This window comes from Acomys russatus, chromosome 5 (assembly GCF_903995435.1).
Source record: "Acomys russatus chromosome 5, mAcoRus1.1, whole genome shotgun sequence".
Taxonomy (NCBI): Eukaryota; Metazoa; Chordata; class Mammalia; order Rodentia; family Muridae; genus Acomys; species Acomys russatus.
The window spans coordinates 17,971,470-18,034,418 of NC_067141.1; the positions used below are offsets into that span (position 1 = coordinate 17,971,470).

The 62,949-nt window shown below is 45.8% G+C and overlaps 1 protein-coding gene and 1 pseudogene across 4 annotated transcripts; one reads left to right on the top strand and one right to left on the bottom strand.

The window, feature by feature from the left end:
- The first annotated feature begins 6,030 nt into the window (after positions 1-6,030).
- LOC127188796 (nucleolin-like) lies at positions 6,031-8,683 on the top strand (annotated as a pseudogene).
- Positions 8,684-11,929: 3,246 nt separating this feature from the next.
- Positions 11,930-46,510, bottom strand: C5H10orf143 (chromosome 5 C10orf143 homolog). 4 transcript variants are annotated; one of them, XM_051145512.1, is made up of 5 exons: positions 46,132-46,510; positions 20,835-21,024; positions 20,690-20,752; positions 13,579-13,652; positions 11,930-12,498 (listed from the first exon to the last, which is right to left on the bottom strand). In XM_051145512.1, exons 1-4 carry the CDS (start codon positions 46,198-46,200, stop codon positions 13,579-13,581), a joined length of 396 nt encoding a protein of 131 aa, XP_051001469.1. In that variant the 5' UTR covers positions 46,201-46,510; the 3' UTR covers positions 11,930-12,498. The 4 variants fall into 4 exon arrangements, with proteins under 4 accessions (XP_051001469.1, XP_051001472.1, XP_051001468.1 ...); XM_051145515.1 differs by having other exon boundaries at positions 20,863-21,024; positions 46,132-46,508; XM_051145511.1 differs by lacking the exon at positions 13,579-13,652 and having other exon boundaries at positions 46,132-46,508.
- Between the last annotated feature and the right edge of the window lie 16,439 nt (positions 46,511-62,949).

The following is a 62,949-nucleotide window of genomic DNA, read 5'->3' on the forward strand; positions in this document are numbered from 1 at the left end:
ATCAAAATACATCAGATTCTCCCAACAATGTGTCCATCATTCTGAGATCCATAGCTGTAATAAGATTTTTGGTTTCTTTTTAAGATTTTTGTTTTGTTTTGTTTTGTTTTGTTTTGTTTGAGACAGGGTTTCTCTGTGTAGCCTTGGCTGTCCTGGATTCGCTTTGTAGAACAGGCTGGCCTCGAACTCACAGCAATCCACCTGTCTCTGCCTTCCACTACCTGGCAAATTTTGGTTTCTTAAAAAAAAAAAACAGTTATGCTATGTGAATATGTTTTTGTTTTCATCCCAGATATGGGACATGGGGCTGCTTCAGTTAGTCCACAGACATTAACTATGATTGTCTCATGTCTAGGAGAGGTGTATTAATGGGAGATCCCTGAAAGGGCCTGTGGCAGCTGCTGCTCCCCCTGCTGCTGCAGCAACTGCTGGTAGTCTCTGCTGCTGGGTTGCTATTGCTGGTTTGCTGGTTTGCTGGGTTGCTGGGTTGCTGGGTTGCTGGGTTGCTGGGTTGCTGGGTTGCTGGGTTGCTGGATATTCTGACATCAAAGTTTGCATTTGTCCCTGGTAACCAGATGCCCTTCATCAGCAGAAAGTAGTCTAAAGAGGTCTATGCCCCACCCCCATTTCCCTCTAATTTTTCTTTCTCTCCTACCTAGTGTTGGGGGGTTGGAAGAGATTAGGATGGAATAAAGGTTCAAAGGGTGGTATATGTAAGAACCCTTTTGGTATAAAATAGACCAAAAAAGTATGTCTACACATCGATGCTCCTCAAAGCCACCTGCTATTTCAGCATGCTCTCAACATTTCTCAAAGTCCACCAGCGGTCAACAGGAGCGGAGAGAAACTCGTGGAGGGGTTGAGTGGCACAGCTTGAGAATGGAAATGAACTGGGGATGGGGTTATGCTAAGGGGCCATGGATTTTGTTGTTGTTGTTGTTGCTGCTGTTGCATGTGATAATGAGCAAGTTATGTCAAATATCTTTGTCTGTTGGAGCCACATACTTAAGTCTTTAAAAATGGATCAAAACAATATTGCCTTTACACAGTCCAGGAGGAAATTAGGAATGAGAAGGAATAAGCAGGAAAAGGATCACATGAGGCTGGGCAAGGTGGCCACAGCTAACTTTCCTGGTTGCTCAACACACACACACACACACACACACACACACACACACACATTTTATTTATTATTTATTTATTTATTTATTTGAAAGGGATGAAGGGTGCTGGGAACAGGCTTGTGCTTGTCACGGTGTGCATATGGAGGTCAAAGGACAGCTTGCAGAAGTTGGTTCTGTCATTCTACCATGTGGGTCCTGAGAATGAAGCTTAGATCCCCAGTCTCGGCTGCAAGAGCCTTTACTTGCTGATCTATCTTACTGGCCCCTGGCTTTCAGTGTGTTTGGACTTTCAAAAACAAAAATCTACTTATTGTGCTTTTTTTTTTTCTTCAAAATAGTGATGTTTAGGAGTTGAGATATTTAAGACAGATTATCAACATTTATAATATATTGATAGCTTCAGACATTCTAAGAAAATTGTTAAGATCTTAAAGCTAATTGGAGGAGTTATCAGATACAAAACGTATCCACCCTAAAACTCCTCCCAAGGCCATCCATAAACCACCAAAAATGGAGAACCTTCTAACACCCCTGTACTAAGACTAGCCTGCCTCCTATGAGGAGGTGACCACCTTACCACCTGTACCACTTAGCTCTGAGGCTACTCAGTGCTACAGTAAGACAAAATCAGTGTTAGCTGGGCACGTGCCTGTAACACCAGCACTCGGGAGGCTGAGGCAGGCTGAGGATCTCTGTGAGTTCAAGGCCAGCCTGATCTACAAAGTGAGGCCAGGACAGCCAAAGCTACACAGAAATACCCTGTCTTGAAAAACTAAAATAATAATAATAATAATAATAATAATAATAATAATAAGAAGAAGAAGAAGAAGAAGAAGAAGAAGAAGAAGAAGAAGAGGAAGAAGAAGAAGAATAACAACAACAACAACAAATAAAAAATAAATAATCAGTCTCTATAAACAGTCCTGTTGACTTAGGGCCCCACTCTTTCACCCCAAACCCAGCACATGCCTAGATCAAGAAAGGATGTGATGTGTCCACAATAGCATGCCTATATACCATGCATGGCCTGAGTTAGGCAGCCCCCTGAAGTCCCAAACCTGAACAAGGCTTGGGATTCTAGAAGTCACTATGTCACTACATGTTATGTCCTTGGAGATGTTTCTAACTCTTTTTACAGAACAAGGGGTCTGACCAACCTGGGGCAAAGCTGGATGATTTTTCTAATTTTTATGTGACCTTGACAGAACCCACAGGTCTTATCAGTCTGTGGCACTGAGAGAGGCAGGCTGAGAGAGGGAAAAGCAGAGAGGAGAAATATGGGGACAGGAAAGATGGGGAAGCTGGGGCCAAGGGGGGGGGGCGAGGGAGTTTAGAATGAGAAACAGAGAGAACTCCAGCTTGAGACAAAGGCCATCTGGCCTGCATGGCACTTTGAAGGAGGACATGACTGACAAGTAGCCATAGGGATTACTGCAGGAGGAGGCTTGGTGGAGAGGAGGGAGGAGGGGGGGAGAGAGAGAGAGAGAGAGAGAGAGAGAGAGAGAGAGAGAGAGAGACAGAGAGAGACAGAGAGACAGAGAGAGAGAGAGAGAGAGAGAACAGGTAGGCTGTCCCAGGTGGAGTGACTGAGCTGTCCTGGGCTCAGAACCAGGCCACCCAGTACAGGAGGGTAACACAATTACCACAGACACTGGAGAAATGGTGCAGGGATTTCTGGGGCTAGAAAGAAGGTTGGAGCCCACAATGACACTCCCTCTGATGTTGAGTGAGCCCTACTCCCCCGCCCCCTCTCCTCTTTCCTCCCTTTAGCTTCTCCCTGCCAGGTATATGGCCTAGGTCCTGAAGATGGCGCTCAGCGTAGGGGTAGGGAGGGGCTTCCCTGAGCTCAGCTGCATCCCTGGCTCCTGCTAAGTCTGGGCAAATACTTACTGAGGGCTTCAAATTGTACCCAGCTGCAGAGTCACAGATGCAGGGAAGTGAATTCTTTGGCACCTAAAAATCCAACTTGGCTGTGTACAGAAGGACGCATCCCTGCTTCCGGATTAACTGCAGGGTCCTAAAGCAGACAACCAGGTCAGATCAAGCCCTTCCACCAACCACTGGCTGCCTCAAAAAAGTCACAGGCGCTTCTGGAGGTGTGTCTTGGCCGGCTCCAAATTTCAGGGAGGGCATCTACATGCAAATGCCGAGACCAGTACTGCCAACAGAAATGCTTTATCGGCCACTAGCAAGAGGGTTCAGTACTCATGACTTGAGTTCAATCCCCAGATATCCACAAAGTTGTCCTCTACCCTCAAGACACTTGCCGTGGCACACGCACATCCGTGCACAGGTATATCACACACATTTTTAAAAGAAATGCCTTAGTGGTATGTACCAGCGCACAGAGGTGGAGTGAGGGTTCTGTGTCTCAGAAGTGTTTGATTCTCTAGCCCCTCATTCAAAGCAGATTTCAAAATGCAAATGCAGCCAAGAAGGTATCAGGCGGCCGCAGCATGACGACCAGCCACACAACCCAACATGTGGCTCAGAAACCACATCTAGACCCAGTCCACTAGGTCTGAAACCAATGCAAAGGCTGCACTGGGGTGGAGCTGGAGCCCCACCCTCAGTCTTGCCACTCCCCTTTCTGTATAATGAGGCAGCCCAGCGCTTAGACATAGAGCAGCTACGGAGTTGATTACAGTAGCACATTTCCTAGATCTGACCACACCATCTCTGGCAGAAGCGGTCACACGTGGAGGTGCTGGGGTGTGCTGAGGGCATCCCATCCTCCCTCAGGCCTGGCACCCTTGGATTCCCTGCCAGTACCACAAAGCTCACCTCTGAGGCTACACCCCACCCCCCACCCCCACCCCGGGGACCCGCTTGGGAAGCACCAGCCGCAGGTCGTCCCTCGGAAGCCAGTCATCGGTGGATCTTATTGCAATTCATTTTAATTACGTGTGGCATAAAAAGACCACCTACAGATGAGACAATGCTGCTGTAAGGAGTCCCAAGGTTGCTGTGGGGAACACTTCATAACTGAAGTGTGTTTTCCCCAAGGAGTTATACCACCATTTGATTTAATTTTTAATTTTTACATTTTAATCAAAAATAGATCAAATGATAGTGGTCTCTCCGGGGAAGCATACTTCAGATAAGAAACCGGCCACGCTCCTCTTAAATATGTAAAGCTGCCATCTCCCTGTGAGTCACGAGGACAATGGTGCCTCTGCCAGCCACCCTGCACTGCAGCTGGGCTCAGAGTCTCTGAGGAGTGACACCCCGACACCGCAGGCTGCACCTGGTGCAGTCCTTCACACCTGTTTCAAGTATTTCCATGCACGTGTACAGAGCAGCCTGCCTGGGAAATACCTGTCACGTGCTCCAGAGAGGGTGCCTTACCCTACTTGGCAGTCCGGGGTGGAGGGGCTCTGAACCCCTCTCAGGTGTGTGTGCACACCTGCAGACAGTCACTTTGAGGTACTTTGTGTTCTGATCATTGCAAGGAAAGGCATGAACATTGTATCCAGATGCCTGCACAGAGCTGCTGTCTTCTATCAACCATGTTGCCTCCTGCGGCTCTGAAGGTCACCTTAGTCGCCTTCTGATGTTCATGTGAATCCTCGGAGCTGCCACCCGTCCTTCATGCATGTGGTCTCAGAGGGCAAGGTGTGCATCCTGCCGCTTCTTGGGGGGCTTCCTGCTGTCATTGTAAAGTAGAGTTGGGACTAGCGAGACTTCCCATGGTACTGTGGTGAGGAGGAAGAAAGTTGGTCCGTGGAGGAAAAGACTGTGGAAGCACTCAGTTTCAGGTGACAAGTGTTAGCATATGCCCTTTAGTGCATGTGGCTGCTAAGAACAAGAAGTGGTCCATACCTTCATCCTCTCATTCTGGCATCCGAAGGTCTACAGGGAGGCCTGAGCTCTTGATGGAAAGGCACTGGATGCTGGCATTGGGGCTGGGAACAGTTCAGCCTAGCCCTGAGACTGCCTTTCACACACTTTTGATTAACATGCTCAAGGCAAGGATGGCATGCTCCTCTCCCCCACCTATGTCATTTATATAAAGATGTGCCGTAAGCATCCCACCCCCAAGTCAGTGCCAGAATTGCATGGTACTTGCCAGAGAACAGGTATGCTTCTTTTCTGCAGGCCAGAGCTAGCAGAGCAGCTTTGTCAAAGCTGCCCAGAGACAAATGGAGTGCTCAGTCTGTCAGCCTGGGTTTTATTCTAATTGTCTCTACCTTCACCTTGGCCTCAGCATCTCCCACCTTCCCCCTATTGGCAGGGTAGGCAAATGGCATGGAAGCAGGTGACCCTTTTTTCAGAATCACACCCTAACCTTCTTGTTATTATCTTGGTCCCTGCATGATATGATTTGTCACTTACAGGCATACTGCTGCACACCATGACGTTAGGATGTACTCCTCTTCCATAACGGAAGCTATACACCGTAGCCCCCGGCCCAGCCCTTGGCAGCCCTCAGTCTACACCCTGCCTCTCCGAACTCAACCTTCTTAGATTCTGTATTTGCCTGAGAACGTGCAGCATTTGCCTCTGGGTGGCTTCCTTCAGTTAGCATAATGTTACCCAGGCTTCGCACATTGTTGAAATGGCAGGATGAAGAAATCAGAAAATGTAGAAGGGCCAGCCTTGTCAACAAGTGAAATCGGGAAAACTGGATGAGCACATAGTAAAAGAAACTCAATCTTTATCACAGGTTTTTTTTTTTTTTTTTTTGAGACAGAGAGGAGAGAGAGGGGGGGGGGAGGGGAGAGGGGGGGAGGGAGGGATGGGAAGGGGAGAGAGAGAGAGAGAGAGAGAGAGAGAGAGAGAGAGAGAGAGAGAGAGAGAGAGAGAGGGAGGGAGGGAGGGAGGGAGGAAGAGAGCGCACCGAGATTGGCTGCAGACTTAAGTGCAGGACCTGAACCTCCCTCTGCACAAGGGGGGCTGAATCAGGATGTTGATCTTGGCAATGAAGCCTCCACCTCCGAGCAACAAGCACCAATCAGAGAAGTGGAAGGCTCCCACCGGGAACGGAAAGAAGGAGTGCAGAGGACACCCAGGTGCAAAGATGATATTGCTACCAGATGTGAGGCAAGGCTTACTGTCCGGAATATGCAAGAAATCCACAGAACTTAATACCAAGGACATAATAGCCTGATTTAAAAATGAGCTCAAAGTTTAAATAGGACCTGCAAGATGGTTCAGAGGGTAAAGGTCTTGCTCAGCAAGCCTAAGAACCTGAGTTTCAGTCTCAGGAGTCTGTGGAAATGTGAAAGGAGAGAAGAGCACCGCCTGACCCCCACCCCATCCTCTGACCTCCACGCCATGCCGTGTAGACACACACACATATACACATACACACAAAGCCTAAAAGGATCAAATAGCTATTTCCTCAGATGTCTTTAAATGCCACCGATCATCAGTGGTCACCATTAACTTGTGGGGATTGGAGAAGATGATCCCACTCTTTGAGTTTAGATTCTTTCTGCCAATTCAAATTAATCATGAAGGAATTTGTCAGGAACATTGGGGGGAATTCCAGAAGTTAACAGCATCATCCCCATGAGTTTTTGAAAGTGATTATGTTAGAAGTGGGGAGATGGCTTAGTGTGCCAAGGGCTTGCTGAGCAAACATGAGGACCCTAGTGTCCATCTCCAGTTTCCATGTAAAAGTTGGATGTGGCAGCACATGTCTGTAACATAAGAGTGTAGGGAGTAAGGACAGGCAGATCTCAGGGCTTTCTGGCAGCCAGTCTAGCTAATACAGCCAGGTCCAGGTTCAGTGGCCTCCCGAGGAATGACACCTGAGCTTGACCTCCAGTCACCACTTGGCAAGCAGGTGCGCATACACACATAAAAGAAGTGGAGACAGTGGTGCTCTAGGAGGTGCTTCGTCCTCAGTGGTGTTGATATGCCCTTCTCCCATGAGGGTTTAACACGCTCAAACTTTCTGGGGTCAATGTTTTTCAAACCGTTGGGTTGGAAATTGCCATCAGTTTACTTTAAGACATGTTTAAAGGCTTGTGTACATTGATGCTTTTACCCTAACGAAACACCCAACAGTGGCAAGTTAAAGGGACAAAGGAGAAACTATCTAATGGCACATAGACACGCCCAGTGTTTCCTTGGATGGAAGGCAATGTCTTTTTCCTCTTCTTGACAGGGAAACAATGAGGAAGCACTGGGAAGGGATAATCGCATTTCATGCTCCTCATGGGGTGCCTGGAAATTCAGTCTAGTGAAATCTGTGCAGGTTCTGCTTACTGGATAATGGGCTGTGCTTAGTAACTGTAGTGTGGACAAGTGTGCTGGCAGGAAGAGCAAGCTCTGTGTGAGGACAGCTGACCTGGCCACCCCCAGCAGGCTGCATGCCCCACCCTCAGGGACTTCCAGAGCTGCAGAGGCATCCACACACCTCTCTGATGGCCACACATATGCCCACAAAGCAGCAGGGCACACCCAGGGCAGCCCAGGATAGGGCTGGCCAAGTGAGGTATATTGAAGACAGAACTTCCTGCTGCCTTTAAAAATGACATTCGCATCTTTTGCCTCAAGTGCTAGCTAGGTCTGGCTTTCAGTTGTATGTGCTCCAATGTTTTCACTGTTCTCAGCCGAGCTTGCCATAGGACTTGCTTGAGCTCCCCTAGGCTCTCCTGCGCTGTTCTCTCACCACACAAGCCATAACCTGCCATCATGGTGAAACTTCAAAGGCTGGTAAAAATCACAGTGATGCCAAGAAAATGGCTCCTCCCCCACAGGAGGTGGATGCTAGTGAAAATGAAGACAGGTCAGAAGAGGAAGATGATAGCAATGGGAAGAGGTAGAGTCATCCCTAAGAAAATTAAAAAAGACAAGAAGGCTACGACAACCCCAGCAAAGAAGGGAATAGTTGCTCAAACAAGGCTAAAGTTGCCACACACTGCAAAGGCACTGGTAGCAACTCCTGTTTAAAAGGGGAAGCTATTGCTCCAGCTAAGAGGGCTAAGGATGCCAAGAAGGAAAACAGTGATGAGGATAAGGGAAAGGATGAAGATGAAGGTGATGAGGATGAGGATGAGGAGGACTCATTTGAGTTGCCCAGTTGTGAAACCAGAGAAAGCAGCAGTTGTTGTTCCTGCCTCAGGGGATGTAGGATGAGGAAGATAAGAGGGGAAAGATAATGATGAAGAAAATGATGACTGAAAAGAAAGAAGACTGTGAAGAAGATACTATGAAGATTACACTGGCTAATGGGAAAAAGCTCCTGTAAAAATTGTTCCTATGAAAGCTGGGAGTGTGACCAAGAGGAGGAGGAAGGAGGAGGAGGAAGATGAGGAAGATGAAGAGGCTGTTAAAGCAGCACCTGGAAAATGAAAGAAAGAAATGACCAAACAGAAAGAAGCCCCAGATGCCAAGAAACAGAAAGTGGAAGGCTCAGAACAACCACGCCTTTCAGCCTGTTCACTGGAAACCTTAATCCCAGCAAATTTGCTGCTGTATTAAAAATTGCCACCAGACATTTTGCTAAAACTGATCTTGCTGTTAGAACTGGTACAAATAGGAAATTTCGTTTCGTGGATTTTAAGTCTGCTAAAGACCTAGAAAAGGGACTCACTGGTTTAAAATAATATTTGGTAATACAAATTAAACTAGTAAAACCGAAAGAAAGAAAGTTGGAGCTGCAAGGACACTTTCAGCCAGAAACCCATCTTTCAACATCACTGAAAGAATGAAGAGTTTGAAGATATGGAGATCAACTGGTTGGCAAGGGCAGGACAGGGAAAGGGCCCGTTCATGAGTGTAAGGCAGAAGGTGACGCAGAGAAACACTCGGAAGAAAAGCAGGGGGCAGAGCTTGGTGGGCAATCTGTCTCCCTCTGCTGCACTGGAGGAAGGACAAAGGAAAGACAGAGCTGGGGAAAAAGGCACTTGGAGTGGCGAAGCAACAACTCTGGTTTTAGAAACTTTCCTACAGTGCAACTGAAGAAACTCTTCGGGAAGTATTTGAGAAAGCAACTTCCATCAAAGTGCCCCAGAATCCAAATGGCAAATCTAAAGGGCATGCATTTATAGAATTTGCTTCATTTGAAGATGCTAAGGCTTGAAACTTCTGAAGAAAATGGAGATTCAGGGGAGAACAATCAGGCTGGAGTTACAAGGACCCAGGGGATGCTTAATATAAGAAGTCAGCCATCCAAAACTCTGTCAAAGGTCTGTTGGAGGAAACCACTGAAGAGACCTTAAAAGAATCATTTGAGGACTCCATTCATGCAAGAATGGTCGCTGATCAGGAGACTGGGTCTTCCTAGTGATGGTGGCTGAGGTGGGGGTAGAAGAGGAAGAGGTGGATTTGGTGGCACAGGTCAGGGAGGCTTTGGGGATGGAAGAGGTTTCCAACATGCCAGAGGAGAACAGAATTCAAGCCACAAGAAAAAAGGACAAAGTTTGAAAACTTTCTTCCATTCCCACCTTTCCTCCTTCATTTGAAAGGATGGACTCTGGGATGTTTACTCTGTTGCCTGTTCAAGGGCAGAACCTTCTGAGGGCATTCTGAGACAGTAAGGACACAGCCATATAGTCTGATTTGGAATCTATATAGATTAACATCTCAAGCAAATACCTGTTGGTTTTTGTTTTTCGGAGACAGGGTTTTCTGTGTAGCCCTTGCTGTCCTGGAACCATCTGTCAATCTGTACACCAGGCTGACCTCAAGTTCAAGAGATCCACCTGCCTCTGCCCCACAAAGGCTGGAATTAAAGGTATGTACCACCACCACCCAGTCATGTAACTTTTAAAAGATGTGCGATAGAGCTAACATTCATCTGTACAAAAAAAAATTCATCTGTACATTTTGAATTTATATTGTTTTATCCCATGTATAAAACCATCTTTTTCCTAAAAAAAAAAAAAAGAAAGAAAGAAAGAAAGAAAGAAAGAAAGAAAGACAATGACTTATGATAATGTCAAGAACACTTACCAGGTAGCATTTTGTTAACCAATTAGTTGCTTCAGGCCACTAACAGTAACACACACACACACCCCACCCCCACCCCACCCCCCACACCCCATGGGTGGACTTGTTATTCCATTCTTCTGCAATGAATGGTTTTGTTTTATAATCAATCATAAAAAAGACCATTAAACATTAGATGTTACCCAAATGCTCCCAGTCCCCACACCCTCAAAGCTGCGTGGTCTACAGTCGTCACAGTCATTAAGAGAGAGAGCTATAGAGCTAGGCAAGTGGGTAAAGGGGAGACCATGTAGAATGTGGCAGGGTTAGCAGGAAGATGCACTGCCAAGCCATACCACTCTCCTGAGGATACCGCAGCCATAGGTGGGTTCCTGCAGGGACAGGAAGCTGTCAGTGGGGAAGGCTCCATGTCTGGGATTTCAGAACCCCATTTGTTTTCTGAAGGGACAATGCCAAGAAATCACATGTGCTGCCCAGTTCCATCTCTTCAATGTTCTTGCTCTGTACAGTCTGAGAATTCCAGGCATCTGAGATGAAACTACTGGTTCCATAAGACGGCTAGCCTTACCTTACCCTCTTAGCCCCTTTCCCTTGGTAATCTTCCCTGACCTTGGCTTCAGAAGAAAAGGGACCTGGAAGGGCTGGGCAGCAGGGGAAAAGGCTATCACAGGAAACTCCCCAGGTCCTCTGAACGCTCTGACTTCAGTGCCGATGGACAGTCCTGTAAGCCACAACCATCCAACACCGATGAGGAGGAAAAGGCTCCAAAAACTTCTTGGACTGGAAAGATGGGTCAGTGGTTAGAAGTGCTTGCTGCCAAGCCTGACACCCAAGTTTCATCTCCAGGTCCCATGTGGTGGAAGGAGAGAACTGGCTCTAGCAAGTTATCCTCTGACTTCCACACAAACTATGGACAGATGGACAGACGGACACACACACACATACACACACACACACAGCACACTGAATGTAATTTTTTTAAGTTTTAAGGTGGTTCTTTGAGGTCACTCATACTTTCAGTAGACAGAAGGCAGAATAAGAGTCTGCTGGGCTCTAACACGGAGCAGGGATGTTTTTCATGGGTGGATGGTCAGAGGGACTGCTACTGGGTTCATAGAAACAGCCTGGAGTGAGCTGTGTGCTTCTACAAGCACCAAAGTGCCTAGCACAAAAACATGGGCATCCCTATCCATGGATCTGGGGGCAGAGTTCACAGATGAAAAGAAATGGGGGCCTAGGAGGTTTGTAATTGTTTATATAATTAACGTTATTTTTAAAAATATTTTATTTAATTTTAATTTTTATGTGCCTTAATATGAGAGTGTCAGATCTTGGAGTTACAGACAGTTGTGAGCTGCCATGTGGGTGCTGGGAATTGAACCCGGGTCCTTTGGAAGAGCAGGCAGTGCTCTTAACCACTGAGCCATCTCTCCAGCCCCAATTAACGTTATTTTTGAGAAAACAAAACTAAAGCTCTTCAAGACCCAAACAACAACAACCCCCCCCCCACCACCACCACCATTTTAAGGCCACAAACCACAAGCTGTCTCTCACAGTCGTGGCTGTTTGGGCATGGCTGTCATCTCTGAGCTTGCAGTGCTGGGTCCTTCCTTGGTTTAGCAACCATGTCCTGTGATGCTGGAGCATCTCCCTCACAGACACAAGCACACTAGCTCTGGCAGCGTGGTTTCCCCTGTCCCAGTTCTGCAGTGTGGGTGGCACCGTGGCCACACATCAGGCTTCCTATGGCCTGAGTGCTACCCTGTGTTCCTGGCAGGGAACGCAGCCCTGTAAGGTTCTCTAATCCAGTTGTTTCTTTAGGACCTCCGCTCAGGAAGCTTCCTGGTACGGTGAAAACAAGGCCAAGTCTCCAGAGTTACACAACACAACGAAGCCCGACCTGTCCACAGTTTCCATTTTAATACAGATGGGGTTCTGTCCCTGATAATTTCAGCTGGAGAATTACATAGCTTGATTGGACAACAGCATTTAGTAAAATTGACTTCAAGATTATACAGCATTTTAAATATAAAAATAAGTCTTTGAATTAAAAAAGAGTATGTGCGCAGCCCTGGTCATGTCCAGAAACAACCCAAAGTCCACGGGCGGGGAGATCTCCAGCTGAGCCTTATGATTACATGAGCTCCGAGGCTCCAGAACCTCTCTAGGCAGTTAGATACAGAATTTGTTGACTTCTACATAATTTCCTGTCTCTAATGTCTCTAGAGGACGTTAGAGAAGAGGCTGTGAGTATCACACTCAGCATGTTCCTGGCCTTCTGCAGAGGACAGAGGGGTTACTTGAGAGGCAAACAACCCCTGCCGAGAGCCCTGACTGACACAGAACAGGTGGGCACCCAGGCCAGCTGTAAGGGTTTGTACTGGCCACCACGCAAGGATCCACACGCAGCTGGAATCTGTCTTCTTCCCATTGGCATCTTCTAATGATTCCCGGTATGGTTGAAATGGCCCTGCGGTGGTGAAAGGACACGTTGTATTAATTTACTCTATGCTCATGAACAGGCTTCAGCTACACATTCACCAATACAGAGAGCACCATTTGTAGTGAGGCTAAGACGGGTGTGAGGGCACATGTCTGTAGTCCCAGCACATGGGAAGCCATGACAGGACCACTGCCTGTCTGTGCTACACAATAAGTTACAGGCCAGCCAGGGCTTCGGAGTGACACCCTGTCTCAAATAAATTAATATATTAATAAGGGAGGGGAGAGGGAGATAGAAACCCACACACTGGGCTAGCTGTTGTGTAGCACCTCACATGTAGCGGGATTACCTGAGTGTGGCACCAGGCCATAACTTACAGATGTATTAACATGAGTTACACCTTAATTGAGGTACTTAGAGTATTCCTAACACCAGACAGTACATAGAATAGTCTAAAGAAGTGTCGCATCCTCTATTACTTGGAGAAAAAGAATGAAAATATCATTCAGCCAGTCATAAAATAAAAATTTTAAATGTGCTGTCAAAATACCAAATCAGGAGTCAAAACAATAGCAGCATGGCTCGACCTCATAGTAGCCCAGGATCATAATGGTCCCCAGCAGAGCACCTTAGCCATGCTCCTGGAGCAGGCCTCTCATGGCAGTATGTCTCATCACAGGGATGGAAATGGACTCATGGCCAGTGGCGTCCAGCTGTGCTCATTGCTAGATACTTTCCTAGTGCTTCCTCAGGGGCAAATCTGTCAATCAAGAATTCTAATCCCAGAAAATTGGGAATGGTGCTATCTCAAGACTTAGCTATACGCCTCCTTGGCATATACCCAAAAGATGTTCCACCACACAATCAGGACATTTACTCAACTATGTTCATAGCAGCCTTATTCGTAATAGCCAGAATCTGGAAACAACCTAGATGTCCCTCAGTCAGAGAATGGACAAAGAAACTGTGGTACATTTACACTATGGAATACTATTCAGCAACTAAAAACAAGGAAATCTTGAAAATTTCAGGCAAATGGATGAAACTAGAAATGATCATCCTGAGTGAGATAACCCAAACCCAGAAAGACATACGTTATATACTCACTTATAAGTGGATATTAGCCCAGCATGATGTCTTCTGAGAGTCTTCACTTAGCAGGGGACAGATGCTGGGACTCGCTATTGGACAGGTAAGAGAGGTATGGAAGAATGGGGAGATAGAAGGACCCAGAGGGTCCAGGAGCCCCACAAAAAGACCATCAAGGTTAGTGGATCTGGACCGAGGGGGCCTGCATAAACTGTTGTACCAACCAAGGGCAATGCACGCAGTAAACCTAGACCCCTCGCCCTGTTCAGATCTAGCCAGCGGACAGCTCATTCTCCATGGTTATGGGGGTGGGGGGGACCTGCCTCTGACATGAACTCTGGTGCCCCCTATTTGACCACTTCCCCTTGGCGGGGAGGCCTGATGGGCACTCAGAGGAAGGGGAAGCAGGCTATCCAGATGAGACCTGATAAGCTGTGATCATATGGTGGGGAGGAGGTCCCCTTCTGTCACAGGCCTAGGGAAGGGGAATAGAGTGAAAGAGGGAGGGAGGGGGAACGGGGAAGATACAAGTGAGGGGATAACAATTGGGATGTAATCTGAATAAATTATTAAAAAAAAACAATTCTAGTCCAACAAAATTATCTTTCAAAACTGCTTTAGAAATTAAGACATTTTTAGACAAACCAACTTAGGAAAGACCTGGCATCGGGCTACTAAAATACTGAAATCCACAAAGAACAGTAGGCAGTAAACATCTATCTGCACATGGGTAGGATTTATTTTTCCAGATTATGACTAGTGAGTAAGATGCTATGGTTTTGCCTATTCATTTACTCAGCCATGTTGCTTAGTAGTTTATGTGCAGGCTTTCCTGGATATTTTATGTAGACAGCTATATAATCTGGAAACAACAATTTAAATGTTTCTGGTTTTCCTTGCCAATTCCTCCACTCATTCTTTGTTTTTGTCTGACTGTGCCAGCTGGAAACTAGAACACAGAGCAGGAACAGCTGCAGCAAGTGTCCTGTCTTCCTCTTCGACAATGCAAACACTTCTATGAGTACCATGCTCAACTCTTAACCGGATAAACTCTGCTCAGGGTTTGCAAAATTAAGCAATCTGTTTGGTTTTGTTTATTTGTTTTGTTTTGAAGCCAGGGTCTTGCTGTAAAGTCCTGACTGGCCTGGAACTCCTATGCAGCCATGGTCTCCAAGTTACCACAATCCCTGGCTCAGCCGTTGAGCACTAAGGGTACAGGAGTAAGGGCATGACGCACCAGACACAGCACTGAATTTATTGTGAGCGGGGCCTGGATTTAACAGTGAGATGCAATGATCGCTTGCTTCCATTTTTCTAATGTTAAACCATCCAAGTGTCCTTTCGTATTAGGTGCTGTAAACCAAAAGCAACAACATCAAAACTCCCGGGAACGGTAGCTTTTGGTAACTCTCTTGGTTTCTGCCATTATTGTTGGCCTGTGTATGTTCCCTTCTAGAATCAGTTTTGGTAACTAAACATGCAGGGGAAAGGATGCTGAGCCCTCCAGCCCAGCTCACAAGCTGCAGATCTCAGAGCATAGCAAAGGTGTCAGGCCAAGGTTGCTAGTGAGAGGTCCTTCAAAGACCTCTCTGTAACAGTTCTTCCTAACAGTCAAGGGACATACCTACACCAGCTCAGTCTAATATGTCTACAGAAAGTCAAAACTGAAGGTTTTTTTTTATTTTTTATTTTAGTTACCCAAAGCCCCTAGCAACCTCAGAAGTTTGAAATGACTAAATAACACAGCTACAATTTTAGTTGTCATCTGGTCACTATATTCCAGCGAAAACATGAGTGGCCAGGTGTTGTCAGAGTGACATTTGAGAACTGCCATTGGTCTACCCCAACTCAGCCTGGTCCAAACTCTTCCCTTGGCCAGTTCATCCTCTCTCAGCATAAATGAACTGGCTGGGATCTTAACCAAGAATCTTCGTGCACTGTGAGTGAAGTCCAGAGGAGCAGGACACCGTTGCCACTCCTCTCAGAGGGAGTGAGGCAGGCCGCAGCACCACCAGTGTGGCTTGTGGTACTGGCATGCTTGCCTGCAGACCACAAGTTAGTCAAATGGAGAGCTTGGTCCCTGCCCTCAGACCAGAGGCATGCTGGCCAATGGCTTAGCTGATCTGTAAAGGTATGAGATGAAACTGATGAACTCTACTGACCCACCTAAGACACTGAATTTGTTCTCAGGACATGAGTACAAGGCCTGACAGAATAATCTGCTTCTGAAACACACAGGGTAGACGGCTGCACCCCAATCTTCCTACTGTCAGAACCAACATCTCGTTTCTGTCCTCTCATGCAGCCTGATATTCAGACTGACACACCATGAAACGGCACAGGAAAAGACAGGGATGGCTGGCGTCTAGCTAGTCCTGCTTCTGCACAGCACTCAGAGATGACACAGAGGTAGGAAACAGCCACCAGCAGCCGGCAGATATATGAGTAAAGTGAACCCAAGTGTTTTAGGGGTCACTCATATGCAGGTAAAAGAAGTGCAGAGGGTGCTGGGGAGATGCCTCAGTGGTTAAAAGCACTAGTAACTCTTCCAGGGGACCCAGGTGCATTCCAAGCACCCGCAAAGTGACTCAAACCATCTGTAACCCCAGTTTCAGGACTCTTTGCCCTATAATGGCCCCTGTAGGCACTACCATGCATGTTAGTGTACACAAACACATGCAGGCAGAACACTCAATACACATAAAATAAATTCTAGACAAGTACAAAAAAGGGCTATATTCCAAACAGAAATGCTAAACATTGGCTCCTGCTGTTTCTTTAGGGGATCCAAGCCAGCCATAGGTCTAATATATGCATATATATAGTGTATTTTGTGTGTATCTATGTGTTTGGGTGTAGCATGCATGTGCATTATATTTATGTATGTGTTTGTGTGTGAGGGTGCTTATGAATGTGTGTTGTGTGTAATGCATGGTGTGGTATATATATATGAATGTGTGTATGTGTGTGTGGTGTGTAATGCATGGGTGTGTGGTATATGTGTCTGTGGATTGTATGGGTGTGATGTATTCATAATACATTGACATATATGTGTGTGTTTAATACACAGGGGTGGTATATGTGTAAGTGCATGTGCATATATGTCAGGCTGTGCATAGCTAGAGTGTAGGGAAAGAGGTGTTTAGTTTAAACCTTCGGCTCTTCACTGCCATTGCTATGTCCAGTCACAGCTCCAAGGAAGAGACAATAGAGAGTGACAAACTGACAAATGGACAGAAAACTGGGGTTGGGTGGTCTGGCCTCTCTGATGGAGAAACTGCAACACCCCTAAAGTACAGCATGTTTATTATATAGTTGAACATGGAGGTGGGGTTATTGCATACAGCTGGATGAAGATGTTTGATTATTATTTATAAAGATAAACAAGGGTTTACAGTATACAGCTGGATCAGAGAGGTAGGTTTAGCTGAACTTAGTAGGAGCAGTCTTTGTAGGGGAGCACTCTTCAGTCCCTAAATATGTGGCAGGGAGAAAGCTAAGGTAGACATTTTCTGCACACACCATCAATATCCACACAGGGACCAGAAGAGAAGGCTTTGCCGTCTTCCATCTGAGCCTCACTCCTAGGGAGAAGACTGCCATTTTCCCATGGGTCTAAGGTTCTAGGATCCTTGCTACTCCTGTGCCATGTCAGTACCACACATTCACTCAGGACTTCACTACAACTCTCTGAGTACAAGTGAGGGCTTCCTCTGCTCCCCATATTTCATGCATCTTGCTTAGGATCCCCCACCCTTCATGGATCTGCCTTATAACCCCCATTCTTCATGATCTACCCCCTCACCGATCCCCTTCTGTTTAATTTGTGGCCCCTGGGAGCATCATTATCCCTAACTTAATTGTCTGAACTGACAGGAAGCATCATTCCTATGGCCAAGCTGACTAGAGAGGAGCTATTCAAGGCGGTCCAGCATCGGGTCATTTGTAGAATGAAAGGGAATCTGCTGGTAACAGTCCTTGCCCATTGTATTGGCATGTGTAAGACAAGATGGAGCAGAGCAGGGAAAGCAGCAGCCTGACAACTGTGGGGACATATTTCTAAGTACCACAGAACCACACTATTCCCACACTCATTCTAATCCTCAGGAGCAGGTGATGTGGGGCTGAGAGGAGATGGTCCGGAGTAATGACACATAATACCAACTGAACTGTGACAATTACAGGGAAGTGTCAGCAACTGCTCATGTCTATAACCTTCATATCAGAGGCTGAGGCAGGAGGATTACAACTAATCTAGGTCAGTGCAGGCTTCACGATAAGGTCAAAGCCAGCCAATGCTATACAGTGAGATGCTGTCAAGCAAGCAAGCAAGCAAAGAAGAAACAACTTATGCCAGCAATTGCTGAAATAGAAACCACTGTAAGAATGAACTAGAACAGATCAGCTAGAAAGGCTGAAGGGCAAAGGCAGAGAGTGAGACTGATAACATACTGAGAAAAGGTCTGTGCAGTCACAAGAAACAGCTCAGTGATGAAAACATGACAGAGGACTGGGCAGTGATGGCGCACACCTTTAATCCCAGCACTTGGAAGACGGAGGCAAGTGGATTGCTGTGAGTTGGGAGGCCAGCCTGGTCTACAGAGCTAGCTCTAGGACAGCCAAGTCTTGGAAAACAAAAAAACCATGACAGAGGACTGGAAGATGACTTGACAGAAAAAGCACCAGCACGTATGCATGAGGACTTCAGTTCCAACCCCAGGACTCCATGGAAAAGACGAGCTATAAAGGCAGAAGCTCCAGTGTCAGTGGGAGGCCTTGCCTCGATAAATGAGTGGAACGTGATCATGGAAAACACTCAGCGTCGAGTCTGAGCTCCTACACATGTCCAAACACACATGTGTGTCCATACTCACGCAAGCACACACCACACATATAAACCTATACACATGCAAATAGAGAGATAAAAGACAGTTGAAGAGCAGGGAGCTCAGGTCCCACAGAGGAGGCTCTGCTCTGCCGAGGACTCAGAGCAGGAATATGGGCTGGATCAGCACACTATAGAAGCACACAAGAGGCTAGGGGAAAACCACCAAACAGGCTGTGAGGCACACACCAGCCTGCAGGGGGCCATCTCGAGTCAGGCTAGGGGTGGTGAGCTGGCAGGGAAGGGCTGTGTTTGCAGGCGGACAAGTGGCTCTGAGTGAGCCTGAGTGTAATAAAGTCCTCTGAAGTTTGCAGTTGCTGCCCACCGGTGATTTGCTAAGTACCGCTCCCTGGGATCCTGCATCCCTAAAAACACTATTTGCTTTTTATTTAACACTGAACCTTTTGATGTTTTAGAATATAAAAATAGTAAGTGTCTTATTATTTTAAAAGCTTAGGAGAGAAACTAGCCGTATTATTAGAAAAAGAAGATATATGCGGCATAGTCTGTTCAAATATCAGGAGGTGTGACTTTTCAAATTCACATTTCAATCTTTATTTACATAAGACTTTTAGAAATAGTAGGTGTAAATATTAAACCGCCCAAGCCTGAGTAAAATTTTTATTGAGAATAACTACAAATAAAAGGAAACTGATTTTTTAAAGTCAGTTTCTGAAATTTAGATGAAAAGAATATTGAGCATTAACCAAAAAATTATATTTACATATCAATGTAGGTTTTCTGCTCATAGATTCATTTCCTATGAAACTAAAGGAAGCAAGCCTAGGGAATTACAAAGGAACAGAAAACCCTAAGCAAACAGGTACTGTTGTTCAAACAGAATATTAGCCAAAATGATCCAATCAGGTGTGTGAGCTAATTTTTTTTCTCCTTTAAGCCATTCATGCCAGAACACAGCTCTCAGAGTGTTAGGAATTCACATGACTTACAAATGTGCTGCTTGCAGACAGACAGGATGAGGCATCCCACGGATATGGAGTTGGGGCAAGAAAGAGAACCCGCCAGTCACAAGCAGGGGGATTTGACCTCAATGGGGGACAACTCTCAAGCAACGTATGACTTATGTGCATCCTAGGGTATATTTGGAAGCCATGGGAACCAACCTAAATATACTAAATTCAAGGGACTGCATCTTGAATTGGAGGAATGTAAGGACGGTGAACATGCAGCATGGCGCTCTGCAGACAGACAACAAAGCAGCAGAGCCACGCCTCCGCGGAGGAAGAGCAGAACTGAAGTGGGCTTTTGTATCGCTCTGATGGCTTCAGCTACTCAGGTTTGTGTGAATGGTAGGTACCAGGGTGGCAGGTCTGTCCAGGGCAAAATCAGTGCCTGTCACTGTAAAACCCAGCAGCCGGTCCTATGTCAGCTGAAGACGCTTGTAAGTTACAGACTCAATCTTTTGCTCATCAGGAACAGCAATTCACTTCTCGGAAGATCTTTAGGGGACAATCTCTGACACTCATCCTCAGACACATACACACTCTCCTGGCTTCTATGTGGAATTTAAATACAGTTCTATTTTATTACAATATTGAGATTTCAAATTTAAAATAAAAAACCCAAGAATTATAGAGGTTATCAAAAACATATTAACTTGTTCTTAGAGTAAGTTCAAAATTAATAACAAAGGCATTATTATGCTAATATATACTTTATGATATTCCGTCCGACAGCAGAGGCTGAAAATTGCCTGGCAGCCGTCTTTGACCTCTCTTTGCTTTGAACTGATGGTGTGAACACTGTTTCATTCAGAAATCTACGATTTATATACAGTTTATAGAAACATTCTAGAAAACTTTAAGCAGATGAGGGAAAACCCAGTCCCTATTCCTGTTGAATAACTTAAATAAGGCCACGTCTCTTCTCCAAGATGACCTTCAAGTGTTGTATTTTAGCCAAGTAGAGAGTCAACTTCTTTCCCTCAAGGTTGCTTTCTAGTCATTAACACCTTCATACGTGTACACATACACAAATACTGCTTTTTAGTAGGAATTTTAAGTTATTTGTAACTTATTTGTTCTAGTTTATAAAGTATTATATAATTTATCCTATTTCTGAATATGAACTTTTTAACCTCAACAGAATGCTAAAAATACTCAAACCAGCCTTTAATTTTATTTATCTCATTTCTTACATAATTAATTGCAGATGTTATTGACTGTTTTACAGAACTGATGTTTAAGAACTCTATCATTTACGTGTTAGTGAGGTCACACTTACAGATTCCCCTGCAACACATCTCAGGCAAGGCTGGGCTGAACTCCTTCCACCGTTCTGCAGAATCTAGCAAACGAATCACAGGCATGCGCGCGTCAGCACAGGGATAGTCATTTATAGATTTTATAAATGAATTCTATGGACTCACGGTGGGTTCGGTGGCAAGAGGAACATACCACTGAGCTGAGTCTCTCCTGGCTACACTCTGGCCGTGGTGCAGGAGGGCCTCGTGGCCGTGGGTCCTGGTCCTCTGTGCTCCAGGACACCAGGGCACAGGTGCTTAGCATGTGGCCGCTGCACTCATGCCCACCAGCTTCTGACCTCCTGCACGCCCGTTTCTGAAACACAAAATTGCACTCTGGATAACTTCAGACAACATACAGCACTGACTGGGTGTCTTTTCAGGAAACTTCAGCTGCAAATACAGAGTCCTGTGAAGCTGGAAAACTTTATAGACCATGTGGAGATGACTTTGAGGACTAACAACCATCACTTAGATTTAACCTTGTTAGCTTCCGCGCTGTCTGTAGTTACTTGGCTTGATAGATTTAAAATAGTCATTTTAAACAATTTTGGTTGAAATTCTTGTAATAAATTATTGTGGCTGGTTTATTGAAAATGTACCAAACCTATAAATTCTGTTCAGGGAACTACTTATATGTTTCAACACATCTTGCTTAGTATCGAGTTGCATTCTTTCTTAACGCAGTATGCATGGCTCACTTGTGAATAATTCTCTTACTGGCACGGAAGAACAAATTACTTTTATTGATCTCAGAGTCTGCACACAAAGCCCCTGAAACCAGGTAATCTTAGGGAAAGTTAACATTTGGGTTTTGCATCTACACAAACTACAGAAGGTTAATTACAAAGGTCGTTAGTCCTTCAACACCTCAGAAGAAAGTACCATGTCCTAATGCCCCAAGATACACTCCTAGAACCATCCATCCTGTTCTGGGTGACAGAGTTGGAAGGACCTCTGTACACACTCACCAATCTACCCGCAGCCCAGGGCCAGGCCTCTTTCTGGACACCTCCCAAGTCAGAAAACATTTCCTAGTATGACCTGCTGCTTTCCAGCATCTACACTCACTTGTAAACCACTTCCTTGCCAAGTCTGAGGTTCCCAACTGTGTTTATTATCTATGGTATCATTTGTTTAATAACTCCCAGCAGCTGAGAGGGCACCTTTTTTGTTTTGTTTTTTTTTTCAAGACAGGGTCTAGTCTCAAACTCACAGAGATCCACCTGCCTCTGCTTCTTTAATTCTGGGATTAAAGATGAGTGGAACATCCCCAATTTTTATATACGTCACCACAAGCAGAAAACGTGAAATGGTATAAATCTTTGAACTCTGAAAGGTATGCCCCCAGTTACATACCTCCTCCAACAAGGCCACACCTTCGAATCCTTCCCAGAGACTTCCACCAGCTGGGGACCAGTTACTCAAACTTATGAGCCTGTGAAGACCATGTCTCATTCAAACCACCACAGTCCACTTTCGAGGCCCCATAGGCTTGAGACCATATGATAACACAAAATCCAGCTAGTGAAACTTGAAAAGTCCCCACAGTCTTTCAGTCTCCACACTGTTTGAAAGTCCAATGTCACCTCTGAGATTCAAAGCAATCTCTTAACTGTAACCCCCTGCAAAAGTAAAAAGCAAAGTACATACTTCCAGCATGTGATGGCACAAAATATATATTACCATTCCAAAAGGAAGGAATATGGATCTAGTGAGGAACTCCTGATGAAAACAAATAGAAACCTACCAGAAAAACACCAAATGCTGTAGTTTCATGTCTGATGTCAAAGGCTTAGATGGCTCAGGCCCTCCAGCTTTGCTGTCTGCAGCATCATCTCTTATCCCCCACCACACCTCCCACTGATGCCATTCTTTTTTGGTAAGAAGTCTCCTTCTAGCTTTCATGTCTTTGACTGTGTGTGTGTGTGTGTGTGTGTGTGTGTGTGTGTGTGTGTGTGTGTGTTTTAATTGGGTTTAATCAGGGTTGTTTGCATGAGCATGTGTAGGGAGTGATTTACTGGCGTACAGACTACTTTTCAGTGAATACACACCACTGATAAAAATGACATCCCCCCCCCACTCCCCACAGCCACCACCAACTGCCAATAGTCCTCTCAGAGAGTTGGGTTTTTTGAAACATAATAGGTTTATTCAAGGAGGAGACATTTCGCGTTGGGTACATGGGATTGAGTATTAGATTTACCACAGGCATGCCCAGAAGCTAACCTAATCTAAATAACCCCTCACAGGTGTTCTTGGAGATTTGTCTAACTCCAGACTCGGTCGAGTTTATGAGGAGACAGGATCTCTACCATCACGTTAAGGAAAGCACACACTACGACCAGGAAGGACTTCTAGAAATGAGACAGGCTCAATGCTAGGAGATCCAAGAACACCATTCACGTTAGTTCTCATGAGGAAAACAATGGCGTAACTATCTCCAGAGATGTTAAACAGCATTTGAAATGTAAACCCCATTTATGACAAAACAAAAACACATTCTTTGGCCAGAGAGATGGTTCCCTGCTCTTCCAGGGATCCTGAGTTCAATCCTTAGCAACCACATGGTGGTTCACAACCATCTACACTGTAATCTGATGCCCTCTTCTGGATTGCAGGTGTATATGCAGATGGAGCACTCATACATAAAATAAATAAATAAAATCTTAAAACAAAACCAAAAACACATTCTTGCTGAAACCCAGAATTGAACACCAATACAACCACAAAACCTTCAACCTACAATTCATCCTGCCTATAAGATGTATGAGAGTAAGGATGGCGCAGGAATTGTGGGAGTGGCCAACCAATGACTGGTCCAGCTTGAGATCCATGCTACGAGAGGGAGTCAACCCCTGATACTACCTGGAGGGCCAGGACTCAGAGGCTGGATAGCCCAGAGTCCTATGATAGAACCAAACATGGCTGGCAAAAAAAAAAAAAAAAAAAAAAAAAAGTCAATAAATGATTCCTAATGATATTCTGCTATGTTCAAAGACTGGTGCCTAGTCCAATTGCTATCAGATATGCCTCACCCAGCAACTGATGGAAACTGATGAAGAGACCCATAGCCAAATATTAGGTGGAGCCTGGGGTATCTTATGAAGGAGTGGGAGGAAGGATTGTAGGAGCCAGAGGGGTCAAGGACACCACAAGAAAACCCACAGAATCAACTATCATGGCCTCATAGGGACTCAGGGAGACTGAGCGACAATCAGGGAATATGCAGGGTTCTGACCTAAGCCCTCTGTATATAAGTGACAGTTGTGTAGCTTGGTCTCCTTATGTGACTCTTCACAAGGGAAGCAGGGGCTGACTCTTGACTCTTTTGATTGTCTTTGGGACTTTTTCCTCCTATTGGGTTGCCTCCTCCAGCATTAATATGAGGGGAGGTACCTAGTCTGATATGGCATGTTTGGTTGGTATCCATAGGAGGCCTGCTCTTTTCTGAAGAGAAAAAGAAGCAGATGGGGAGGGGAAGAGACTGGGAGGAGAAACTACAGTTGGGATATAATATATGAGAGAAGAAAAAAAAATTTTAAAACAAACTAAAACAGGAAGCAAGGAAATACATGCCTTGGGTTTTTCTTTTCCTTTTAATTTATTTATGTGTCTATGTGTACGGCTGTGTGAGTTTATGCACACCACATGCCTGCAGGTGCCAGCAAATCCCCTGAAGCTAGAGACTCAGGCAGCTGAGGCAGCACAGGGTGGGACTATAGGCATGCACACTCATACCTGGTTTAGAGAATTTAACATTCTTTTTTCTGAGTGGGGGAGAAGGTTGTTTGTTTGTTTGCTTGTTTGTTTTTAAATAAAGTCTTGTGTGGCTTAGAACTTGCTAAGTAGCCAACAATGACCTTGAACAGATACCCCTGCATCTGCCTCAGTAGTGCTGAGAATACAGGCAAGTGCTCCGTGGCGGCTTAAAACGCTCTTCAAGGCACAAAGTACATAGGAACTAAATTTGAAAGTCTCCTGTTCTTAGACAGGATGACCTGAGACTACAAAGATGAGAATTCTCCCTAAGTTAATTTGAAAATTCTACTTAATCCCTGTAAAAAATACCAACAAGCTATAAATAGTTCATGAGTCACACGAATAGGTACTAAAGGGCACAGGAAAACAAAAACAAAAAACCAGCCAGAAGCACCCTGGGAAAAACACTCTGAGCATTAAAATTGAAACACACCATGACTGTATAATGATTACCAGCGGGGACTTGTGCAAAAAATAGGCAAGTAGACGAAAGCGACAGGATTCAAAGTCCAGAAAAATTTCCAAATTAAATAGAAAGTTGTCACCCAAACCACTGAGTTCTGAATGGGCTTTTAAAGCTTCATTTATTTTGTTTTCTGAGTATGAGTGTTTTTCCTGCATGTATATATGTGCACTATTTGTGTCCCTACTGCCTACAGAGTTCAGAGGGCAGTCTTTGGATCCCCTGGAACTAGAGTTTTGATGGTTGTGAGCTGCCGTGTGGGTGAAGGGAATTGATTCTGGGTCCTCTGCAATAACAAGTGCCTAAACCACTGAGGGTTATAGTGTAAGTAAGGGTCTGAGAGTCACTGAAGGAAGACCCCAGACTCAAACAGTATCCAAAACCAAAGTGTGTTTATTCTGCAGAAACAGCCAGCATGCAGGGGTCAACCATAAAAAATGTCAACCCTGAGAGGTGCCCAAGGGCTCCTTTTAAAGCCAGTTAGGGGATTTCTAGCCCTGATCATCTGACCTTTGTTAGGATTGGTTGCGTTCATGGTAAGGGGTACTTGTATGTTCCTGGTTGGTTCCAACCCTGGGGAAGGACCTGTCACCTCATATATAGTTTAACTCCAGGCCAGATGTCAGGGCAGTTGCTGATTGGTTGCCCTTTTTCCATGGCTTTTTCAAGAAGTCTAACGAGCCTTTCTGGGAAACCAAAAGCTAAGGCTCAACATGATGGCCTGATTCAAAATAGATTAGGCTTGGCCTTCTCAATAGATACATGTCATCATATCTAATTGATTTTTAAATACAGTATAAGTTATCTGGATAACTGAGTAGCCATTTGGAAAAAGAAAACAAACAACAAACAAACAAAACAACAACAACAAAACCTAACTAAACCTTTATCTGATACATTTGTGTTTTTTGTTTTTTGGAGAGAGGGTCTTACTATGCACCTCTGGCTGTCCTGGAACTTGCTATGTAGACCAGGCTGGCTTCCAACTCACATAGATCCACCTCCATTCTGGGATTAAAGTTGTGTAACTAGGGGGCTAGAGAGATGGCTCAGTGGTTAAGAGCGCCGCCGCTCTTCCAGAGGTCCTGAGTTCAATTCCCAGCAACCACATGGTGGCTCACAACCATCTATAATGTAATCTGATACTCTCTTCTGCAGATAAAGCCCTCATATGCAATAAATAAAATAAATAAGTCTTTTAAAAAAAGTTGTGCAACTACCACACTTGGCTTTGATATCATATTTAAAAATAAACCAATGGGAATAGAGAGACAGATCATTGGATAAGAGCACTGGCTATTCTTCCAGAGGACCCAAGTTCAATTCCCAGCCCCCCCCAAGGAAACTCACAGGCATCTGCAGCTCCAGGGATTCCTACACCCTCTTCTGACCACTGTACCAGATATGTACACAGTGCATGCACATTCATACATGCAGACAAAACATCCATATACATTATATAAATAAATTTTAAAAATCAAATGGATCAGAGATCAAAATGTAAAGCCCAAGTGACTTGCTCCCTAACCACAGTATAGGGAAAGGTTTTCTCACTGTGATTCAAAACCAGAAGGCAACAAAAGCAATACCGACATGACTGACTACATATAAGTAAGAATATCTTTAGGACAAATGAAAACAAGCCTTCGGTTAGGTCACAAAGCCCTGCAATGCCAGCAGTAGGACGCTGAGGCAGAGGGATCAAAAGAAGGTCAACTTAAGAGTACAGCCTAGGGAGGCTGGGCGGTGGTGGCGCACGCCTTTAATCTCAGCCCTCAGGAGGTAGAGGCAGGCTGATCGCTGTGAGTTCGAGGCCAGCCTGGTCTACAAAGTGAGTCCAGGACAGTCAAGGCTACACAGAGAGACCCTGTCTTGAAAAACAAAACAAAAAACAAAAGAAAACAAAATTGAAGAGTACAGCCTAGGCTACAGAGCAAGACCTTGTCTCAAAAAATTAAAACAAGGGCTGGAGAGGTGGCTCAGCAGTTAAGAGCACTGGCTGGATTCAATTCTGTAACTTCAGTTCCAGTGGATCCAAAGCCTCCTTGACCTCCACAAGCACTGCACACACATGGTACAGACATACATGTAGGCAAAACACCCATGTACATAGAATAAAAATTAATACATCTTAAGGGGAAAAGTAAAACAACTATTTCACTAAGTTGAAGGTACCTGAAAAAACAAGAAGAAAATATCTGGAGCATATGCTACAGAAGACTAACAGCCCTCACCTGTGAAACTCATAAAGGCTGAGGAACAAGCTGTGTGTGTGGGGGGGGGGCACATTGGGAGCCACAGCTATTGGGAAGTAGAGACAGGAGCATCAGGAGTCAAGGCCAGCCTGGCCTGTCTTAAAAATCCAAAAACCCAAAGAAAAAAAGTTAGTGGCACCACTCCCACAAACAAAAGACAGAGCAAGCTGCTGAAAAGCTATCAGCGACAGAGTGCTCAAATAAATACTCATTTCAATGATTTCTCTGCCAAGTTGATTAGCTGATGAAAGGCCTGAGGCATGTCTTTGGAGGAATCTGTGCCGGTGTCCCCAGAGAGGATTAGCTGAAGGTGGGTGGCACCATTCCAAGGCTGCAGTCCTGGACTAAAGGAAAAGAAAAAAAGGAAAAAGTGGGCGGAGCACCAGGACTCATCTCTCTGTTTCATGTGAACACAACAGGAACAGCTACTGATATACTTGCGTCTACAGGAATATAAATGAAGCTAATATCAAGATAGCATCTCCATCAGCTTGAAAAAACTTTTCAAATGTGACACAGCCCTGCAGAGAACAAGCATCTCCCACAGTGCTGAGAGGGAAGAGACTCACAAGGTGAAGTCAGCAGAACCCACCCCAGTATTCACCTCTAGGTATCTACCCAGGGGCATCTCCAACACTGGAGGGGACACACCTGCATGCAGCTACTCCCTGTTGTTCCGCTTACCCTGCAGGACACCTGCAACAGTCTGCATAGCCCTGCACAGGTGAGCCACTGGATAACCTGTGGTGTGTGCCGGCCTGGGGTCCTATGCGGAGGCAGACAGGAGGAGGTGCTGGGCCTGTGACCCAAACTGTAATCACATCAGTGAGAGGCTGCAGCAACAGGGATCATTGATTAGGGACTAGCCTGGGCTAGATCCTACCTACAAACAAACAAACAAACAAACAACAAAACCCCAAACCACAACAACAAAGGAGGAAGATTTCTATGGCGGAGTCTATAGTGATTTCTAGACTATTCTGCTAAACGCAAAGGATTAAAGAATATGTAGAGCTATCTCTCCTGTAGAGAAAAGAGAGCACAAGCAAAATACGTTAGACTGAGGTAACATTTATGTGGAAAGCTTGCTGTGTGGGAGGTCCCAGCTGGACCCTAAGCTTTATGAAAAGAGAAAAGGCAACATATGATGTACCCATTTGTGCATAAGAAGCAAAGTTACAGTTTAAAAAGGAAATGCCTGCACAGCATATGCACAGGTTTCCAACTGAAGGGCTTGAAGGGCTAACTGGACCCTGTCCTAAAACCAACTGACTCATAATGGCATTACTGGAGGCGCACACATACGCGCAGGGGAGGGGAGGTAATCCTAAAATTACTTCACTGGTGGTGAACAGGTAAGGAAATACACTGTAATAACCAAAGCTAGCATTATCACAGTAAAATAGTAGCTACCCAGAGAGAAAGGGGACACTGGAGCTATTGCTGCCCGCTCCTCCTGGGTATGACAGCAGAGGTAACAAGACATAAAGATGAGTATGCATGCATGTATACAGTATGTTAGCGGAGAGTATGACATGCACAGACGACTTGGCACAAATGTACACAGTATGACAGGAAGGGTAATGAGGCTCACAGATGAGTCCGCATACATGTATACAGGATGACAGCGGAGAGAATGAGGCACACAGATGGGTGTGCATGTGGATGCACCTGTAGATTGTTTACAGCCTAACAATGAGCTGTGTAGAGGTCAGAGGGCAACTGCAGAAGTCAGCTTCTGTCCTTCCTCCAGGCAGGTTTCAGGAATCCAGCTTGGTGGCCAGAGTCTTGAGCCACTGAGCCATCCCACCAGCCTGATCTTGAAACATTTTGTGAACCAAAATACTTAGGAAGCCCTTGTGAAGGGATGTGGGCGTGTCAACAGGGTGCAGGTGCCAAGCTGAAGGACTCCTCATGGCTGGAGCAATTTAAGTTATAAAGTAAATGATAGCATTGGGTCACAATTCAGAAAGCAGTGAACACCTGTGCACCTGCCCATACTGGGAGGTAGGGGATGTCAATATGTAGCCCAGTGAGCCTGGCTCAAACAATGATGGCCCTGCGTCATTCTCCTAGAGTGTTGGGAGTGCATGTGTGCCACCAGGCCCAGCAGCAAAAGAGCTTGCCAATGAAAACCATCCCTTGCATTCCCAGTGGCATACATGCACGGAGTCTAGAGACTCTGACTTAACCCAAACTGTCTTCTCATAATTACAAGGTGTCAAATCTAATTTCTGGCCAGCCTAAAATGGACACAGCCCCTCCTCTCAATGTTTCAAGGTCATTCTGTACTCTCTTACTCTTCTGCTTCTAGACTATTCCTTTGATTCTTTCCACTCAGGACACACTTCTCTAGAATGTTTCTACATGGTCTGTGTTCCATTTAAGACAAACCGCACAAAATACTTTCACTGCCATGCAAGCACCGAGGGAGAAGGCGCAGAGTCCATATGCTGTGGTTTGGCCTTTGTGTCCTTCCAGAAGAAACTCCCAGCAACTACATCGCACAGTAGGTCCAGGCCCACGGTGCCCTCTCTATGTCTCCACATGAAACAACTCTGCTACTCCTGGGTCTTACTAAGTCTCATCGTCATTATCTTCCTCGCTTAATTTGACTATAGGCTTTCCAACACATACTCATTAAATCTCATTTCCATTTAGTGTTCTATTTTTTCATTTTTGCACACATACATCTGGGGGTATCTGTAAAGATGTAATGCAACACGTGTGTGAAGGCCAGTGGCCAACTCTGGGTATTATTTCTTGGGAACACTCTCCACTTTATTTTTTCAAGACAGCGTCTCCCAATTGACTTGGAGTTTATCCACTAACCTAGACTGAGTGAGCCCTGGGGCTTCCCAACACTGGGACTACAAGCACATACCACTATACCCAGTTTTTTTCATGAGAGTTCTGGGAACTGTACTTCGGTCCTTGTGTGTATAAAACAAGCTCTTTGCCAAATGAAACATCTCCCGCTTCCATGTTGTATCATAACATATTAAAATACCTTCAACTCTTAACTCCGCATGAATTATAATCACCATGTCTATTTCCTTGAGGATTTGCAAGTCTTCTGCATTATGTTAGATGAAAGCTTTAAGAGGACAAGATCAGGACCCAAACCTCTGGCTACTTGGAATCTGCTCGGATTTTAAAGGGAGAAAGGTGTAACATGTTTGTGGCTGTTGGATGACAGAGAAGTTCCCCATAGGTCAGAAATTTAACTACTGGGGCCGTGGCTGGTGGCGCTGTCTGTACAGGTTTAGGAAGTCTGGCCTTGCTGGAGGAGGTATGTCACTGCGGACGGGCTTTGAGAGTTTAAAGACTCAGTCACTTCCTGCCCTCAACTCCCAGCTCCTGCCACCATGCCTGCCACTTGCTGCTATGCTTCCCCACCATGATGGACTCATTCCTCTGAAACTATAAGCTTAAAAAAAAAAAAAAAAAAAGCTCTCCTTTTCCTTAAGTTTCCTTGGTCATGGTATTTTATCACAACAACAGAAAATTAATTAATACACTGTGTGTTAAAATTGGGCTGCTGTCAATTCTCAATAACCTGGGCTAATATGGGACTATTACTATCCCCCATGCTATCTGCCTACGTTTTCATTTCCCCCATCAGTAACATACTCAGCCAGCAACAACAGCATCTCCCTTGTTCTTCTCTCAATAACTGGATTCACTAGAAAGGGAACCAGAAGCATAAACACCAAGAGAATTTATATTTCACCAGTGAAATTCAAGACACTTCGAGAACTAGCCACAACAGTGTGTGTGCAGTGAAGCATGTTATAGGAAGGCCAACAGACCTGTGACCCCCCTACAGACCCTCCCCCCCCCCCCGTGGTGATGAGCCAACATCCTTTAGGTGGCAGTCCAAAGCTCCTTGATCCTTGACGCAGGAGCAAAGGAAAGAAAGGCCTGCCCTGATAACAGAGTAGGCGGGTAGCCTCTAGGGCATGGGGACATTATGTATGTGGTGACCCTCGGATCATCAGGGTGGAGTAAATGACTTTCATTTCTGCTGTTTATGGACAGCTGGATCACAAGTGACATTGATCCACACGCTCATGTGGCCAATAGTTGAGTTATGAAGTGGTGCCCCTTGACCTTAGGAAACCGACTGCTGCTGAAGCGCTGCTGCTGGCACGGCTGACGTGCAGAGTGCCTTCCTTCACTCTGCTCCCTTCCAGAGAGGAGCCCTCGCTCTTCATGAAGGCAGATGGAGATTTACCACCAAACTAAGAAGACACTTCACTATATAAACAAAATTAAAATCCCAACTAGACACAAAGACTCCATTACTTAACAGTAATTGAAGCAGATCAAATGAACAGCAGCTTTATCTGAGCACAGCTGATGCAGGGGCTAAGCTGAGCCGACGCCTCTTCAGACAAGGCGTGGATTAAAGTAAGAGTCATGTTCTTGCTGCCTCGACGACGGGACAAAGTTGGGACAGGCTTCAGAATGTCCGGCTGCTCTCCCTGAGGAGGAAGGGCGTCACCTCTTTGTTGATGTGGATGCTTCCGTTATTGGAAGTGATGGGCCCAAATGACCTTAATGAATGGAGAGTCCACAGGGAGGAGGGGTTAAGACTTAGCAATTTGCCAGAAATGAGATTCAAAGGTTTAGCTTCTGTACTGATGAGATGAAGAGTCCTTTCAGAAACCAAACAGGATATGGATGACCCTGAGCTCCTGGAGATGCACAAGGGATGGAGGATCCAGAGGACCACACAGCAGCTCCGGTATGGGTATGGCTCTGGATTCAGAGGCACCTTCCAAAGTCCACCTTCCTACTTGAAACTCTAGAACAGCGGTTCTCAACCTGTGGATTGTGACCCCTTTGTTGTTCAAACAACCCTTTCACAGGGAGGAGGGGGGCACTTAAGATCATCCTGCATATGAGATATTTACGTTACTATTCATAACTGTAGCAAAATTACAGTTATGAACTAGCGACGAAAGTAATGTTATGGTTGGGGGGGGGTCACCACAGCATGAAGAAATGAATTAAAGGTCACAGGAAGGTTGAGAACCACTGATCTAGAGAGTAGAGTGAATAAAAAATAAGAACTGACCTTTGAGTTCTCCAGCAGGGAAGCACTGCCCACCTCCCTGGTCAGCAGAGCAAGCAGATGGCACACTCCTGAGCATCGAGCACCCTGGGTAAAGCACCGACATTGCATGTGCTAACGTGACTCAGCATGAAGGATCTACACATAGTATAAATCAGAAAAACAAGCCAGGCATGGTGGCACCTCAGAGGTAGAGCCAGGTGTGCTTCTGTGGGTTCAAGGCCAGCCTGAGCTACGTAGTGGGGGCCTGTCTCAAAATAATAATAATAAAGGCATATGCCTTTAATCTCAGCACTCTCTCAGGCAGACCTCTGTGAGTTCGAGTCCAGGACAACCAAGGCTACAAAGAAAGAAAGAAATAAACAAAAGCAACAAAATTAATTACAGTTAATATAAAAAAAAATTAGAAACCCAGGCAGAGTCATTAGGGATCAGTAATGCACTGATGCCAAACCCACAAGAAAACATATTTTATATAAAAATATGGTATGTGGGAAAAAAATATGGTATGTGGTGCACACATGTGATCCCAACACTTTGGAAGGAAAAACAGGAAGATCGCAAGTCTGAGGCCAGCCCAGGCTATCCAGTGACATGTCATCAAAATAATAATGGTAATAACAAATAATAGTAATAATGACCTAATCCTTCAGTTTGAAGGTATCTTGAGAAGCTTTACAAAGAGTCTTGTCCTGAAGCCGATACACACAGCACCGGCCACATCCTGCTACAGGAAGCATTGCTGAAGGTTCCTCCAGCTTCACCCCATTCCATCTGCCATAATAAAGAAGTTTCCCTGTGCTGCAGCCGGACGGCCATCAGTCTGCACAGAGAGCAGGGACTGCTGGGGAATCAAGATTAATAAGGCCCCACAGATTGCCATTTAGAGCGAAAGCATGGTTTCCATCAAGCAAAGACTCCTTTCTGATGACACTTTCATTTGGAAAATGACCTTGCACCCTTGAGAGGTTTGCTTCCTACAGCACATTGAAATCTGCCTGAATGTCAAGCAGAAAGGGGCCGGAAGTTAGGACTCCTACTCTCATCTCACTCTTGGCTTCTACCTCACAAGGACGGAAGAGGCCCTTGCCAGATAGACTGTGACATCTTGATGCTGCCGCAGCCACATTCAACCATGAGCGTTACTCAAATGACTCAACTGAGTAGGCAAGATCTTCCAGGTCTTCCCAACCAAGTCCAGCTTGGCAGAGATGGTAAGTTACAACATCAGCAGACCAAGGTCGAACTAACAGGCCGGCTAGTGCTAGGACAGGCCTTGAGGGGCAAACGGATAAGAGTAAGGGGGGAAATTCCTTCTTTCACTTCTAGTAAAAAGGTGTGGGAACGGGACTGGAGAGATGGCGCAGCAGTTAAGAAAGAGCCCTAGCTGCTCTTCAGAGGACCCATGCCAGCCACTCACGACTGCAGCTCTAAGAGGTCCAAAGCCTCTGGCTTCTCCAGGAACCTGCATGTGCATGCACATACCCACATGGTTAAAAATAATAATAATAAATATAATTTTTTTTTTCAAAAAGAGATGAGGCAGAGGCTGGAGGATCAGCACAAGGTTAAGGACAGCCTGAGCATCATAGAGAGACAGTGATTTGAAACATAGAAGAGCAGAAAGGAAGGGCCCAGGCCAAGGGCTCTATGCTTGCAGGGAGTGAGAATTATACTGCGGTGAGGCCCTCCTTCCACACCATGCCTGGCAGCCCATAGCACACCATCTCTGAGCTTGCCTGAACTATTCTACCTTTCTCTGCATGGAAGATAAAGGGCCATACAGGACACCAAGGACAACACTGGAGTCCTCATCAAAGTGCTGTTATAAATTTGAACCTTATGGGCCTGGCCTGTTGGCAAAGACCTGGGCCGCTGCAGACACTGAGAGCGTGGCCTGCAGTCAGGGCCTAGAGGCCTGGCCCAACAGCTGTGCGGCACTGGAGGGAGATGCCGCAGCCCTGCCACTGCTGCCCCAGCTGAAAGGAGAACAGAAACAAATGAAGGGTCTGAGCAGTCAGGCACAGCTCAGATCTCTTTTGTCACATGTTCAATAAAAAGCTGAACTTGGGGGTAGGAGTAGGGAGGACAAATACACTCAGTGGACTTGCTGGTGATTGGGTGTAGGCTTCTGTAAGTTTACCCAGCACTCAAGGAGCCTAAGTCACATTTTGGATGACAACATTAAAGGTCATTTTCCCATAGTGTTAGCGACAGAACAAACACTGTCCCACTGAGCACATCTCCAGTCCCAACTCTAAAGATATTAAAGAAAGCAATTATGCATATCTACTGACAGCAAGCAGAACCTCATAAATAGCTCCTGTATCTAGAGAAAACGACACCCATTTCACCCTCACATCACAACGGCGGGTAAGGAGTTCACTTGTGTCTTAGAATGAGAAAAATTACGCACAGAGGCTTTGGCTGACTTGCCTGAAGCCTGTGGTTCTGACCTGACAGGCCTAGGCTGTCCCTGCGCTTTTAAACTAGCTGGAGACAGAACTGAAAGGTAGAACTGATGGAGCCCTAAAAACAAGACACTGTATGGAGGTATGGCAAAGCCTGATAGAGCCATAACATACAATTATCACTGTCAAGAGAGCACACTATTGGTATAAGAACAAACATGCAGTTGATGGAAGGATATTGACAGTTGGGAAATAAACTATCATTTTTATTACATTACATTAAAACCATTACAGCCAAGTGGTGTTCAATAATGGAGTCAAGAAAATTCATGGAAATTCATTAGAAGAAAAGGGTTCTAAGGGAGGGAAAAGGAATAAATAGTAAGTGCAGGTATGTGGCATGTACTGGTAATCCCAGCAACCAGAAGGCTGAGGAGGAAGATCCTGAGTTCAAGGCCTGCCTGGGCTACTTTGAGAGACTTTATATCAGAAGTTAAGCGCACTTGTTGACCTTGTAGAGTATGTGGGGACTGGTGGCTTGAATAAGAATGGCCCCCACTGGCTCATATATTCGCATGCTGACTCATCAGGGAGTGCCACTATTAGGAGGGGTGACCTTGTTGGGGTAGGTGCTGCCTCCCTGTCGAAACTGCGTCACTGCTCACTGGAGGTGGGCTTTGAGGTTTCAAAGGCTCAGTGGCTCTCTCTCCCTGCCCTGCCTGTTGATCCACAGGTGTGCCACCAAGCTTCCTGAAAATATGATAGTGGACCAAATCTCTGACACTGTAAGCCATGCCCAATTCAATGTTTTCCTTCATTTAGAGTTGCTGTGGATGTGGTGTCTCTCCACAGTAACAGAACACTGACTAAGACACCAGGTTTGAGTCCCAGCACCTATATGAAGGTTCACAAATACCTCTAAGTCCAATTTCAGGGGATCTAATGCTCTCTCCTGACCTCAGCAGATACCAGGATACACAGACATACATGTAGCTAAAACATTCATGAATATAAAATAAAAACTAAGCTTTTTTTTTTTTTTTTCTGAGACAGGGTCTCTCTGTGTTAGTCTTGGCTGTCCTAGACTTGCTTTGTAGACCAGGCTGGCCTCAAACTCACAGCAATCCGCCTGCCTCTGCCTCCCAAGTGCTGGGATTAAAGGCATGCACCACCACACCTGGCTAAGCTTTTTTTTTTTAATGGGCAAAAAGACCGTTAAATAGGCTGTTAGGGGGGAAAAAAAACCCAAAAACTCTGAGGACACAATATCAAATAACTCTAAATTCTTATCTTACATTCCTAGATCAGTGCAGCTCTCAGAGCTCAGTAGAGCAATGTCTTTGTGCACTGGATCCTGGTTAACTCAGCTGGTCAAGGGTCAGCCACAGATGGGACACGCCCTCCCATCAAGGCTTATGGGTCACTGTGAAAAAAGGGCAGTAAGACTGTAAGAGGCAAAGGTCCAGGAAGACCAGAGCAAAACAGTGTCTTCTGAACACGGCACGACCGCTGTACTCATGGATTCACAGCAGCTATGGCTGCTACAGACGATCTAGCCAGTCACCCTTCAGCATGGAGTAGGAAGGGACTCATGAGTCCCTAACCCTACCTGAGGACACAAGACGGCTTCTGGGAGTGGAAGAGGCCGCTTATTGGGACCGCAGCCTTAAAACAAACAAACAAACAAACAAACAAACAAACAAACAAGCAAAAAACCCGATTCCATGTTCATCCAACACCATGGTCTTGAGAACCCTACAAGGCAAGCTGTACTCTAGATAAGGAAAGCACATACCTACCAATGACAATTTTTGTTTGCGTTTGTTTGGTTTTTAAGAGATAGTATTTACTCTGCAGCCCAGACTGACCTACACTCACTACATAGCACAGGCTGGCCTTGAACTCATAGTGATCCTTCTGCCTCAGTCTCTCAATTGTTGGAATCGCGGCTGCTTTTTTTTTTTTTTTTTTTTTAATTAGTGTGTATTTATTGTACAAAATACTGCATTTCATTATGACACAATGAAATTCTAATTTTTCCTAAATAGATGATCCTCCAGAACACCTACCATGTGTTCCTCTCTTGGTGCCAAGCACCTGATAGCCAAGGATGCTACTGAACACAGCGCCCATGCAGGAGGTCCCCTAGTAGGGGAAAGTTGTTTTCCTGTGGGCCCTTACCTCCCCTCTGCTTTTCTGGGCATCTATAGTAAAATCTGATCCCAGCTGGGAAGGACTGATGCTCTGTGTAGCTGTAAGTGAACACTTAATTTAGGACAGGCTCACCACCAAAGATGAACTACTGGTCCATTTCTTTTTACCAAGGAGGAGCACGGCCAAACAAAACTAAACCAAGTAAGGCAGGGTACTCAGCTCAGCAGATTCTAAGAGAAGTGGGGGGCAGGGGGAGGGCGATGGCTCAGTAGCTTGCTTCTTGAGGAGTGGGCTATAATGACTGAGAGAGAAAATCTTAATAACCACCAAAGGGCAAAGCAAAGGGTTCTGTTGGGGGGGTGGGCTCTGCCTCATCAGCGAGCACTCATTAGGCTTCCGCTGGGGATGGCACTCAGCAGATGAGCTATCAAATCTGCATCCGCCGGAGTGAAACGGGCAGATTCAGCTCTCCATCTTTGCACTTTTAAGTTAGACCCCTTAGGGTTTCTGGGATGGTGTTAAAGCCATCAATACATTTAAGTGGTTTTGCTGACAAGGACTACTGGCTTTATTGGATAATTTCCCAAGTGTTAGCAAAGGTAGGTCTTGAAGTTACCCACAAATTGAATGGATGGATAAAAAAAAACAGTCCCACTATCTCACCCATGTACTCCCCCCCCCCCTTTACGCCGGTTCATAACAGTAAGAATTGGTAAATTGCGGCTGACTGAAGCCTTCTGGTTCGCTTACATCAAAGTCTGTGAGCCTGCATTAAAAAATACTCCAGGTTGAAATTCAAAATCACCTGTCCTCTCAACACCCTTGAGTCGGCTATCTCTGGCCTGGCCTGCCTGGGGGTGTCCATGAAAGGAAAGGCTAGTCTGCCAGGACATTGCACACCACAATGCTGCCCTTGTCAGCACAACTCACAGAGGGGAGACCACAGCAAGGATAAAGGGTCACTAAGGCTGACATGGCCAGACTGGGGAGCAAGTCAGGTCCCTACTGCTTTTGGCTGGTCAAGAAGTAGTTGCTCCTGAACTTCTGGCTAAGACAATCTTTTAAAATATTACCAATCAAAGCTAGGTAGAAAAATACTTAAAATTGGCAGTCTTTGACATCTTGTGCTTTTAACAGAAGAGATGATTTTTATTTATTTATTTATTTATTTTTTTTATCTCTGTTGGATCTAGCACACCTGAGAACAGAGCAAGTCAGAATAATACAGACTCAGGGCAAGGGTGGACAGGGACTTCTCTGGTTATGAACCAGGCAGGTGGCCGTGGTGACCAGATGGTGACAGAAGTTCCAGATGTACTGATGACAAGCTGTTGACAGCAGCTATCGTGCAACAAGTCACACAGGGTCCCTGGCCCCAGCAGCCCTCTATGGGCTGCCTTGGCCTCCACGGATACACACAGCGGACTTGGACCTACACATTATCATTTGTCTTCGCACTTCAGCCTACACACTGGCTTCTTTATCCACCTACACCCCATGGCTCAAGGGTTCTGAAGAAGAGAGCCTTAGGACCTAGACTCCTAACATTTTTAATTTATTTATTTTTATGATTTCATGTATATGGGTGTTTTGCCTGCATATGTGTTTATGTACCACTTGCTTGCTTGGGCGTTAGATACCCTGGAACTGGAGTTTCAGGCAGTTATGAACTGACGTGTGGGTGCTAGAAATCTTCTGGAAGAGCACCCGGTGCTCCTAACCATTGCACCATCTCTCCCCAGTCCAGCTTTTTAAAAACTTTTAAAAAGCCCTTCAAACTAAACTTTACTGGGTACTTCTGTGTTATGTAACCATTTCCAATGAATTGAAATATATCTCCTGAAGGGAAACTCTCTTCAGAAAGCTAAGAAAACAGGAAGATCAATTTTATAAAACTTGGGAAGGTCAGAAAGTTACAAGACACACAAAGCCCCTTCCCTGAATTTATTTAAGCAGCCAACAATTGCTGGGGACAGGAAACTCTGCAGACTGCCTGCTTGGTCTTCAGTGAGCTTCAGGAATGCAGCTTTCAAGAGACACCACCCCTGGGCAGTGGTGGCGCACGCCTTTAATCCCAGAATTTAGGAGGCATAGGCAGGTGGATCACTGTGAGTTTGAGGCCAGCCTGGTCTACAAAGTGAGTTCAGGACAGCCAAGGCTACACAGAGAAACCCTGTCTCAGGAAGAGAGAGAGAGAGAGAGAGAGAGAGAGAGAGAGAGAGAGAGAGAGAGAGAGAGAGAGAGAGAGAGACACCACCATGCTGGGGTGAGCTTTTTTTTCAGATGCAGATGTCATCCATGCTTCCTTTCCTAGTCACTGTTACATTACTGTGAAGAGACACCATGACCAAGGCAACTCTTATTCTAAAAAAACATTAAGTGAGGGCTTAGTTACAGTTTCAGAGGGTTAGTCCAGTAGCTGAGAGCTACATTCTGAATCATAGGCTGAGAAAGAAAGAGACACTGGACTTGGTATGGGCTTTTGAAGTCTCAAAAGCTACTTCCTCCAACAAGGCCACACCTCCTAATCCTTCTAATCCTTTCAAGTAGTGCCACTCTCTGGTAACTAAGTATTCAGGTATTTGAGCCTATGGGGCCATTCTTACCCAAACCACCACATCTCTAATTGATAATGAATGACTAATAAAAAATTACTAGGTATAATGATTTATAATGGTTTGGATATTAAGTGTCCCCCAGAGTCTCATGAACTGAAGGCTTGATCCCAATGCAGCAGTATTCTGAGGTGGGGTCCTGGGGCTGATGGATGTTTACCACTATAGCAGTGACGGGAGTGGGAAAACGGAGCCCATAAATGAGGTAGACTAAAGTCTCATGCAATAGCCAACTTTATTCAGAGCATCAGACAATTTATACTCTGAGGGTTAAGAAAAATCACACGAGTAAAGTTCTTATGAGTTTAAGCTGCATACAATCCCCAAAACAAGCCATACTTGGCAAAAACATACTACGCCCGGAGGAACAAGAAAACTCCTTCTAAGAACAATTCTGCATTTTGAAGAAACTGAAGTCACAAGACTCTTGTCTTGTTTTCTTAGAGTTTCCTCACGTGCACTCAGAAGTCTCCTCACACCGCTCCGTTCTTGGACTGTGCTCCAGCAGATAGGCAGTACGGGTACTAACCTCACTAGTGGAATCACGGCCTCATGAGCTAATAGGAGGCATGGCCTGACAGCAAGTCCTGAGGTGTGCCTTTAAAGCGTTCATCTTGTCCTCCGCCGGCTCCTTCCTCTCCATAGAGCACATTCAAAGGGTTCCTATAACTGCATATGCTCAAAATGTTAGACATGGGATATCTGTGTGCACATGATCCAAATCAAAGGTTACAGTTCCTGAGATGAAAAATGCACAAGATGCAATCAGTGGCAAATTAGATACTTTTAAAGAAAAGGTTAGTGAGATTAAAAACAGAAATAGAAGCTACCAGAAACTGAACACAAAAGATAACTTTCACTGGGTATAGAATTCTAAATAGATAGAATTTTGTCTGTCACATATGTTCTGCAGGGCCATTTCCAGGGTTAGTCACAACCCCCCCCCATGTTTGTGTCTCACTACACGGTGTGTCTTTTGTCTCTGGCTACTTTTACATATTTCTATCACTAAGTTTGAGCTTTTTTTTTTTTCCCCCCCCTCATTAGCTGTCTCTGCCACAGTTTTCTCCATGATATCATGCTTAGAATTATTGAGATTGATTGACCTCTGGGGTTATAGGTGCCATCAAATTTGAGACACCTCGCTATGCCTGGTGGTACTAGCCTACAACTCTAGCTACTTAAAAGACTAATGCAGGAACATCGTAAGTTCAAAGCCTGCTTTGGCTATGGAACAAATTAAAGATCAGTTTGGGTAAAGTAGTGAGACCCTGTCTCAAAAAGAAACCTGGGGATGTAGGTTATCAGTAGAACTCTTGCCTATCACATATGAGACCCTGTGTATGATCCCCAGTATCATAGCCAACACACACACACACACACACACCACAGTGAAACACTTTGACAAAGAAGAGTTGAAAATAATTATTACTAGCAGATCTGTCTCCTAAAAATTCCCAACGTAATCTTGGGATGCAACTCAGTAGTAGAGCTCTTGTCTAACATGTACAAGGCTTTGTGTTTGATTTCCTAGCATTGACCTACACACACCAAAAAAAAAAAAAAAAAAAAAAAAAAAATCAACAAATACTAACAGGAGCTTGTGGTGGTTTGAATAGGTTTGGCCCTCATAGATTCATGGGTTTCAATGTTTGGCTCTTTGGAATGGCACTGTTAGGAGGTGTGGTCTACTGGAGGAAGTATGTCACTGCGTTGGTGGGCTTTGAGGTCTCCTACACTCAGGCTCTGCCTAGTGTAATGCCAGTCTCCTCCCAGCTGGAGGGATGGACAGTGGTGCAACCATTTGGTGTGAGAATCAGGAAGTTCTTTAGATGACTAAGCAAGTATTTACCATAGCACCTAGAAACCTCAATCTAGGCCTCCAACCAGAAGGAATGAAAACAAGTGCATACATACTTGTACATAACACTCACAATGCCACAAAACCCAACTGTGCCCTCTTTATTGAGTGGTGGGTTATATGCTGACAATACCCCAATCATGATATTTAAAAATAAATGTAACCAAAGATGAGGAGCAACAGACCATGAAATCAACACATTCTTAGAGAGTCTATTTCTAAAGAACAAATGGAAAACTTACAAGAGGAAACAGTCATTTCACCCTAGAATGCAAAGGCTAGAAAACCAAGTATTGGATCACCAGGCATCACAGGGGTTGCTCTGCTCCACTGTCTCACTCTGAACTGAGCTGCCTTGAGAGGAATTTGGGATGAAAGACTGGGTGGCATGCAGACTCATATGCTGTGGGCAAGCAATGTGACTCATAAACCCGTGTAGTGCTGTCACGGGGCAGTTCTTCAAGGGAGATGTCTTCAACAGAATTCTACAAAGGTGTTGTCACTGCTTTCCTCTGTGCTCAGCCCCAAATGGTCTGATGTTACCTCTTAATTCATTCAGAGGCGCATACATATGACATGGCCTTTGTAACACCATTCCATAGCAAACTGCAGTCCAAAGAAAAAGAAGACACACCTGATGCCTTCCTGCCCTGCTGCTCCATTTCCTCCCTATGGAAGCCCTGCACATCCCTGACAAAAGAGAAGACCTCTGTGACTCCTCCCTCCCTCCCCACAAGGCCAGCTCCTCTCTCCTAAAGTCTCCCTGCCTCAACAAACTTGGCCATGGGTAAGCAGCCAGACCAGTTAATCCCTGTGACTGAGTGCGGTGGGTTTGAGTAAAAATGGCCTCCATAAACTCATATATTTGGATATTTGTTCTGCAGCTCGTGGAACTGTTTAGGAAAGATTAGGAGGTGTGGCCTTCTTGGAGGAGGTGTGTCACTGGAGTGAGGCTTCAAGGTCTCAAAAGCCCATGCCATTTTCCAGTATCTCTCTCTCTCTCTCTCTGCTTGGAGGTTGTTATCTCACTATGTAAGCTCTCAGCTACTGCTACAGTGTCATGCCTGCCTGTTTGCCTGCCTGCTGCCATGCTCAATGCCATTATGGCCATGAACTTATCAAGTGAAGCCATAAGCAAGTCCCCAATCAAATGCTTTCTTTTATAAGTTGCTTTGGCTATGGTGTCTCTTCGAGGCAATAGAAAATAATGACAATACTGTGCTGTGGTAGTCACAGGGCTTCTGTAGAGGAAACTTAACCTAACCTAGCCTAGGGTGCACCTAACCAAGGGTGTCACCACATCACCAATGCCCACAGCAGTGCTTGGAATACAGCAGATGCCCAAGGGAACAGAGAGACACTGTGGATATGCACTTGTCACACTTGTTTCAACAGGAGCTATTAGTGCTAGGAACTTCTGTTCTCAGGGCCAGGATAGTGAGCACTACAGGAAGTTGGTATCTCACTGGCTGTGCCCAAGAACCACTTGCCAAATGCTGGTTCTGGCAAAAGTGTTTCCTAAGCTCTACTGGTGGCTACTGTCTTAGTCAGGGTTACTATGGCTGTGACAGAACACCATGACAAAAGCAACCTGGGGAGGAAAGAGGTTATTTGGCTTACACTTCCACATCACTGTTCATCATCAAAGGAAGTCAGGACAGGAACTCAAATGGGGCAGGAACCTAAAGGCAGGAGCTGACGCAGAGGCAGTAAAGGGGTGCTGTTTACTGGCTTGCTCCTCGTGGCTTGCTCAGCCTGATTTCTTATAGAACCTAGAACTACCAGCCCAGGGATGGCACCACCCACAGTGAGCTGGGCCTCCCCCATCAGTCACTAATTAAGAAGATGCCCCCCAAACTGGGCGCAGTGGTGCATGCCTGTAATCCCAGCACTCTGGGAGGCAGAAGCAGGCGGATCACTCTTGAGTTCGAGGCCAGCCTGGTCTACAAAGAGAGTCCAGGATAGCCAAGGCTACACAGAGAAACCCTGTCTTGAAAAAAGAAAAAGAAAGAAAGAAAGAAAGAAAGAAAGAAAGAAAGAAAGAAAGAAAGAAAGAAAATGCCCCCACAGGCATGTCTCCAGCCTGGTCTTGTAGAGGTATTTTCTCAGTGAGGTTCCTTCCTTTCAGATGGCTTTAGCTTGTGTTAAGTTGACATAAAACTAGGCAGCACCACAGCTATACACAAAACACAGAGCTACTCAGTGCACAGAGCTACTACACTATGAACAGAAGCTGGAAACTATTCTCAGCTCTACGGGAACCAAACATGTGCTTGTGTGTGGGCATCGGGTGAGCGACAGAGTGGACAGAAAGCCTGCACACAAGAAGCTACCTGACTAAAGTTTCTTTGAATTATTAGTTCAAAGGCTAAGAAGAAGCCAAGGGGACTACCTTGGGTACCATTTCTTGGTTTTTTTGTTTTTGTTTTTGTTTTTGAGACAGAGTCTCTCTTTAGCCAGGAGCCTACCAAGTAAACTATGCTGGCCAGCTAGCCTCAGGGATCTGCCGGTCTCTGCCTCCCCAGCACTCTGATCACAAATGTGGCATTTTCATTTGACCTCTGGGGATTGAACTCATCCTCACACTTGCCCCACAAGAATGTTAATGACTGTGCTTGGTCCCCAGCTCCACCTCCTTTGTGTGGTGCTGGAGATTGAGCCCAGGGCCCTGTGCTTACTAAGTACTTGCTTCACCACCCCTACCCTAGTCACTCTTGCTGTTAAAAAACAAAACAAAACAAAACAAAACACCAACAACAATCTCTCAAAGTGGCCTGCAGGTGGGAATGGTGGCCATGTCTATAATGGCAGCACTGGAGAGACTCAGACAGGAACATTGAGAGCCTGCACCACAAAGGGAAGTTTCAGGCCACTGTGGGATACACAGAGAAGTCCTATCTCAAAACCAAACCTAAGGTAAAAGTAACATTGCTGTGGTAACAGGAAAGGCAGTCAGCATGCATCATGTCTATAGCCCTGAGGCAGCAAGGAAAAAATCAAATGTTGGAGCCAGGTTTAAGGATGCATGCCTGTAGTCCCAGCTCTGAGAGGAGGCGACAGGATCAGGACAGGTCATTCTGGACTATATAACATAATCAGGCCAGCCTCAACTCTAGAAGACTCTGTGTCAAAAAAAAAAAACTACTATGAGATAGTAAATGAAGGTGAAAGCTGGTCAATGTGCAAGGAGAAGCAGAGGCAAGCAGAGTTCTACTAAGAGACTGCGTACTCCAAACCTGCCCCAGAAATGAGGTTCAACACAGAACCGTAAACTTACTTAAAACACTGAGGGTTTATGGTTTGGTTTGGTCATTTATTTATTTATTTATTTATTTATTTATTTACTGGTAATATTTTTATAACTCACTCGTGCCGGTATCCAGTGAGAACGCTGTAGAAGTTGTTGCAACATCAGATGCCTTGCATGTTCAGCTCCCGGGCAGCACATGGCACAGACGGTGTCTTAGTTAGGGTTTCTATTGCTATGAAGAGACCATGATCGCGGCAACTCTTACAGAGGGAAACATTTAACTGGGGCCCGGCTTACAGCTCAGGGGTTTAGCCTATTATCATCATGGCAGGAAATACGGCAGTGTGCAGGCAGACATGGTGCTGGAGCTGAGAGCTCTACACCTTGATGTGCAGGTAGCAGAAGGAGACTGTGTGCAACACCGGGCATAGCTTGGGCATACACGTGACCTCGAAGCTCACCTCCACAGTGGCATACTTTCTCCAACAAAGCCACACCCCCTAATAGTGCCACTCCCTATGGCCTAGCATTCAAACACGTGAATCTATGGGGGCCGTACCTATGCAAACTACCACAGACAGCTTAGTCTATCCAAAGCCTTACCCTTCGCTGCCCTTTCTTTCTCCTAAGGTTTGGGGCAGGAGGCTAGCTGCCTGCCACAGACTGAGCACTATACTCTCATACTTCTCCTCCTTTTGTTGTTGGTTTGGTTTGGTTTTTCGAGACAGGGTTTCTCTGTGTAACCTTGGCTGTCCTGGACTCATTTTGTACACCAGGCTGGGCTCCCACTCACGGAGATTCATCCACTTACCTCTACCTCCCAAAGTGCTGGGAGGATTAAAGATGTGCGCCACTACACCAGGCTGTGCTCCATTTACAGGGTTGGCCAAAATGAAGGCATTCTAAAGAGACCTGTCCCTTATTCGACTCTCAGACTAGTCCAACAATCGACCCTAAAGGAATGGGATTCCCCCCCCCCCCTCTGGATTCTCATGCTCAGAGAAGAAAAACATTCCAGAAGAAGGGGTAACTGTCTCAGGGAAAGAGACAGTTTTAACCTGTCAGACCACCTCACAAGAGGACAGTGAAGCCCGGACAGTGATAGGCCCATGTTGGTCGGACCACACTTTTGACACGGACTGGTTAGATATTCTTGGCTCTCTCTTTTAACTTTTGTCTCACTTCAGACTTGGAGTGGTTCCCTGGATCCTTCTGTCGCTCTTCGAACGTAGCTGCATTAAACCTTTTTCTGCTTTCCACTTTTAACTTGGCTCTTTCAACTTGCTTACTGGGGATGGGTGGCCAGATCGGAATGGTGGCACAGGTTGTGATCCATAAATCCCCTAACACTCACGATATTCCGGCTTAGTCTAGGGAGCATAGGGCTACCTACTTATGCGCAAGCGCAGCTGGAGGGGCGGGACTGTCCTCTGCCAGGCCCCGCCTCTGGCTCCGCCTTGGCTACAGGCTTCCGCCGCCTAGCCGGCCCGCCATACGGAAGGGCCTGCCTCAGCCGCCTGCGCGCCAGATAGGGCGCCGCCTCCCTCTGCCGGCGCCCTGCCCGGAGCTTACCGGGTCCCCTGCCGCTGGCAGCTCCTCCATCCTCCGTCGTCTCCATCGGCCCGGCGCCAAGCTGTCCATGCGGCTTCGCGTGCCGCCTCTCAAGCCACCCAGAGGCGGGACCGCCCGACCACGTGCCTGGAGGAGCCAATGGGGAGGTGTAGGGCGTAGCCAGAAGGACAGACGGCTCCCGACAGAGGGCTACAGGCAGGAGTAGCCGAAACCCGAGTCTTCTACGGCCTGAGGTGCGGGGATTCTTCCACCCGCCGCCGGTCGACGTCTCGCAAGCCGTGACTGGCTTGTCACTTCCCGGTTCACAAAGTCAGTCCCAAAGGTCGCTTGTTTAGGATTTGCCACGCTTCTGCAACCCTTGGTCCACGGAAGGCGCGCCCGCCTCTTCTCCCTTGTGATTGGTCGCTGAGTCCGGATAGATGTAGCCGCAACCAATCGGCACGCCCGAGGCTGCTCAGGGCGTAGTCTCCCGGGGAGTTGCAGTCTGACTGCTGCTAGTTTTGCTAACCTGAATGTTTGGACGTATTCTCAACCCGGCCTAGTAAGCAGTACTCTGCCCTTCTCTTTTTCCCCCTGTTGGATGGTCGTGAGCAGGCACGGGAGCATCACCTGGAGCAGGGATAGCCACAGGTGTCGGGGGTTGTGGGCGGCTCCCAGCCCCAGCTTGGCTGAAAGCTGCATACTGACGCCTTGGGGACTAGGCTAGGGTTCCTGCAGCAGCTGTCCAGCCTCTCCCTCCCTCTCAGCCCCACCGCAAAGCTCTGACCCGTTGTGTACCAAAGCTCCCAGACCCCATGCTTTATTGACTTATTAAAATAGATCCAGTCCTTTGTCCGTGATTGGCTAGCAGTGGGCATGTGAACTGTTTTGAACCAGTGAGGAGTAGAGAAGGCTGCCTGGAGCAGAGGCTGTGGGATGCCTTTTTCCAGTTCTAATACAGTGTTAGCTTCCTGAAGCGGTGGCAGCCTTCACATCACCTAAGCCACTGGTGGCAATGCTTGTGGAAAGTGGCTTTTAACAGCACGGTCTTGTAACTTCTGGCTACACTCTACACTTCTTTATTGGGGACACTCTGAGCTTACCACAGGAAACCACTGCGGTGAGATGCATAAAGCTGTCCTAGGTGGCTGCGGCAGGATCTCCACGTGGCTCTCCTACCTCAGTTCCTTAAGAGAGAACACTGGCCACTGATAGAAGACTGGGAAATATTTACCTGTTTTAAAGAACTTCTCAGGCTCGACATGGTGGCATATGCCTTTAATCCCAGATCTCTGAATTTGAGGCCAGTCTGAATTCCTGGACATCTAGGGCTGCAATAGAGAAACACTACCTGAAAAACTATGAATAATAATAATAATAACAACAACAACAACAACAACAATAATAATAAAGTACATGGGGCCTGGTCAAAGTACTCTATCTTAAGACAAGTGCTCACTAGATGGAATGTCACTCCTCAGTATTCCTGCCCTGCCACTGCCGCTGGTTGTCCACAATCCTGTGTCACATGCCCTTCCCACCAGGTGTATTTTTGGAACTCAGAACCTTTTGAATTTTTAAAAAGGCTGGACAGTGCATGTCAGTGTAGGAGTGCTTGCTTAGTGTATTAATCAACATTGTCTAGAGGAGCACAACAGTTAGAAGGGTTGTTTTATAATGAAGGAAAATGGAGGGAGGAGGATCAAGAGTTCAAAGGTCATCATCATAGTGAGATGGAGGCTAGCCTGGGCTACTAGAAACTATCTCAAAAAGAAAAAAAAAAAAAAAAAAAGAACAAAAACACAGAGCTGGCTTTGTTAGTGTTCACCTTTAATCCCAGCATTTGTTATATAGAGACAGGTGGATCTCTGAGTTCCAGGCCAGCATAGGGAGTTCCAGCCAACCCAGGTTACATAGAAAGGCACTGTTTCAAAAAAAAAAAAAAAAAAAAAAAAAAAAAGCATGGGCTGGAGACATGGCTTAGTGGTTAAGAGCATCTGTTGCTCTTACAGAGAGCATGTTCAGTTCCCAGAACCTATGGCACCTGACTCACAATTGCCTATAACTCCAGTTCCTGGGGATCCAACATCTTGGGCTGCCACTCACATGCACACCCCCTCAAAAAATTTATAGTTTGCCAGGCACGGTGGCACATGCCTACAATCCCAGCACTCTGGGAGGCAAAGGCAGGTGGATCTCTATGAATTTGAGGTCAGTGTGGTCTATAAATTGAGTTCAGGACAGCCAAGGCTCCACAGAGAAACCTTGTCTTGGAAAAACAACAATAAAAAATTTAGAATTAAAAAAAAAAAAAAAACACCTTTCTGCCTGGTCTACAAAGTGAGTCTAGGACAATGAGGGCTCAGGACACCTAGAAACCCTGTCTTGAAAAACCTAAAAACAAACAAACAAACCTTTCTATAAAAAAAGAGGAGAGTAGCAGCAATGAGAAATTACCAGATTGATCAAGATCCCTTTCCTGTAGAGCTGTAAATAAAATAGTGCAACTTGGCTCCCTGCTGACCCCTCAGAGGGAACTTAAGTGTCTTGAGTCCTGGACCCTTTGAGGAGCAGCTCTACTTTGAGCCTACTCTCTTTTCTTTAAAAGATTCTTGAGCCAACTCCAGAACCATTTCCCCACACCTTAGCCCGTGAACTGGGTACGGCAGCGGGTATATGTAGGAAGGTGCCCTTTGGGTTGGAGATGGCTCAGGGGCCAGTTGATCCCCAGTGCTGTAAAAAAGGGAGAGAAGATGGGCTTCAGCTCAGATGATCGCTACCAAACACTGGTCATTTCCGGAACTGACTGCAGATGTGTATCAGATCTCTCCTGTTATGTATTTAAACCCTATCTTAAACGTTTGTTGTTGATGTTAAAGACAGGGTCTCACTCTAGAGCCCTAGCTGGCCTGGAATTCTCTGTGTGGACTAGGCTGGCCTCAAAATCACAGAGATCCTCCTGTCTCCACCTCCTAATGCCAGGTTGGACATCAAACTTGGTTCATCTTAGCCGCTTTGAGGTACACAGTAATTAAACACTTTCCCAGTGAGGGGGAAATATAGCCTCTGCCCATCTTCACAATAACTCAGCTTTCTCAGATGAAAATGTCCCCATAAAAACTGACTCCTGCTCCTATCCACCTTTTTACTGTCTTTGTAAGTTAGAAACAGGGCCTAAAGGGGAGAAGAAGAAGAAGAAGAAGAAGAAGAAGAAGAAGAAGAAGAAGAAGAAGAAGAAGAAGAAGAAGAAGAAGCTTGTCAGTGATAGCTCGTGCCTTTAATCCCAGCACTCAGCAGAAGCATAGGCAGGCAGATCTCTGAGTTTAAGGCCAGCCTGGTCTACAGAGTGAGTTCATAGACAGCCAGGGCTATTACACAGAGAAATCCTGTCTCAAAATTAAATAAATAAATAAATAAATAAATAAATAACATCTCACTATATAGTCCTGCCTGGCCTCAAACTCAGCATGATCCCCTTGCCTCATTAAATGTAGAAAGGACAGCTGTGTACCACCTGCACGCTGTCTGGAAAGCTGACCAGCCTTGGTACCTGACCTAAGTGGAGTCAGAGTACCTGGATCTTTGTCGTGGCTCAGCTGAGTATGAAGACCGCCAAGTTCATCAACACTGTAGCACACGTTGACATTTCCTCCTTCCTGAGGCAGAACCACATTCATTTCATGGGTCGATTACACAGTGTGTATGCGTTCATCTGTCACTGGGTGCTGGCTTGCCTCCATTTTTTTTTTCCATGTTGTGGGGAAAACGCCACAAGAAACGTTGGTGCTCCCTGCTTCAGTTACCTGATGTATATTTCTAGAAAAGGAACTGCTGGCCACTGGGAAACTAGCTGATCTTTCTTTTGGAGACACAGTTTTCCATTTCTGCCAACAAAGCACGGAAGTTTCTCTTTCTTCATTTGTCATCTGACCCTTGGCATTCTTGCTGAGGGCTACCCTAATGCTACTTCAAAATGATATTTTACTTATATTCCCTAAAAACTAATGAAGCTGATTATCCCGTGTGCTTACTGGCTGTCTGAATAGCCTCTCCGGAAAAACATCTATCCAAGTGTTTTGGTTAGAGCTACTGTTGTCTTGGTCCTCTCAGTGGCCCCTTATCAGCTTCCTGACACTGGTTACTGTGCAGTAGTTTTCTTGTTTGCTGATTGAACTCTTGCGTCCTTAACCTCACTCCCACTTCACAAACTTGATTGTTTCCCATTGGCCAGGGCCAGGTATACAGTGGGCACTCAGGAATGAACTGTCCCAACTGCACACCTCCTTACTCATTTTTGCATCTTTGACTTCACTGCATTCACACATGACACTTCAGGACTAGCCTCATGTTTTGATCAAAATGACAACAACAAACCCCAGCTGTGTGCATGGTGGTGGTGGCACGCACCTTTAATCCCAGCACTCAGGAGGCAGAGGCAGGGGGATCGCTGTGAGTTTGAGGCCAGCCCGGTCTACAAAGCAAGTCTAGGATAGCCAATGCTACACAGAGAAACCCTGTCTCGAAAAACCAAACCAAAACAAACATAAAACAACGACAACAAAAAAACCAAAACAAACAAACAAACAAAAAACACAGCTGTGGTGACCACACCTGCCAATTCCAGCAATAGGAAATGGAGGGGGTACGGGTGGGGAGTGGGGATGAGTGTGGGGAGGCCTAGGATCAGCAACCCAAGGGCATCCTCTGCTACACAGTGAGTCTGAGACCAGCCTCCTGGAAATCACTAGATTTTATTTACTTATTTATTTATTTATTTGTTTGTTTGTTTGTTTTCCAAGACAGGGTTTCTCTGTGTAGCTTTGGCTGTCCTGGACTTGCTTTGTAGACCAGGCTGGCCTCGAACTCGCAAAGATCCCCCTGCCTCTGCCTCCTGAGTGCTGGGATTACAGGTGTGCCTCCAACACCAGCTAGACTTTAAAAGAAAGGAAGAAGCTGAGGCACAGAGGTACCCTAGCCTGCTGAAGGATAAAGTAACATATCTGATTGTAAACTAAACCCTTTCTGGTTTCTTCTGCTCTGTGGGCTTCCTGTCAGATGGGAAGCCTCTTTACTGAGCTGTAGGTCTTTCTGAAAACAGGTGGATTGGAGGAAACTTCAAACAGCTCCATTTTCCTCCTTTGTCCTTGGAGCTCAGCTGGGGTTCCAAGGCAGGACTGGCTTCTTTACTGAACATTTTCACCTTTGAGTCTAGTGGGTTACCACAGCCCTGCTCCCTGTCCCTCCCTCCCAAGCCTGGAGCTACCCTTTGTGTCCCAGGCTCTTTTTCCCCCTTTGGTCCTATCAGTGTGGCCTGCTCTTTGTACCATGTGCACCCACGTGGCCCAGAGACTGCTGGAATGAGAAGACGTGGCATGCCTGAGCTGGTCTTTATCACTACATCTTAGTCACTGCAGACACTCAGCCAAAAGTTGCTAAAAGGAAACTGGTTGGGACACACTCAGGTGGCCTCATACTGTGCCCACTTCTAGCCTGATCTTTGGCTGTATCCTCTCACTGCAGACAGGACAGCCATGCCATCCAAGAGTGTTAGATCTGAGACTGTCCTCCCTAAATCAGCCACATGCTTGTACTGAGGAAGAACATGGCTTTCTTCCTGTGCCATTTTAGTTTAGGGTTTTTTTGGGGGGGGGAGAGGGGGCATAGTTTTTCAAGACAGGGTTTCTCTGTGTAGCCTTGGCTGTCCTGGACTCACTTTGTAGGCCAGGCTGGCCTCAAACTCACAGAGATCTGCCTGCCTCTGCCTCCTGAGTGCTAGGATTACAGACATGTGCCACCGTGCCTAGCTCCTATTTTAGGTTTTGTTTGTTTGCTTGTTTTTTGAGACAGGGTCTCTCTGTGTAGCTTTGGCTGTCCTGGACTCGCTTTGTAGACCAGGCTGGCCTCGAACTCACAGCGATCTGCCTGCCTCTGCCTCCTGAGTGCTGGGATTAAAGGCGTGTGCTACCATGCCCGGTCCTATTTTAGTTTTTTTTTTTTTTTTTTTTTTTTTTCCCCAGACAGTGTCTCATGCTGCAGCTTAGCTTGACTTTATGGTGATCCTCCTGCCCCAGCCCAGAATAACATACAGCCCGTGGTGTGTCAGCTTTCCTGAAGACCTTTGTGGGTTTCGCTAACTCCCTAAAACGTGCTCTGCTCCTTGTAAACATCCTTAGCAATGAGACCCCTGAATGGAGCAGATTTAACACTTGAGAAACTATCTGACCGATGCAAATCGGAGATGGATAGGAGTGTGTAAGGGTGTAAGACGTGGTAGGTGTGTTTCTCTGTCCGTTCCACAGCACCACAGTAGACGCTGACTACACACAGAAGGAGAGCCTTCCACAGCCTTTTTCACGGGTGCTGTCAATAAATAAGAATATTAATCAGTCACAAATGTGCCTTCCAAATCGATAGCTTCATATTTGAGTGGACGGCATTAATTATATCCCATTTAAACCTAGCCCTGCCTTTAATCACTGGGTGACATCTGTCAAATGCTGTATGTCCGGATTATACTTTGTTCCAGGAATAGATGAGAACTTTAGCGCAAGGTTTTATATTTTGTCCTAAATTTTTTTCACTTGCAAGGCTACGCAGTCCCATTAGTTATGTCGGATCATCCATTTTGGGCATGCATTTTCATATAAATTATGGGCTGTTTTGCCTTTCGGCTTTCTCAACATAGGAAAGGAAAATCTGCAGCATGTGGAAATATGACTGATGCTGAGTTCGCGTGTGGGTTGGAAATAATAAGGATTATAAATGACTCACTAGGTATAGGAAATAAGGGGAGAAGACTTATTGAAGAGAAGCAAAGAGCTTGCTCTCTTTATGCACAGCTGAGAGACGGCACCATGAAAGATATATTGCTATTCACCTTCCTTTTATTTCTAAGGGAGTTTTTATTAACCCCTTTTTATCAATCAAAATAAATTGATTGCCAGAGAACGCTATATTTCCTGACTGTTTGAAATTATAAAACAAAATCAAAGGCATGCAAAGCCATATTCCACATTTCTGGTAACTAAGAGATCAACCTTTCTTGGAGAGATTGCTAAATACTGGTAAAGATTACAAGCACCTTCTAAAACAGAACATTTCATTAAAGGATAAGGCTAGGCCTCAAGACTGTCTAGGACTCCCACCTCTCACAGCTGCGCTGGTGACCAGGTATGCCAGACATTGTTAGTTAATATTTATATCCCATCGTAAAAGGACATGTTTCTGTAGGGTAAACACAGTTATACCCAATGATAATGGCTCTGGATAAGGAATGATGCTACAATAACCTAATTCTCAAGGAGAGAAAACTGGGTGACGAGGGATACATATGTGCTCACTACCCCATGGAGGAGGGGGTCTGGTCATTTGCAGTGTCCCTCTGACACACTGATTTACAATGTAGAGAAATCAGGAAATAAAGGTATCCATCAAATTGGTGAGAAGATTTCTTTTGATCTCCACTTGTCTAGGAAGATGGTCAGAATTTGGGACAATGGGAATAAAACTGGAGGGCTAGAGAGGTGGCTCAGGGCTGGGAGCCTGTCCTGGTCTTGCAGAGGACTTGAGTTCAGTTCCTAGCCTCCGCATCAAGTGAGTTACAACTGCCTCTAACTTCAGCTTCTGGGGAGTCTGATGCCTTTGGCCTCTGAGGGCGCTGCACTCATGTGCGCGCGCGCGCACACACACACACACACACACACACACACACACACACACACACACTTACACATACACACACTCATACACATAATTTTTTAAAATTGGTCTAGAGAGTTGGCTCAGTGGTTAAGAGCACTGGCTGCTCTTCCAGAGAATCTAGTTTTGATTCCCAGCATCCACAGGGAGGCTCACAACCCTCTGTAACTCCAATTGCAGATCATCTGACTCTCTCTTCTGTGGGCACCAGGCAGGCGCAGGCAATACATGTGAGGACGTGGTGATCAGAAGAGCAGTCCCTGTTCTGGCTCTGTACAGTTGACTAGACACAGCAGAGTGGGCTGCACACTGCTCTCTCCTTCATGAAGGAAAAGGCCACCCATCCGGGGGCCTTACCCATCTGTCTCTAAGCCTAGAAAGGTAACTATTGTCAAGAGTGACAGTGACTTGTTTGATTGAAACATTTCTTTGGCTAAACAAAAACCTGTTCCCAAGCATGGAATGGGCCCTGTCTCCCACCCAGGTGCATCTCAGAGCCCCTCTGAGTGTGTAACTGCCAGGAAGTAAGCAACTTCATATTGAGAGTGTGAGACTACTATGTAGCAGCTCATTTATTTAGACACATTCCAGGCCTATTGGAGACTGTGTATTCTTTAAAAAAAAAAAAAAAAAAAAAAAAAAAAGATTTATTTTTAGTATTTTAGTTAGGTGTTCGTGTGTGTGTGTGTGTGTGTGTGTGTGTGTGTGTGTGTGTGTGTGTGTGTGTAGGGGGGTGTAAAATGCACTTGAATGCAAGTTCCCAGAGGTCAGAGGTGTTAGATTCACTGGAAGCTGGGGTTACAGGCTGTTGTAAGTCTCCTGATGTGGGTTCCGGGAATTAAACTCAGGTCCTCAGGAAGAGCAGTATGTGCTCCTAACCACTGAGCCATCTCCCCAGACCCATTAGTGTTTGCCTGTATGTATATCTGTGAACATGTCTGAGCCCTTGGAATTTGAGCTATACACAGCTTTGAGCTGCCATATTAGGTGCTGGTAATTGAACCTAGGTCCTCTGGAAGAACAGCCAGTGCTCTTAAACTGCTCAGCCATCTCTCCAGCAACTGGGCATTCTCAAAACTCCAATCTCCTTCCCTCCTCTCTTGCACTTTGTGTACCCTAGGCTGCCTTCATTTTCACTATATAATGGAGGTTGGCCTTAACACCCCAGCTTCCTGCCTCTTCCCCATGAGTGAGATTATAAGGGCTTGATACCACCCACCACCTTTTCTTCTCATTAAAAAAAAATCTGCATTTCTTTTTGTATGAGTGTTTTTCCAGTATGTATGTCTGTATGTCTGTCTGTCTGTATGTATGTATGTATGTATGTATGTATGTATATGTGTATGTATGTGCAGTATGTGGAAGCCTGGCACCAGAGGAGGTCAGAAGAAGGCCTCAGATTTCCTGGAACTGGAGTTACAGACAGTTGTGAGCTTCTGTGAGCTGAGAAACCATGCAGATCCTCTAAAAGAGCAGCAGGTTTAACCATCTCTCCAGCCCCGATTCTGTTTGTTCTTAAAGGCCTTATGTTATCCATCTTGGCTTCAAAACTGATCCTCGGGGCCTCCACCTGACAGCTGCCACCACAGGCCGGGGCTATCTCCTCTGCCACTTTTTTTTTTTTTTTTTTTTTTTGGTGTGTGTGTGTGTGTGTGTGTGTGTGTGTGTGTGTGTGTGTGTGTGTGTGTGTTGAAGAAGGAACTTTGTCAGTAGTGGTTTTACAGAAGAAAACCACAGAAAACATCCTGACTATTTAAGTCCAGGGTGGGGCTCCAGTCAGGAGAGTTTCCCATGGGAAAACTTTGTGGGTGAAGCAGGTCCAAACAACTCCTGCTTGCCCAGGTCATCTGATGACACTGCCTCCCTAAGCTTCCAAAAGTCCTTCAGTCAAAGCTGCAGAGGCCCCTTCTACGCACTACCTTTCAATAGTGCATTATATTGGGAATCCATGAAGGGGTTATTTTAACCAAGTCTCAAAGCCCGTCAACACGCAAACAAGTCTCCAACAATGGCGCTCTTGGGAAAGTCCTGATTCAAGCAACAACACACGCTACTGTCTATGACCCAGGCAGGTTCACCTGTGCCCTTAGATCTTTAGACAGGAAACAAAAATTACACCTGGCACACACCTTTAATTCCAGAATTTGGGATGCAAAGACAGGCACGCAGGCAGGCAGACAGGCGGATCTCAGTGAGTTCAAGTCCAGCCCAGTCTACATAATGATTTCCAAGACAGTCAAGTTTACATAGTGAGATCCTGTCTAAAAAAAAAGAGACAAAGAAACAAGATTAACAAAGAAGAACAGAACATTAACTCTCAATAGACATGGAGAATAATATGTCTGTGTACACTGTTTATATGTAGAACATTTTAAGAAAAGACAGGATACATAGCTGCATATGAACACATAGTGATTCTGCATGTTCAGGCCAATGTAGTCTCCTGAACCATGGGTCTAGGGTGGTCCCTTGGGTGTGGACTCCTAGAAAGTAGTTATGCGTGTGGAAATGTGCATGTCAGTGATTGTGCATAGAGTTCTTCCTTCTTTCACACCTCCCATTCCTGCGCCAGCAATGTTTTGAACGCACAATCCAGACCTGGTAACATTTGTAAGATCTCAAGTACTTAGGTAATCAACAGAGCAGTTTGTGTTGACTCTTCCTGGGCTGTCTAGGCTGCCTAGAGAATCCACTCAACAAAGGTAGGCTCCAGTCTGGGGAGGAGGCTAATGTCCACTGCAGCTTAGAAACTGCCTCTACACCAGCTGGGTAGAGAGAGGAGATGGGGTTTCAGGCTGGGGATGCAAGAATTGTAGACTCATTAGAAACATGTTTAAAATGGTTTTAGCTGAAGAATTCTTGGGAACCGCAGCAGCTGGCTTAGGTTTGCTGAGCTGCCTTCTCACTGAAGAATTCTTTCTGAGCTGGCCTTCCGGGATCTAATCCTTCCACCCTCTCCATAGCAACCCCAAATCCAACACTAGCTCCTGGTGGAGGACACGCCTCGCACATCCAGCCCGGCTCACCTTTTTAGGGGAAACCAGATTATGTGGAGCCATCAGACAGCACCCGCTCCTGAAAAGAAATGGAATACATTTTATTGGCACAGCCAAGATGAAGTATGTCTCGAAATCTGTTTTACAAATAAACTCGCACATAAATTGTCCATTCGCTGCTCGGAAACCTTTTTTTTCCCCTTTGGTTCGCAGTTGAGGAGCTGTCAGAGGTCCCTAATAAACACTGAGTCTTATTTAGTTTACTGGATATGTAATTCTTCTTTTCTTTGGAAATAATTATTTTTCAAGCAAGTGCAGCAGAAATATAACCAATAAACATCTAGCTATGACAGCATAAACAACCTTTATAGCAAGCCCATACATTGAGCGCTCCAATAAAAGCACCTCTGGTTAGAAGGGAGCGAGGAAATTGGCTGTCTTGTCCCCAACGGAGCTCTTCCTCCTGAGGGTACAGAGACGGCTCATAGCCACTTTCCACTTCTGTGCTACAGAAATGTCCCTCAGAGAGTGGCAGGCAGACAGTCCAACTGCCTGAGTGACGATGGGTCAAGGAGAAGGAGTTGGCTAGTGTCCACCGGATCTGCATCGTTTGCTGAACCTACCTCCCAACGTCCATTGTGGGGGTAAAATTCCCTCTAGGACTCTGGGGCCCATGGAGAACCTTAGCCTTTGGCCACCTTCCTAGTTACTTCAGGCCAGCTGTCACACAAGGTACCTGAGCATGGCACAAGAATCGCCTCACCCCAGCTTCGTTCTGCTCAGGGCTGGGTCAACCTGGTCCTCACCTTTCCAGGTTTCCGGAAGAGGGACATTTGTAACGGCCCTTCCCAGCTAAGAGCCCAGACTGCTCTCATCGTGCCCAAACAGTGTGGGCCGTATGGGGGTGGGGCGCAAAACCCTGCTGGGCTAAGTGAGCTCCAAGCTCCTCCTGGGGAGCAGTGTGTTGCAAGCCCTCAGCAGACTTGCAGGGCTCATTGGGGCTCATTTATGCTTTTATGGTAGCGCAGGAGATGTTATCGCAGCTTGAGGACTGAAATTAAAATATGTATCCTTCAGGTGCACACCCTGTACTAACAGCTTTACCGCTGCTCTGCGGGGGGCTCCATTAATCTCGCACCCGCGAAATTCCTAAGGAAATTAATTCCCTCCAGTTGGGGTTATTCTCAACTGGTCTTTGGGGGGCGGAGTAATTGGAATTTAAGAGTCCCTCTTAAAAGAAGGGAAAGCTAGGCCATTTTACTTGAGTGGCAGCCCTTTTCAGTGTGCCCCGCTTTCTCCTTCCACAACCCCCCACGACATCCCTTTAAGTTTCTCGATTCTCTAGGCAGGGTTTACAGATTTCTACCCACCCAAGGGAGGGAGCTGGACTTTCAGGCTTATTTCAGAGGACCAGCTGGGGGCGTCTGCAGAATGGCCTGTCTGTGGCCTCACCGTCCTGGCACTGTATATATTGAGTAAGGTTTGGCCATAGGTATGCATGACAAATCATGGCAAGCTTGTGGTTGAAATATTACCTTGGCTGTTTAGGAACAGTAATATCAGCTGGCACTGCCCAGCCCAACAAAATTACCTCCCCCGCCCACCCCCCTTCCCTCAGGTTTAAACACAATTGAGGCCTGGCAGACAGCTCAGTGGGTACTGAGCTTAGTGTTGGCCTTGTAAACTTGAGGACATAAGTTTCATGCCCAGAGCCCACTTGAAAAAAAGCTAGCTCTGGTGGCTGGCTTGTAATCAGTGCTGGGGATAGAGATGGGGGGGACAGACGTCAAGATCGTCCCCCACCGCCGCCGCCGCCGTGCCCCAACCCCCCGCCCCCTCACTGACCTGCCAGGCCGGCGTACTTGGAGAGTTCCATGTTGGTGAGACTTGGTCTCAAAACACAAGGTGAACAGCTTCTGAGTGACTACAGAGAAGGTTGTCTCCTGGCCTGTACATGAATGTGCGCGTGCGCACACACGCACACACTAAGTACACACATGCACACATCCCACAGTTGAAGTGCAGACACCAGATGGAGTTCCTTGGCTGCCTCCTTATTGAAGCGGTCTCCCTCCGAGGCAAGAACTTCCGCTTCTGGGCGGAATCCTGGTTCCTGTTGATGTGCTTCAGCAGTACCTCACGGCAGCTACGGGCAGCTTCAAAGGTTCATCTGCACGGTTAGAAGCAGCTGCTGCGCTGGGAGGGCTGTACCTGGCCAGGCAAATCCAACAGCCCAGGATGGTATCTTACCAGAGGGCATTGAAGGCTCAGGTGTCACGGGCTCCAGATAGAAACCCCAGACACCAGTGAGTGGTGTTTACACGTAAGGTCCGCAGAAGTCAGTGCACAGAAAGACCCTCCAGGGACGCGGGCCCAAATCAGCTCCAATCTTTTGCTTTTCTATGTTTTTGTTTGTTTGTTGTTTTTGAGAGTTGGAGGCCTCACCTGCATAGAGAAAAGCCGAATATCTTCTACAATATTAAGCTCTAGTTAGGGTTATGATTGCTGTGATAAAACACCATGGCCAAAGCAACTTGGGGGAAGAAAGGGTTAATTTTACTCACAGTTTCCTATCACTGTTCATCATTGAAGGTAGTCAGGACAGGAACTCAAGCAAGCAGGGCAGGAACCTGGAGGCAGGAGCTGATGCAGAGGCCATGGAGGAGTGCTGCTTACTGGCTTGCTCCTCATGGCTTGCTCAGCTTGTGTTCCTATAGAACCCAGGACCACCATCCAGGGATGGTATCACCTACAGTGAGCTGGGCTCTGCGCCATCAATCAGCCTGTTTGTATGGAAGCATTTTCTTTCTTTCTTTGTTTCTTCCTTTCTTTTTAAAAAATATTTACTTATTTATTATGTATACAATGTTCTGCCTCCATGTGTGCCTGCCCACCAGAAGACGGCACCATATCTCATGATAGATGGTTGTGAGCCACTGGGTGGTTTCTTGGGAATTGAACTCAGGACCTCTGGAAGAACAGCCAGTGCTCTTAACCTCTGAGCCATCTCTCCAGCCCTGGAAGCATTTTCTTAACTGGTGTTCCCTCATCTCAAATTACTTTAGCACGTGTCAAGTTGACACAACACTAGCCAGCACACTAAGGGTAGTGTGTTTGGAACAGGCCCAAATCACTGAGTCTGGAGGTGGCCAGCGATACCCCAAGCTTGTCTGAAAGAAAGGGCTTGACTTCCCAGAGCAGAAAGATGAGGAGAGTTTGCAGTGGTTAGAGGGGGACCCTGGCATTGTCTTCACTGCTATGGGTGGGCAGCTTCTTTTACTATAAATGGGGGGGGGTGCGGACAGTGGTGGTTTATACTAAGGGAGAAATATGCACCCCATCTGATTTGAGGGGCAGAAGACCTTTACCCTGCTTGTTCTCTCCCCACCCCCACCCCCGTGCATGGATCTGTCTGCAGCTGTTACTTGGGTGCATCAGCAGTCCAAAATGGAGCTTGGCCCATCTTGAGCTCTCTGGTCATAGATGCTGAAGTCAGAGCATTTTCTAGGTGTGGAGTCACCAGCTGCCCCCTTAGGTTATCAATATTAGCAGTAGTAACTGCAGAAAAAGTGCACAGAGAAACCCTGAACCCTGTCTTGAAAACCAACCAACCAACCAACCAAGCAAACAACAAACGAAAGCAATCTGCAGAAAGGGCAGTTGGAGAGTTCCCCAGGACACTTCCAGCTGTTTATTCCAAAATGAGAGCCCCTCTCCTGCCAGTATGTGCCACTTTCAACAAATTCCATTTAAAGGGAAAGTCAGAATTTGTAAAACGGCTAGTTGAGAAGCAGGGTGATACATACGTCCATACAAACCATTTCTGTAACACATCTCTTCCATAAACCACAGTTGTACTAATTTCATGTGACAGATGCAGTCTGAGTTCTTCGAAGACAGGCAGAGGCAGATACTACGCAGTGGTTCTCAATCTTCTCATGCTGAGACTCTTTAACACTGTTCCTCATGCTGTCTCGGTCCCCAACTATAAAATTATTCTGTCACTACTTCATAACTGTAAATTTGCTACTGTTATAAATTATAATGTAAATGTCTGATATGCAGGCTATGTGATATGCTACCCCAAAGGGGTCACAGCCCACAGGTTGAGAACGCTGGATTAAAGAATGAAGGGCCATCTATTAGCACCCCAGTTCTCATTCCTTTACTAGCAAGCTTTCACACTTTGGGACTTTTGGGAGACCCCTTTCTATGTTACATTTGGCTATATAGTTTTATGCTTAAAAAAATAGTAATCAGGCCAGGCAGTGGTGGCACCTGCCTGTAATCCCAGCACTTGGGAGGCAGAGGCAGGTGAGTTTGATGCCAGCCTGGTCTACAAAGTGAGTCCAGGACAGCCAGGGTTACACAGAGAAACCTTGTCTTGAAGAATCAAAAAACAAAAACAAAACAACAACAAAGAAAAAACAATCCCACAAACAAACAAAACAAAACAAACAAACAAACAAACAAACAAACCTCAAAACCCCAAACCATCACCAACAAAAAAACCCTAAATAATAATCTGAGCAGATGTCCCATTTTTATCTCATCTCATCTTATCTATATTTTATTCTTTTTTTTTTAAGGCAGGGTTTCATACTGAAGCCCAGGCTCCCTGGAACTTACCATGTAGCACAAGATGATCTCAAACACTTGATTCTCCTGCCGTAGGAGAGAGCTGAGAATACAGCCTGCCCCACAAGCCCCTCCCTCATTCTGTTTTTACAACATGGCTTTCTCCTTTCTAGTGCATTTTACCTCCAAAGAATTCTCTAAGGTTTTTGTTTTCAGTCAACCAACCTTTTATTCCAAAATGTAGATTCATACACATTTAATATGAAAAGAGGAATGCTTGCTCTGGGGGAGGTAGAGACAGGAAGATCAGGAGATCGCAGCAAACCTTGGCTACACAGTAAATTGGAGGCCAGCCTGGGCCACTTGAGAATGTATTTCAATAACAACAATAGTCCATTTGATACTTTACTAATATAGTAATATATTATTATATAATATAATATAACATAATATATTATTATATTATAATAATATAAATATAAATATATATATTTCTACCTCCGATAGCCCCACCATATGGGAGCTAGATAAAAGAGGACCATGAGTTCAAGGCCAGCCTTGGCTTCATAATGAGTTCTAAGCCATCATGGGCTACTTAAGAACTTGTTTCAACATTTAAAAGGTGGGGGCAGGATACAGAGACACTGTGTGTATTGTCAATAGTAAAACCTTGTAAACTTGTAATACAATATTATAACCAGGGTGTTAATGTCTGTGTGTGACCCCCACTGTCTTTCTGAGGTGTCTGTGGCTGTACTGGTACTTGCGGTATGTTTGTTTCTTTACAGTCTGAGGTTTGGGGTTCTACCACTCCAGCCAAGAATTAAACACAATTTGTCCTGTTTAGAGTACTGCGACTTCCATTTTAAGTAGCTGTATTTCTCAAGCCCTTTTGTGACATGGTTCCTAGGGCTGTTTGTAATCTCCTGAGCAGGGCTGCCAATAGGAAATAGGAGTGAGGCACCACAAGGGACTCTCCTGTGTAATTCAAAATGGCCCAGTGAGACAAAGGTAAAAAGGAGTAAATTTAGTTTTCAATATACCCAAAATAAAACATTTCAACATGTAATCTGTTACTGTTACCAAGGCTGGACTCAAACTTAGGGAACACTTTCTGCCTTAGCATGGGAAAGTGTGGAGAAAATAGCTCCTGAGAGTCACTGCCCAGCTGGCTTCACGTAGGAGGGTAGTGGAGGCTGTGCCTGGGTGGGAAAATGCAGGAACTCTTACAAGGGAGCCTTATGGTACTTAGAGGCAATGAGGCCATTCAGGCCTTGCTGTATCAAGGCTGCAACGGGTAACAGGTGTCACAGGGCGGTACTGAAAGGTTGGTTTTGGGGTTCAGAGGGCACCTCCAGAGGTGTTAGAGGTTCTTCCAGAACTGAGGTACAAGGCCTGTCAGGGTTGTGCTCACACACTACTGCCTCTTAGTCTTAGACTTCTTAGTTCATCTTTATGCAGTTTCATGTGAGATTTCAGCTTGCAAACGGTCTGATCTGACTTCACTCTGACTTAAAATGCACACATACACTTACATCCCTTGCTATTGAAGGTTTATGAGCTCCAG

Excerpts from the sequence above, each read along its gene's own strand:
- C5H10orf143 (XM_051145511.1), bottom strand. The coding sequence starts at position 46,200 with ATGGACAGCTTGGCGCCGGGCCGATGGAGACGACGGAGGATGGAGGAG. Across the intron at positions 20,753-20,834 it reads CTCTTGCCACCGAACCCACC|ATTCTGCAGAACGGTGGAAG; the intron begins GTGAGTCCATAG and ends TTCGTTTGCTAG. Across the intron at positions 12,499-20,689 it reads GATGTGTTGCAGGGGAATCT|GGCCATTTCAACCATACCGG; the intron begins GTAAGTGTGACC and ends TCACCACCGCAG.